The sequence below is a fragment of the Anabrus simplex genome, chromosome 5 (genome assembly GCF_040414725.1).
Source record: "Anabrus simplex isolate iqAnaSimp1 chromosome 5, ASM4041472v1, whole genome shotgun sequence".
Classification (NCBI taxonomy): domain Eukaryota; kingdom Metazoa; phylum Arthropoda; class Insecta; order Orthoptera; family Tettigoniidae; genus Anabrus; species Anabrus simplex.
This window is the reverse complement of record NC_090269.1, coordinates 333,357,576-333,429,664: the sequence shown is the minus strand read 5'-3', so window position 1 is coordinate 333,429,664 and position 72,089 is coordinate 333,357,576. Positions and strand designations below refer to the sequence as shown.

The 72,089-nt window shown below is 39.2% G+C and overlaps 1 protein-coding gene across 1 annotated transcript; it reads left to right on the top strand.

Annotated features, from left to right (window-relative positions):
- Positions 1-20,477: 20,477 nt before the first annotated feature.
- Positions 20,478-62,187, top strand: LOC136874883 (UPAR/Ly6 domain-containing protein qvr). Its single transcript, XM_068227923.1, has 5 exons — positions 20,478-20,501; positions 33,834-33,906; positions 40,263-40,313; positions 45,895-46,041; positions 59,175-62,187. The coding sequence occupies exons 2-5, from the start codon at positions 33,882-33,884 to the stop codon at positions 59,399-59,401; spliced, it is 450 nt and encodes a 149-aa protein (XP_068084024.1). The 5' UTR covers positions 20,478-20,501; positions 33,834-33,881; the 3' UTR covers positions 59,402-62,187.
- The last annotated feature ends 9,902 nt before the right edge of the window (positions 62,188-72,089 follow it).

Here is a 72,089-nt window from a genome sequence, read left to right as displayed (position 1 = left end):
AAATTTCGTGGCCGAGCCAGGAATTGTATCCGGGCTTCCGGAGGTGGCAGCTAATCACGTTTATCACTACAGCATAGAGGCGGACTTCTGCACATTTATTGTCGTAATATTATGAGTTAACGCTCAAACCCGAAGTCCCAGAGTATTTACGATGCACAGTGTTTACTACGCCCCTTCTTCAAAATTGTTGAAATCACTAAAAGTGGCTTGTTAAAGCAATAGCCCCAATTTATTGAGAATGTTTAAACACATTCCAATGAAGTGAGAAACCAATTTGTTAAGACTGCTACTTGAATAGAGTCAGAGAAACAGCCTAAGGTGGTTGAATCTTTCTTTGACAGTATTTCAATATGTACGACGTTCGTTGAATACCCGTTTCATTAATGATAGCTATACACCTGTTGGAGCCATTACCCGACTGGACGCCACATAGTACATTGCGCATAAGTGAAAACGGTATTTTGCTGGAATCTCCAAGGTAATTAAGCCCCAGCTTGTTCTGAATCTCCAAGAGAGTGCTGATTCGAACCTGCCAACCATCAGACGATCACGTGACTCTCCCTCCCGCTCGACTGTCCAACGCGTCTGCCCAACCATTGTACCTGAAAATTTGAAGACGTTTAAACTCAGTAAAGTATTTAATGAAACGCAATACTTACAGGAATTGAAGCGCGCCACCGAACAACGCTGTATGGCAATTGTATCAAAATGTACAGAAACAAACACATTTTTTATCTTCGCACATGCATACATTTTCGATTTTAAAACAATTTCGTGTAATTATTGACGAATAACAAACCATATTCAACCACCAGATGCCATAATGCTGCTCCAGTATAATGAAACAGTGCTGTATAGGACTGACCGTACAGCGTTTTTCCATAGCAAACACAACATACGCGAACACAATACCGGAAATTATTTTCTAATGTACTTCGTTAAAAAGAAAATGCATTTATTACGAGAACAAATCACAAACATATATGTATTGTGCCCTATAATGACTTAGTACCAGTCAGGCAACCGCCGAGATCGAACTAAGTGCACCATAGTGTACAATACATCCACCCGAAGTGAATATACATGGCACATAGCTTACCTTGTAGTAAGTATATCCTCCAGCAGCTCAGGAATAATAGCATGAATCAGGGATGATGGGTATAAACAGGGTACAAAAATAACTTTAAATATAGAGGATACTACAGAAAAGTATGCAAGGTTTAAGCAATCCTAAAGAAAATAACTCAAACTTTTAGCTGCATTCAATTATTAACAATGAGGTTTATTACAATAAAGTGGATTATGATGAGATACAAAGTACAAAGCAACTATGAGAGGTATAATGCACATGACTCTGATTCCTAATCTTGGAGACGTCGATAATATATCCTACATTTTGGCGTAGAGGGAAACTCCGTCCTATCATTTCCAGTGCTGTAACGAGCATTTCAAAATGGTGTAAGTAACTGAGTATTGAAAAGTGAACCTGCACAATAGGCAATCCTCGTAGTTCACATACGTCCTTCTATCTAACTAGATTCATGCCTCAGTGCTCCAAATATTCTACAATCTAAAATAAACATGCTATTTACACAGCTCTGACCCGGAATGGATCCCAAGATCTTCCAAGAGCAAGTCACCTATCATGTAAGATAAAATGACAAGAACTCAAATATCTCGTCCAACACACATCAAATTAAGGCTGGTCGTACAGGAATTACATTGACAAATGGCAATACAATATCTCTACTTGGACCACAACATAAAGGTCGTTGTTCATAACAAACACTTGACAGACACCAGCCTGCTCTCTCCTTCACCGAGCCTGGGTCCTGACATCACACACTACTCTTCACCCCTCACTACGGGCACGTGACAAGTGGGCGGCGATTCTTGTTTTAAATATAGCTAACAGCTGACAAAACGTAAACACATAGCGGGAAGTCTCATACTGCCTCCACACCCACGAATCTGGCCATCCTATCGCGCTCATCAATATGCACAGACTACAAGCCATCATGATTATTACATTATCAACTTACATATTTATAGCTGCTACCTACAATGGGCTTATATATCATTATTCCATGGCGCTATCCACAGCGCAGTCATTTTCTGGCCATCACAAGGGCGCTTACATGTCATAAAACATACTTCACAACAATATGCGATAGGACCTCATTTACCTCTCCATGCACTATCAGCTGATTACATAATTCTCATATTTATCTTAGGATTTGACTCGCTCCACCTGATACGTAAACCCGAGCGAGTTTAAGGGAATTTGAAGATCATAAACGTATTATCTTAGTCCACAAACTTATCTACTTGAGTATGACACATATCCTGTTAACTATATCTGTCTATCTAACTACTGTATAAAGACCGTGCTGGTCCGATATGCGAGATCTATAAAGCAAATACGCAACCATGATGATACCATAGGCAAGAATTATCATCCGAAACAAAGAGACAACAACTTGCGACTTACAATGAGCTTAACTGAGTTCGAGTCATGAGGCATAGATACTATATACAGGACTATTTACCCTGACATATTTACATGTTGGCAGAAGGCCAACCTCACTCCTGTTTTGGCATCTATTATATCATGCTTATTACAATTGGATAGCTCTGACCTGTGCCTGTAAACATTACGGAACGGCTCCTCTATGGACGTCTCAAATTACTGCATCCTGTCGCCTTTAGATGCGGGTGGCACACACGGTTTGATGGCTGTAGACATCCTGGCTGGCAGTAGCATTTCTTGCAGCTGTTTCTGGCGGTTGGATGATCGCCCCTTTGATGTCGAGCTGAGTCGACGTGCCTGGTGGTCCTCGGACGACTGTTGATGCCGTGAAGACTCCTCGTCCGCTTCAATTCCCGTTACCGCTCCATCAAACCACATGAGCAGTATCTAGTTCCGTGATGACGTAGGGAAAACTGTAGAAAAGATGTACATTACACTGTATCCTTGGTTTGACGCCTGTCTCCTCTACCACCAAAGCTTTATGGGGTCTGGTAAACAATTCCCTTTCCAAGTGTAGACCTGACACTCAAAATTGTTTATTCCACATTATATGATAACAGTATCACTAGATTGCTCTCACTTCGACCGAACTTTCTGACCCAATCGATAACCTGAGCCTACAGTAATATGTGTCATTCGTTTGGTACCATGTGAACCTCAAGTAACGTGAAGCGACCAGTCAAGAACAGCATTCTTTATCAGCAGAATATTTTCTCATGAAAGGCAGATCAACACTTGTTGTTTCATTATTAAGCTCAATTATCAGTGGTGGTTACTTACATTTTCCAAGACTTGGTTGAATCTTGAGTGCGGCTCGTAGATAAAGACAAACTTCTCTTCGCCGAGTGGCAGCGTGGCAGCCTTCTTGTAGCAGCAGTACACCCGATGAATGAGCCTCGCCTGCCTGGCGGTGGCATTTATAATCAGGCTCGCGTCATCAACTACCAAGCTCGTTGTGGGTGGCCTCAACTGCGCGCGCCCGAATATGGAAATTTTCCCCGTAATTATGTGTGTCAAGTGCCTCGACTATCATTTACGATTACAACTATAGTCATGCCGCATATCAAAATTTTCAGGAATTTACGCTGGTTGCAGTTCTTCTATCAAATCCTGTGCCTTCCTCATGTGGCGGAAAATATTAATTAATTTCCTCTTCCCTCCAAGGAAAAACACCCGCGAGATTCCAAGAAGCGGTGTGCGTTCGACGCTACCGGTGAAGTGGCTTCGTTTGGGTAATACAATTTTTATGAGTCTCTGGAAGCTTTATCACGCTTCTGATGCCTCGTTCCCACGAAAAAATGCGCACTCTAAGACACTCTTACATAAGGAATGCTATACACAGCGCCTTTCAGGGTGGTCTCATGCAATTCCCATTATTTATGATAAAATCAATATTCTTCGACCATGAACAGAATGGTTCAGTATATACACTGACTGACAGTGACAATGCAACACCAAGGAGGAGTGGTTCGAAAGGGATGAAAGTTGGGGAAAAACAGAGACGGCACGGATGAATAATTGATGTTTATTTCAAACCGATATGCAGGTTACACAATGCGCACGGCATCGACTCAGTAGGATGTAGGACCACCGCGAGCGGCGATGCACGCAGAAACACGTCGAGGTACAGAGTCAATAAGAGTGCGGATGGTGTCCTGAGGGATGGTTCTCCATTCTCTGTCAACCATTTGCCACAGTTGGTCGTCCGTACGAGGCTGGGGCAGAGTTTGCAAACGGCGTCCAATGAGATCTGACACGTGTTCGATTGGTGAGAGATCCGGAGAGTACGCTGGCCACGGATGCATCTGTACACCTCGTAGAGCCTGTTGGGAGATGCGAGCAGTGTGTGGGCGGGCATTATCCTGCTGAAACAGAGCATTGGGTAGCCCCTGAAGGTACGGGAGTGCCACCGGCCGCAGCACATGCTGCACGTAGCGGTGGGCATTTAACGTGCCTTGAATACGCACTAGAGGTGACGTGGAATCATACGCAATAGCGCCCCAAACCATGATGCCGCGTTGTCTAGCGGTAGGGCGCTCCACAGTTACTGCCGGATTTGACCTTTCTCCACGCCGACGCCACACTCGTCTGCGGTGACTATCACTGACAGAACAGAAGCGTGACTCATCGGAGAACACGACGTTCCGCCATTCCCTCATCCATGTCGCTCTAGCCCGGCACCATGCCAGGCGTGCACGTCTATGCTGTGGAGTCAATGGTAGTCTTCTGAGCGGACGCCGGGAGTGCAGGCCTCCTTCAACCAATCGACGGGAAATTGTTCTGGTCGATATTGGAACAGCCAGTGTGTCTTGCACATGCTGAAGAATGGCGGTTGACGTGGCGTGCGGGGCTGCCACCGCTTGGCGGCGGATGCGCCGATCCTCGCGTGCTGACGTCACTCGGGCTGCGCCTGGACCCCTCGCACGTGCCACATGTCCCTGCGCCAACCATCTTCGCCACAGGCGCTGCACCGTGGACACATCCCTATGGGTATCGGCTGCGATTTGACGAAGCGACCAACCTGCCCTTCTCAGCCCGATCACCATACCCCTCGTAAAGACGTCTGTCTGCTGGAAATGCCTCCGTTGACGGCGGCCTGGCATTCTTAGCTATACACGTGTCCTGTGGCACACGACAACACGTTCTACGATGACTGTCGGCTGAGAAATCACGGTACGAAGTGGGCCATTCGCCAACGCCGTGTCCCATTTATCGTTCGCTACGTGCGCAGCACAGCGGCGCAATTCACATCATGAGCATACCTCAGTGACGTCAGTCTACCCTGCAATTGGCATAAAGTTCTGACCACTCCTTCTTGGTGTTGCATTTGCTCTGTCAGTCAGTGTATATATCGGTTAATATTACATATATCTGCTAAAATGTTTGATAATACTTTGAAGTTAATTGAAAATAGAATCATACTTTAACAAAGAGTAATTTTTTTTTTTTTTTTTTTTTTTTGCTATTGGCTTTACGTCCCGCCGACACAGATAGGTCTTATGGCGACGATTACAACAACAAAGAGTCTGACTAAAATATAATAATCAGACAGATACGGACTATTATACAAGGAAACAAAAAAGAAGAATGCAATCATGTCAAGGTATGCAATACTCCACGAAGTCGAAACACCAATGCTAGTCTTCAGAGAGGAGGTGTTCGTAAAAAAAAATCCTGTATTCTGTGCTCAGATACTTGCACATGTCTAGTAAACCTATTTTCTTTTCTTTGGTGATGGAAATTGTACTTACATTTAAGACGGGGAGATTCTGTGGCGGAGGACCTGCTACATATATAATTTCGTGTGGCTATTTCTAGCCGACTGCAGCCCTTGTAAGGCAGACTCTCCGATGAGGGTGGGCGGCATCTGCCATTTGTAGGTAACTGCGTGTTATTGTGGTGGATGATAGTGTTATGTGTGGTGTGTGAGTTACAGGGATGTTAGTGACAGCACAAACACCCAGCCCCCGGGCCAATGGAATCAAACAATGAAGGTTAAAAATCCCCGGCCGGGTCCCTCTGAACCGAAGGCCAGTACGCTGACCATTCAGCCAACGAGTCGGACGGAAGATCTGCTGAAACACTGTTCATTGATGTCACCCTGTTCTTGTTTGATATAGCGTATCTTATCCATGGATGAAGAATGTTATGGTACTCACGAGTTCTCAGTGCAGTTGGATCATCACTGGACAATTTTAACTGCATAACCTTCGTGATTTTTAGGCGGCAGTGTCTGTTTATGAGTGATTTGGCCTCACTTAAATCCTTAAAAATAGTTTGTTGGAGTTCAGTCACTGTGAATGGTTTGTTCAGAGATGCTTCCCCCATCAAGTAAACCACTGCAGAGGAACCATCACTCGAGAAAAACCATACAGCGTTGTTCCATTTACTTGGTTTAGAGGCTGCTTAGCAGTATATTCCTCCCATCTCGATTTATATATCCCTTCCACTGATTCCTCAATGTTTGGCGCTTAATATCCTTCCATTCACGTTACGTTTTCTTTATCTGTTCAGTTGTCCGACTCGTTGGCTGAACGGTAAGCGTACTGGCCTTCGGTTCAGAGGGTCCCTGGTTCGATTCCCGGCCGGGTCGGGGATTTTAACCTTAATAGGTTAATTCCAATGGCACGGGGGCTGGGTGTAGGTGTTGTCTTCATCATCATTTCATCCTCATCACGACGCGCAGTCAAATAGAAAGACCTGCACCTGGCGAGCCGAACCCGTCCTGGGATATCCCGGCACTAAAAGCCATACGACATTTCATCTGTTCAGTCGATTTACACTATTAGGATACAACACAGCATCTGCCGCGCTCGCCATGATGTAGACTCCACCGAGCCATACAGCGTAGTTCCACCTGGCGCCAAACTTATACTCGCAACGAGGTGCTTGTAAATAACGTCCTACATTGTTTCATGCGTCAAAGTGCGCACAATGCTCTGTACATCAATGTTCGGCCACAAACTGAACTTGACCAAATATGTACAATAGAACGTTGTTCGGTGCCGTGCTTCTATTCCTTATTCGAGACATTATTTTTTCTTCAAGGAGAAAGCAATGTTTATAATTCACCTTTTCGTGCAAATGTAAACTCTATTTTATTCAATTATTTTCATTGCAAATAAACAAAAAGCAACAAACATCTTTTCCTGAGGGGGTTCTATTCTTTCATTTTAATTAATAAGATCAGGAATTAGAACACTTTAATTCAAAATTTCTTCAAAAGGAATCTCCAACAGCATTCTTATTCCAATCTATAGTGAAAAATCTGTACTCATTTTGAAATAGATGAGGAGGTCTGTGTTAGAGTGGTATATCTTACTTGACGTACCTCTTTAAATGAGGTGGCTGTATTGGAGTCTTCATAGTTTAACTGGCACGATTGCTAAGTTTGATACCTATGACAATCAATCAATCAATCAATCAATCAATCAATCAATCAATCAATCAATCAATCAATCAATCAATCAATCAATCAATCAATCAACACTCATCTATATTTAGGACAGTCCTCTAGGTGATATATTCCCTATCAATTGTTTGCCTAGTCTTAAAAAATGTCAATGAATTTGAAGATTTATCGATCATCTTCCTTGGTAAATTACTCCAATCCCTAAATTCTCTTCCTAAAACGAATGTTTGCTCCAATTTGTCCTCTTGAATTCCAAATTCATACTGTGATCCTTCCTGCTTTAAAAAACACCACTCATATTTAATCGTCTACTAACGTCATTCCACATCACCACTCCACTATCAGCTCGGAACATACCATTTAATCGAGCTGTTCGTCTCCTTTCTCCCAAGCCTTCCCAGCCCAAACTTTTCAAAGTTCTCATAACACTACTCTTTTGTCGGAAATCACCCAGAACAAATCGAGCTGCTTTTCTTTGGATTTTTCCCAGTTCCCGACTCAAGTATTCCTGGTGAGGGTGCCATACACTGGAACCGTACTCTAGTTGAGGTCTTACCAGATACTTATATGCCCTCTTCTTTATATCCGTACTACAACCCCTAAATACCACCATAACCTTGTTCAGAGATCTGTAACTTGTATTTACAGTCCTGTTTATGTCATTACCCCAGTGAAGAGATTTCCTTATAACTTATTAACACCTAGGTACTTACAGTGATCCCCATGAAGAAGATTCATCTCATCAACGCAGTAATTAAAACTGAAAGGACATTTCCTCTTTGTGAAACACATAACCTGACGTTTCATCCCGTTTATCGTCATACCATTGCCCGCTATTGATCTCACAACATTCTCACAATCTTTTAATGTATAAGGCGTGATCAAAAGTTTCCGTTTGCCGGGCTGAGTGGCTCAGACGGTTCAGGCGCTGGCCTTCTGACCCCCAACTTGGCAGGTTCGATCCTGGCTCAGGCCTGTGGTATTTGAAGGTGCTCAAATGCGTCAGCCTCGTATCGGTAGATTTACTGGCACTTAAAAGAACTCCCAAGGGACTAAATTCCGGCACCTCGGCGTCTCCGAAAACCGTAAAAGTAGTTAGTGGGGCGTAAAGCCAATAGCATTATTATTATTGTACCGGGCGGTACACTTCCACGCCGCTAATTCAAACATTGCGCCAGTTGAAACTCCTCTACTGGAGGAAGCCTGAACTTTAACAACCATGTTAATTCTAAAGTTTCTCAGAAGATGTCGCTATTGCAAATTTTGAAGAGTTCTGAACTGTGTCTTTTTCGATTTATATTTGTTTGCTCTGTAGTAAGAAGTGTGAACATTCTCTTCTAGATGGCACTACTTAAGAACTACAATTGTGCACCCTAGTGCGAAGTGAAGGAACTCTTTTTGAAGAAATTTTGTAGTCATAAGTTTGTTCTTTGTTAAATTTCTTTCAGTTATTTTTTGGGTTGGCAGTATAACCCTTCTCTTTCCGCTTGTTTTGAACTTAGCCAATCCCGAATTTCTCTAATTAATTTTTGACCAATAACGTATGTCTTCTCCGATATGGAGATGTTGCTTTATACTACCCAATAAAATTGGGGGGGGTCTCATTCTTGAAAGGTCTCGAATGTTCCACGAGGGTATTTAAACTGCTGATTTTCTGGTCTCCGGGCCACTTCAGTAACATCTATCCTAGTGTGATTATGTAGCAGGGGGCGGGAAGCGCCTCTTTCTTCGGGCAGCAGTTCATCCATAAGGTAATGGCCTTTTAATAACTTTTTTCTTGCTAGCTCAGCAGTTTAACCCTCGGGGCAGGTTAGAAACTTTTATCATGTAACTTTCCTTTAAAATGTAAAAGACACTTGATATAAATTCTGTCTCTTTAACTACAAATTTGGATAGAGAGTGCCTAACCCTCTCGAGCTCACACTCATATTGTTTTGAGGTGACTACGTTTTCATAATAGTTTCCCTTCTCTTCGTAATGTAATAAAGTTTTCCTATCGTGTCACCTCCGTAGTATGGGATTAGCCCTTGCATAAGCGGCCTAGTGCCAAATAGGTTTTAAAAAGGTGTATTAGGAGTGCAAGTTACGCCTCCACTCAAGTTGGTATTTTGGGTCCACGTAATTATCCTGTTTCTTTACTGAATAGGCCTCAGTAGGTTGGGTATTTTACCCCTGTTCTTGTGTGCCTGGAGGGCAGCTTGAAGGTTGAGTTTAGTGTGGCCTTTGAATAGGCTGGAACTTTGTGAGCAGGTTGCTCTTTCTTAAATTTGGTTTCTGTGTGCCTCGAGCAGGCTTAACTGGGTAATTGGGAGCTATTGCTCCTTGGCATGATTGGGTTTTTTTTTCCCCTTTGTTGAACTTTGTTCATGTGTAAAGTTGGGCTCATTGCTCAAGGATTGCGTGTCTGGGGGCTCGAAGCCCAAATCCATTAACAAATTGCAATTGTACATTCTTAATTTTTTGATATGCTACTGAGTACCTGTCATACTTGTTATTTCTTGATCTTGAAAAGAAAATATAACCTTTGTTAAATTTTAAATTAACTTTAATTTCGTAAGTTGAGACCTATTCATCCCAGCACCTTCTTTCACCTCTGCTGTTCCACAGATACCTCGGAACAATTATTATTATTATTATTATTATTATTATTATTATTATTATTATTATTAAAGTTTCCGTTTGAGGGCATTACTGCAGTTGTGTCGTGCCAAGGTGCGGCCTCGTGAACTACGGCAACGATATTACCAAATGCGTCCAATCAGGACCAACGTGCTGTTTTCCTTTTGTTGGTTGCAGGACAAACTCCAGTGGACATCAATCGGAGAATGAAGACTGTGTGTGGGGCAACAAGTCTGTCTATCTGTGGAATGGTGCACCAGTTCCGTGCGGGTTGCGTTTGAACACAAGACGCCGGTCGATCTGGGAGGCCAGTCTCATCCATTACGCACAGCAACAAGCGGACGGTGGACGAGGAATATAGACCTGATCTCTCCCCATGCGATTATCACCCCCTCGGTCCCCTCAAAAATGGCCTTGAAAGGTCGGCGCTTCCTATTGGACGAGGGTGTGCAGCAGGCGGTTACGGATTTCTTCACACAGCAGGACACGGTGTTTCACCATACGGGGATCTTCAACCTGGTGCATCGGTGGAACTGAAACTTTTTGATCACCCCTTATATTTATTACTCTACACGATATAACATCATCCCTAAAATGCCTCGTTCTTTGCGCTTCATGGGAAGATGCCATTTGAATCAGTTAATATGAGAAGACCAGACGGCTGGCCAAAGGCAGATTTTCCATTATTTTGACGTTAATATATTACAATATTTTCGGCCCTGCAATACACGCGTAGCGTTACCACATTTTTACCTGAAGGCCCCAGGTTCAGTTCCTGGCTTGTTCACGTATTTTAATCCTGGGCTAAGGATTACTCAACCTCGTGAAGTCAACTGAGTGACTACTTGGTATGAGAATAATGAGCCGGGCCGAGAATACAAAATACACGAAATATATGACACCGCAATACGTGAAGGCTGTATGGCTGGGTAGCAGTTATCTTGTTAGGCCAAGGTCCTCCAGAACTGTAGAGCCGCCGGGGTCTCTTTTCCGGTTTTACAACATTTCTGAGTCACCTTGACGTACTTTTTCTTAATTTTAAGTAATGTGATTTATATGGCCGAGGCTGTAAAGGCGTGCTCGGTTCGCCCGGAAGGACGTGGGTTCGAATCCCCGTCAGGAAGTCCATTTCCGGAGGTGCATATGGTCCTGAGGTTCACTCAGCCTACACCCAAAACAAGTACCAGGTTAATTCAAGGGGGCAAAGGCGGCCGGGCGTAGAGCTAACCACTCTACCCCATCACGTGCTGAGGTTACGAATGGTGGAAGCCTTTACCTTCCACCCCTCCAAGGACCTTCGTGGCCTGTGCGGAGATGACTTTGCTTTGCTTTGACTTTGCTGGGTGCAGGAACCGATAAAGCGGTGAAAGAGAATCAATCATTAAAACATCACAGAGCGTAACAAGTAAGGAAAACGTTCTGGTTTGTTTCATATTCCATTCCTACTGGTTGTTAAGTACATTCGGACGGTTTTTGGATTATTAGACGCCTAAAATATAAAAATAGTATTAGAGCACGTACACACCTTCTCCAAACAATCGTGAAGTCGGGAAGTGGAACGCAAAAAACCTAAAACATTTATAACGTTCTCCTCTTCTTTCTTGACAAACCAATTCCTGATAGTGAATATGAGCATTTGATACCAAAATGTTTTTTAAATTTGGCTTCACGTCGCACCGACACACACTCTATAGGTCTTATAACGACGATGGGATAGGGAAGTCGTAAGAGTGGGAAGGAAGCGGCCGTGGCCTTAACTAATGTAAATCCCCAGAATTTGCCAGGTGTGAAAATGGGAAACAACGGAAAACCATCTTGAGAGCTGCCGATAGTAGGATTCGAACCCACTACCTCACGGATGCTAGCTCACAGCTGCCCGCCCCTGACCGCACGGCCAACTTACCAAATTGTAGACCTGTTGCAGCGATTAATTAATAAAAATAATAAATAAGTAAATAACAAGAAGTAGAAGAGGATATGAACTTACAGCGGTCTTCACAGACAGCGGTGCCGGAATGTTATTCCACGTTGGTTATTTCACACGCAGGTGAAAGTACCGCCATAAGCCTCTTACAGTTAAGAACTCTAATATGTCAGTAATGAAGCTGTTTTCTTCTCTACCATGTCAAATTTGGCATAAAGTGGTGATAAAAAAATGACAACTGAACAGTTACATACTGGTCACTATATTTCTAGAGCTATCTTAATACATAGACTTTTACGACCACTAAATGACTTTACAATAATTTGACATTACAATAATCCGACTGTCGGCAGCTCTGAAGATGGTTTTCCGTGGTTTCCCATGTTCACACCAGGCAAATGCTGGGGCTGTACATTAATTAAGGCCACGGCCGCTTCCTTCCAACTCCAACTCCTATAGATTGACGTAGTGGTACATCCTCAGCCAAAAGACAGATTGTCACGTGATTCTTGTCCTTTGAGTCTGGCCTTCTTGCCATACGTCACAGATAGGATTGGCAATATTCTGAGAAGGCACAAGATCAAGACCATTTTAAGCCTAATGTGATCATAGGCAATTTCTTGCGATCTGTCAAAGATTGATTTAAACTGAGCTGGATTATATATGATTCCTTAATCCTGTGGATCGGTTTATGTTGACCAAATATGTAAGAAGGTAGCAATGAAGGTTAAAGAACATCGCAGGCATTTACGTTTTTGCCAGCAAGAGAAGTCTGCCGTGGCGGAGCATGCCGTACATAATGACCCTCAAATCTTTTTTGATGCAACTTCTGTCATTAATAAATAGAAACAGTGGGCGATTTGGCCGTGCGGTTAGAGGCGCGTGGCTGTAGGCTTGCATCTGGGAGATAGTGGGTTCGAATCCCACTGTCGGCAGCCCTGAAGATGGTTTTCCGTGGTTTCCCATGTTCACACCAGGCAAATGCTGGGGCTGTACATTAATTAAGGCCACGGCCGCTTCCTTCCAACTTCTAGGCCTTTCCCATCCCATCGTCGCCATAAGACCTATCTGTGTCGGTGCGGCGTAAAGCCACTGGCACAGAAAGAAAGAGAAACATTTTATACCTAGAATCATTCGAGAGGTTCAACACACTACACTACCAAGCACCACAGAAACACGCAGTAGTGATTACATCTCTCCATATAGGGTTGGCGCCAGGAAGGGCATCTGGCCGTAAAACATGGCAAAATTCACATGTGCGATACATTTCGCACTCACGACTCCACAGGTGTAGGAAAAGGTGTAGAAAAGAAGAATGATTCGTTAGGCGATAAAAATTGCTAAAGGGGCCGATGACCTTCGATGTTAGGTCCCTTAAAACAACAAGCATCATCATCATCATCATCAAAATTGCTAAATACCAACATCATTTTAAGAAAGGTGACGGCTATATACTGAGTAGAACATAGCTGCCCTCCATATTTCACTCGTCAACACCTTTCTCCTTGACTCTGGAGGCCCAGGAATGAACTACGTTTCTTACAGGGTCTCTCCGTCTTGAGTCTGTTTACTATGGAGTGGCAGTTGCCAATCCATTATTTGTTATTACTCTGAAGGCGATCCTGGTCGCAGGATCGAAATGCGTCAGCAGATTATTAACATCACGTGACCTAATATCCCCAAATTATTACAATGATATCTAGAGCTATTGCAAATAATACCCTTTCTTCCGTCCATGTTCCAAAATACTTGAAAAACCAGGCGAGTTGGCCGTGCGGTTAGAGAGCGAACAGCTGTGAGCTTGCACCCGAGAGATAGTGGGTTCGAGCCCCACTGTCAGCAGCCCTGAAGATGGTTTTCCGTGGTTTCCCATTTTCACACCAGGCAAATTCTGGGGATTTACATTAGTTAAGGCCACGGCCGCTTCCTTCCCACTCTTACGACTTCCCTGCCGTGGCGGAGCATGCCGTACATAATGACCCTCAAATCTTTTTTGATGCAACTTCTGTCATTAATAAATAGAAACAGTGGGCGATTTGGCCGTGCGGTTAGAGGCGCGTGGCTGTAGGCTTGCATCTGGGAGATAGTGGGCTCGAATCCCACTGTCGGCAGCCCTGAAGATGGTTTTCCGTGGTTTCCCATGTTCACACCAGGCAAATGCTGGGGCTGTACATTAATTAAGGCCACGGCCTCTTCCTTCCCATTCCTAGGCCTTTCCTGTCCCATCGTCGCCATAAGACCTATCTGTGTCGGTGCGACCTAAAGCAAATAGCAAAAAAAAAAAAAAAAACTTGAAATACACAAAATGTTTTTTACAACAACAGATATTAGGGAAAATAAATAACTCGCTACCACTCAGCAATTGCATGATTGTGGCAAAAATACATTAGTATGTTCACTTTTAAAAATTCAGAATGAAAGGATGAACTATAGCCCTGGCGGGTGACCGCTGTTCAGTCGGGATGCCAGTGGATTTACGACGCAATGCAGCCCATGAACTATCAGCAGAAATGGAAATTCAATTAAAAAGAACGTGGTCGTTATTTCTCCCTTTTAGATCCTCTTCAGAATTGTTTGGAAAAATAATACAACTCAGCATCTCTGAATTGAAGTTAGAAAAGCGTGTTTTTTAAGTCCTGTGGACAGTGACAAACACTTTCTGCATTGTTATTGATTTGTTCATTTTCAGCATTCAAAAGCAGTATTCAGTTTAGAATCATTTTAAAATATCAACCAGGATAGCTCAGTGCATTTATGCACTGGTTGCTACTACCTGTGACCAGCGAGACGATTTATACCATCGGCATCCTTGAAACTGTTTTGCGTGGTTGAGTTAACCGAAGATCCTAGCACAAGTAATTCGAAGCATTGACAGAATAAGCTCAGGAGTTGCCGCTGCCTTTCACGTTTCACTCGTTACGTAACCCTGTGTAAAGGGTGGGGATGTTGCTAAAAGCGACGTATGTATGACCTGACATAATTATGTATTTCTTCAAAATAATATAATTTTTGTGCCTCGTAATAATACAAGAAGCCATTCCCGTGATGTAGAGCTAGCGTGCCAGCCTCTTACTCGGAGGCCCCTGGTTCGATTCCGAGCCAGATCAGGGATTTTTACCTGGATCTGAAGGCTGGTTCGATGTCCACTCAGCATACGACATTAAAATTGAGGAGCTGTGTGACGGTGAGATAGCGGCCCCGGTGTAGAAAGCCAAGAATAACGACCGAGAGGATTCGTCTTACTGACCACACGACGCCTCATAATCTGCAGGCCTTGGGGCTGAACAGGGGTCGCTTCGGTAGGCCCTCCCGGCCTGTTACGCCATGGGTTTTGATTTTTTGGTTTGGTTTACAATAATAAAGGAAACTGTGACCGATTATCTGAAAAACGTTCTGTGTTGTCAGGTAGAAGTGTTACGTTACCAAAAATACGTGCAGTTCACTTTTTCTAAACATGCGTTTCTATGACGCGAAGGTCATGATGAGGTCTCCACAGGTTGTTCGCCTCATACTTACGCATTTAATTTCCGTCGTATCAATTTAATTCATTTTTATTTCCATAATGTTATAAGAAGATAGCACTATAAGTATTCTGCCAAGAATACGAGATCGCTGAATACTTTACTTAATTCAATGACACAATCATGATGACAGAATAGTAGCCTGCCATAATGGCGTAACCAGGAAGTGAAGAGGGGAAGGGCTGGGTGAATTGCATTGGCGCGAAATTTCCTATTTTAATTATCGCAAAATTGCACATATCTTACCGCAAATTGTTAGAAATCACTACCACAAATATGAAGTGTACAATAGCTTACCTTCAAAACTGGCGGCGCAGCACGCTGCTTGCCTCGGCGGAACACTTGTCCTAGAGTGGGATAGGCTGGAACCGATGTGCAAGTCTTTTTACGTACTCCAGTAACGGTAATTCACCAAGTTGATGTTTGTCCCACAATTCAGTAGCAAGACGATTTTTACGGTCAAGTCTATTTATTTTTCTTTTATAATGCATTGTGTTAAAGCATAGATAAGTTTCACTTTGCAATTGCTTTAAAGCTTCTGTAAACAGAAGGATGGGATTTGTAAAATTGTCGTTTTAAATGTCGAAGAAACGACTCCACACCGTTTGTAGTTCTGATTTCATCTGTAGGTGTAATGGCTCATAAATTAGGGGGAAATTTAGCATCTTCACTTACATAGATTTTAAGTACATAGTCTAGAAAGGAGTATAGCTGACTGCGATTGGGAGCACCACTACGCAACTCTACGAACGCATCCCCAACAGTGCTTGGAGGTAGATATATTTCGCGGTAACGAAAAAGTATGTTTTGCGAGAATTAAAATGAATTTTTGCGGAATTTCTACAACCCACACGTATGGAACACCCCTATCTTACATATAAGATGTTTGTGACATATAAGGTTGGGTTACTAGCATCTGAGAGTTCACTAATAATGAGATACCTGTCTCCGTATTTTCTGCTAATTTGTTGCTGTTTCTTTATGAAAAATCAGAACTCTTCCTTTTTTACTAATTGTTTAGTAAACTACCAAAGTATCAAGAAACTGACTCTAGAGCATAGCCTATAACTGACCGAGCACTCGTTAATCATTATCACAGAATATCGATGGATTTCTTTTAAAACCTCGTAAGTCCGAATGCTCTTTCTACCCATTATATTCCTTAAGACTGGCCACGCCTCCCAGCCACATATTTATATGCAGTCCATGAAATAATTTTCGTTGTGTTCATATTCCTAAGCTAATGTTGTTGTTTACGTCATCAGTCCATAGACTGGTTTGATGCAGCTGTCCATGCCACCCTATCCTGGGGCAACCTTTTCATTTCGATGTAACTATTGCATCCTACATCTGCTCTAATGTGCTTGTCATACTCATACCTTGGTCTACCGCTACCGTTCTTACCGCCTACACTTCCTTCAAAAAACAAAAGAACAAGTCCTGGGTGTCTTAAGATGTGTCCTATCATTCTATCTCTCCTTCTCGTCAAATTAAGCCAAGTCGATCTCCTCTCACCGAATCGATTCAAGTATCTCTTCATTCGTGATTCGATCTGTCCATTTTACCTTCAGCATTCTTCTGTAACACCACATTTCAAAAGCTTCTATTCTCTTTCTTTCCGAGGTAGTTATCGTCCATGATTCACTTCCATACAATGCCACGCTCCAGACAAAAGTCTTCAGAAACACCTTTCTAACTCCTATATCAATGTTTGAAGTGAGCAAATTTCTCTTCTTAAGAAAGCTCTTCCTTGCTTGTGCTAGTCTGCATTTTTTGTCCTTACTTCTGCTATCGTTAGTTATTTTACTACCCAAGTAACAACATTCATCTACTTCCTTTAAGCCTTCATTTCCCAATCTAATATTTCCTGCATCACCTGCCCTAGTTCGACTGCAGTTGATCCTGCGTTGAGATTTCCATCTGAAGAATCACTTGGCGTCAGGAAGGCCATCCGGTCTTAAATCCGAAGCCAAAATCAAAATGAGTCTGGGTGCTCCAGCGACCCTAAAAATAATTGGGGCAAGCTGAAGAAAGTTTTAATGAAAATCCACAGCCTGTTTCCAGTCATTTGACCGGGTTAGTAATGGAATCGATGCAGCCGCCATCTAGCGGCGAAGTGGTTTTCCGTGATATCCCACTTCTCCTCCAGGCAAATGCCGGGATGGTACCTAACTTAAGGCCACGGCCGCTTCCTTCCCTCTTGCTTGTCTATGCCTTCCAATCTTCCCGTCCCCCACAAGGTCCCTGTTCAGCATAGCAGGTGAGGCCGCCTGGGTGAGGTACTGGTCATCCTCCCCGGTTGTATCTCCCGACCCAGAGTCTGAAGCTCCAGGACACTGCCCTTGGGGCGGTAGAGGTGGGATCCCTCGCTGAGTCCGAGGGAAAAACCGAACCTGGAGGGTAAGCAGATGAATAAGAAGAAGAAAGGGACGTAAAAATGCGATCCCAATTCATTCATAATTTTAGTTTTAATTACACATTTAAGGAATATAATGTTTAAAAATGCAAAATTCTGGTGGTATGCAACATACAGTGCAAAAATATATCAATGAAATACTTCATATTTTTAGATTCTCATGGATTTAAAAAGGAATTCCGCGTTTGTTGAAAACGTACTTGCAGAATTTATAATGAAATATCTTTCCACCAAGAATGAATTTAGTGAACCCGCAATGGACATCCTGGAGAAATAAGCTGAAATTAGTATAACTGAAATCGTACTGTATTTGGTTTAACCACAATAGGGTTACGGAAACTGGAATTCGGAAACCTTACCTCAGTTGGCTTTGCAGTATATCACAAGAGTCACCTCCAGATTCTTAGGTGTAAAGGATCGTCGCTTTTTTCAGACAGCACATTGCAAAACATCGAGAAACTACTCTCCACATCAACGGATGTTAAGAGTTCATACCTGAATCAAGTGAGATCTTCCTCTTCAAAAACGCTCACACAATTCTCCTGTCAATATTTCACTTATCTTGCACATAATTTGATACCCCTCGATTTTTCCAGCACTGGTTTCATTTTTCATTTCATTTACTCTCTTTTCAGATTTGGTACTAGAGAAAATATTTTTAAGAGGTGATGGATGAACTAATGACGATTCGAATGAAGAATGTGCAGTAAAAATATGGACGAAAGAAGATGTTTCAAAAAAGGCCGTTGAAACCTAAAAATGGATAACAAGGACCACTAAGCCACAAAAACGCCGAAGAATGCAGAAAAGGACAAATAAAACCCACCATTTTCTGGCCTACAATGACGCAGAATGAACATATATTATGCTGGGTCTCATCTTCTGGCACTCGAAAAAAAAAAGGTCAACTTCCTAGCCCTAGTAATGGCATTCGAAGTACGACTAGTGCATCTGTATGTTATGAGAAGTGTTGTTCATAGGGTGAAGTGTGCTGCAATAGTACTTTCTGGCTTACTGAGGGGAGCAATGGCAACTGCCGTATATCTTTTCTTGCTCAGTGTGTATCATTTTGGCTCCGCCAACGGTTTTTGTGGTTTCCGTATAATCGCGTAAACTTTGGTGGTGCTATTTGAGGATTCAGCAGACCTCGTGTTGATGACCTACCTACCTACCTACCTACCTACCAAACAAACAAACAAACAAACAAACAAACAAACAAACAAACAAACAAACAAACAAACAAACAAACAAACAAACAAACAAACAAACAAACAATTAAAGAAATAGCCGTATGCAGACAGAGAGATGCACGTATGATTACCTTTTAAAAATCATTTGATTATTTAAAAATATATCTTTGCTCTGAAATGAAAATAAGTCAACTATCTTAGTATGGTTACAAAATCAAGAAACAGCACGCCAAGTTAGGAACTGATCACTATTGTCGGGAGTTGGCGGTTGGTTTTATTTTCTGCTAATAACTTTTACAGTTTTCAGAAATGCCAAGTGACTGGAATTTTGGTCCATGATAGGCGGCATGAAGGTGACGTATTTGGACTCCTTCAAAAACCATCGAACTGAGTGAGGATCCAACCTGCCAACAGCGTTCTATTGTCTGAGCCACTAATATTTATATATTTATAATATTTATATTAATATTAAAACTTTCTTGAAGCCTCCGTAGCTCAGACGGTAGCGAGCCGGCCTCTCACCGCTGGATTCCGTGGTTCCAATCCCTGTCACCCTGTGCTAGACACAGCGGAGGCGGGACAGATTGTTCTCCGCGTACTCCGGTTTACCCTGTCACCTTTCATTCCAGCAACACTCTCCAGTATAATTTCATTTCATCTGTCAGTCATTAATCATTGCCCCAGAGGAGTGTGACAGGCATCGGCAGCCGGCGGAGTTTCTATCCTCGCCGCTAGATGGAGGCTTCATCGATTCCATTACTGACCCGGTCAAATGACTGGAAACAGGATGTTGATTTTCATGAAAACTTTCTTCAGCGTGTCCCAATTGTTTTTAGGGTCGCTGGAACACCCAGGTTCATTTTGATTTTGGCTGGGGATTTGATGCCACGTGATTCTTGAGAAGGAAATCTCAACCAAGGATCAACTGGGATTCGAACCTCAACATCCCATATGGCAAGCCAGCATCTAACCCACTGAGTCAATCACGCTCCTTATTATACTAACTGTGCCCTCCAACTGGTAACCTACTAACTTGTGGATTGACATGTACTTATTGACGTTGTAACCTTCCTGGCGCCAGTCGATCCAACAAGATGAACTGTGGCGTCAAACCTTGTCATTACCTCAAGAAACGTGAATTGTTCTCCAAGATTTTATATCGGTTCTGGTTCCTGTCAATCAGTACCTGGAAGCCTATTGTTGATTCTTCATTTGGCTTGTAAACTCTGTTCGTTACGTCACGTTCTGTTTCGCCTACTCACCTCTAGATGGCTTTAAGTCGCTTTCGCTGGCTGCTGTGCAGTGCTGCAGATGTAACCCAAGAGGGGACAGTGCAATCAATACACACAGCATCACAGGGCAGAGGGCACTTGTCCAACTCTCTCACAAGTATGTAGCCAAGTGTTCTTACAAGTTCTCTCTGTCAATATGAATATTTATAACTGGAAACCATCTCACTACGGTGCCTCAACGGTTTAGTACCTATGAATCGAAGTGTCATAGGTCCACGCTTTGTGTCGAATGGTTAGATTAATCAGTTATGGAATTAGTAAATAATCAAAACTAAATGCATCTCCTAATTGTGCGGTGTTCCATTGCAATGACATCGGTTATAATATCAACAAATATAATCAAGGAGTGAGAGGTAAGTTAATTTTCACCAAAAATGCACCTTAATTTAGTTCATTAGATCACAACTCATTAGTTTAAGAAATTAGTTACCAGTAGGGAACTTCAATCCATATCCTTCTACTGGAAAGTTTAGAAGAAAATTAAAGAGAAAAACAAGCTTATGCTTTTATTAGACTCTTGATATCGTGATCATAACAATGTGGCCTTCAGTCCGAACAAGAGAGGCGTGATTTTCCTTCAAAATATCCCACGTGTACTGGGCGGGATTCGAACCGCAGCCACCTTGGTGAAAAGCTAATGACAATGTCACGCTGTGATTATGTACACGAAACAATAAAGAAGGGTTAAAATTGATCCCTACAACATAAGTATGTGTGAAAATTGTGTAAGGATGTTGAAATTATTGGAGGTTCGGATATGGGATCTAATGGTCACAGACCTCGTGAATTCATACTGCCTTGTGTTGATATTTCTAGGGGCTCCCTAGCCAAGATGATAAAATCCTGTTCGGTTCTCCCAGAAGGATGTGGGTCGATTCCTTGCTAGGCAATCAAAATATTTATAAACTAGACTTCAACTTCTGGAAAAGCCCAATGTCTTGAATTCTACTCAGCGTACAGTACCAGGTTAATTCCTGGGGACAAAGGTGGTTGACCACAGAACGCACCAGTCTGTCCCACTTTACCTTCCGCTCTTGTAGAGTCCTTCATGGTCGGTACGGAGATGATTTTAGCTTTGTGGTGATATTTGCTCTCGTTTCTATATCAGTCATTAAACAATGTATTGAAATGTAATAATAACAGTAATAATAATACAGTAATAAAATGACCGTGCGATTAGGGTCACGTAGCTGTGAGCTTGTATTCGAGAGATAGTGGATTCGAACCCCGCTGTCGGCAGCCCTGAAGATAGTTTTCCTTGGTTTCCCATTTTCACACCAGGTAAATGCTGGGGCGGTACCTTAATTAAGGTCAAGGTCGCCTCATTCCCACTCCTGAACATCTCCTGTCCCATCGTCGACATAACACCTTTCTGTGTTGGTGTGACCTAAAGCCATTGTTTTAATAATAATAATAATAATAATAATAATTAATATGATACATCTGATGCCATTCTAATTCCATTGTAATTGCTAATGATCTTAAGAAATATTGAGAAGGAAGATTTTTGACACCGAAAGACATTTTTTTTTTTTTTTTTGCTAGTGGCTTTACGTCGCACCGACACAGATATATGTTATGGCGACGATGGGATAGAAAAGGCCTGGAAGTTGGAAGGAAGTGGCCGTGGCCTTAATTAAGGTACAGACCCAGCATTTGACTGGTGTGAACATGGGAAACCACAGAAAACCATCTACAGGGCTGCCAACAGTAGGATTCGAACCATCTTCCCGGTGCAAGCTCACAGCCGCGCGCCTCTAACCGCATGGCCAACTCGCCCGGTCCGAAAGACTTATTTTACGTAAATCTAATGACATAGGTCTCCAGTATTCAATCCTTGTGGGTGGGAGTGGTAGAATCCATCCACGGTATCACTTGCCTGATGTAAGAGGCGACTAAACGGGGCACCAGGGGCTCTTGACATGGGGGCGTGGGTAGACGATCGCGGGGCCCTTGGCTGATTCCTGGCATTGCTTCCACTTACTTGTGCCAGGCTCCTCATTTTCCTGTCCTGTCCGACCTGTCTTGGTCAACTCTTGTTCCCTCCCGACGCCAAACATGTTAGAACATTCGAGGCCTAGGGCGTATTTCATTTTCACGCCCTTTGTGGCTCTTGTCTTTTTCTGGCAGATACCTCCATTTCCTGAAGTGTCGGAACCCTTCCCCTTCGATTAGTGTTAATAGACGATGGTTGCCCAATTGTTCTTCCACTTAAAACAATATTCACCACCATTATCCGGTATTCAAGCCCCTATAAGAAGGGAGGAAGCCAAACTAATCTTTTATAACATTTTTCATTTTTATTTTTTTAAGATGCTTTACGTCGCACCGGCACAGATAGATATTATGCCGACGATGGGATAGGAAAAACCTAAAATTGGGAAGGAAGCGGCCGTGGCCTGAATTAAGGTACAGTCCTAGCATTTGCCTGGTATGAAAATGGGGAACCACGAAAAACCATCTTCATAGCTGCCGACAGTCGGGTTCGAACCCGTTATCTCCCGGATGCAAGCTCACAGCTGCGTGCGCGTAACCGCACGGCCAACTCGCCCGATTAGATGTATTTAATCGCTGAGCATAATATATTGCTACATCAGATTAGTGATCACAGAACAAAACAAAAAGTACAAATACAACCAACTTTGGATATTTCTAAAGGGAAGTTAGACCCAGCAGAACCCTCATCGATGTTAGTTCGAGTGCAGTTTATAATGTATTATTGATTAGTTTTAAGTGAAATTATTCTCAATAATCTTATCATTTGCTAAGGCACTAAGAAGCACATCTTATAGTACGTAAATTTATCATTTGTTTACACTAATTTCCTTTATATTCAAAAAACAGGAAACAGGAACTGTTTTTTTGAGATTGAGGTTACACTGGAACTAAGTTAATTTTGAGAGAGAACTGAAGTAAGATGCAGGCGCTACTGAAACTTAATTCATCCTTGTTCACCTCCTGAATCAGTTCCTGAGAGTATAATATCTTGGGGGAGACGAGGTTTTAGTCGACGAGACTTTTGGTTTTAAGTCCAAGCTCGTAATATATAGCACCATATACATTTATTGGTGTAGAGAAAACTTATGAGCCAATTTACGAATGTGTTTAGTGATGTATGGAGTATTTAAGTCTCGATGAATGGCGATGAATGAGACTACTTTTAGCGCCGATTATATAGCTGTTAGGCCCTTTAAAGAACAAATATCATAATCATCGTCATCATCATCAACAACTATTTGTAAGGTTTTTGGAGACCTCAGAGTGCCGGAAGTCGCCCCCAGGGGAAGCCGCCTCCAGCAGTTACAGTCTACACAGAAATAATAATAATAATAATAATAATAATAATAATAATAATAATAATAATAATAATAATAATAATAATAATAATAACGGTTTGCGTCTCTTTCACTTCTCACCAAAATTATTTTATTTACCGGCAATCACACCAAAACGAGGGTGGCATATTTGAGCATCTTCAAATATCAGCGGATTGAGTGGGATCGAACACGCCAACTTGGCCTACCCAGGCCTGAGCCACTGAACCTGGCTGACTCTAGTCTGTGTATTAATAGATGCTGGCCACAGTATAACTGTAGAAAATATTTTTATGTAGCATATAAATAATTAAATAGGCTAACTAAATGTTTTTTATTCGCTTGTGTTATCGAATTTGAGTGCCTTTGCTGGCGGGACCTAGTGATTATACTGCACTAAGTCTTCTGGTATGGGCTAGAGCAATTTTGTTACTTTCATTGATCTGTCCCCGTCTTATCCTTGGCTTTGACAATATGAAAGTGACTGAGGTATGAGCGATGCTAGTAATGCCATTCCTTACGCAGCCAGTCCCTGCTATGAATGGTGTGAAACTGTTGCTCATAGGGTCGGTTGGTGCATGCATTTCAGTGGGCTTGGCAGACTGATATGTAATAGCAACTTCTGGCTTGGTGAGGAAAGCAACGGGAAACTACCTCACTCCTCATTTCCCTAGTACGCCTCTTCAGTGATGCCTAGGCCATCTATGACTGCTCATGGTGGAACTGTTGAGGATCCAACCAGCCTTCGGGCTGATGACTAAACATACATACATCGAATTTGAATAAATTTCTTTTTACCGGGCGAGTTGGCTGTGCGCGTAGAGGTGCGCGGCTGTGAGCTTGCATCCGGGAGATAGTAGGTTCGAATCCCACTGTCGGCATCCCTGAAAATGGTTTTCCGTGGTTTCCCATTTTCACACCAGGCAAATGCTGGGGCTGTACCTTAATTAAGGCCACGGCCGCTTCCTTCCAACTCCTAGGCCTTTCCTATCCCATCGTCGCCATAAGACCTATCTGTGTCGGTGCGACGTAAAGCCCCTAGCAAAAAAAAAAAAATCTTTTCATTTGTTATTGTTGACGCCAAACTTTTCAGTAGAACAGTAATATTTAAATTATATAATTAATTCTCTTAAAAATTGTAATTTTACACCTCTCCGGAAATACCATGATTTCCATTTACAGTTATGACGACTAGGTAACAGTGCCTGAGAGACGGCGTCACCGTCAAAGACACCCACCTCCCCTTTCATGAGAGGAATAAAAACAATTCAGTAGTAGAGCAATAGTAGTAGTAGTTGGTTCGAACCCCACTGTCGTCAATCCTGAAGATGATTTTCGTGTGGTTTCCCATTTTCAGAGCTATAGCTTAATTGTGACATAAAGCAGATTGTTAAAACAAAAATAGTTTCTCTGAGGAAGCTTCTCTCCAGGAAAGTGGTATAATGTGCAGCACAAACTATCCCTCATCTATAGGCTTATTTCAAACCCCACCATCGGACATCGCATGATTTGTCTCTTCAATTTCTTCGTAGAAATAGGTCTACAGTGTAAATCAATCCCATGGTAGTTTTATTCCTCTTCTTACCCTAACTGTAAATACAAGTAGTATGTAGAAATGAAATGAAATGAAATGTCGTATGGCTTTTAGTGCCGGGATATCCCAGGACGGGTTCGGCTAGCCAGGTGCAGGTCTTTCTATTTGACTCCTGTAGGCGACCTGCGCGTCGTGTTGAGGATGAAATCATGATGAAGACAACACGTACACCCAGCCCCCGTGCCATTGGAATTAACCATTTAAGGTTAAAATCCCCGACCCGGCCGGGAATCGAACCCGGGACCCTCTGAACCGAACGCCAGTACGCTGACCGTTCAGCCAACGAGTCGGACGTATGTAGAAATGATACCATGTAATGGCCACACAGTATGTTCATTAACGTTCGGTACATCAAGCGATCCAGGTATCTGGCGTCAGAAAAAGCATCCAGCCGTAAAACCTGGCCCGATCCATATGTACGACAAAGGTCGCAGCCGTTACTCCACGAGTGTAGGAAAAGCAGTAGAGAAAGACATCAAGTGATCCAGGTCAGCGTCACCTACCAAGTTCCGAAGAATGCGTTGCGGGCACATATTTTTATACGCTCGTGTGATCATGTATTTGTTAAACTGAAATCTACATGAACATGATGGACTGCAAGTAGCAGTTGTTACAAACACCACTTTAAACTCCTCAATGAAGGCTGGTTTACATGGGTCGAGTAGCCGTTCAAGTTTCTGAAACTTGTAAAGGGAGTCAAGTGTTGAAGTACTGAAAGTTGTTGATGTAGGTATTTACACCTGTTCAAGTGTTTTATCCAAGCGAGGTCTAAATGAACTGTAGGTGGCGTACTAATTTCATCAAGAAACCTTTTAAAATAGGTTGCTGGAAAAATCAGCCTTCGCTACACACTTTACGTTAATCAATCTTATTTATTCACTAAAAACATCGTGAATGTTTCGAGAAAAACAACCATTCCCTTCCTCAGCGATAATATAAACGTACTAGCAAGATACCCGTGCTTCGCTACGGTTTTAAACTGAAGGTTATTATTCAAAGTTTTATTTTGTATTTTTTGGAGAGTTGACTGTCAGCTGAGCGTGTAAAATACGCCCTCAGTTCGTACGTCAAACGGTTTTGGGGGAATGATTATTTATTTTCTGATCTAACACTATTTGAAGCCCATAGGGAAGAATTTGAATGTTTTAAATCAACCAATGAAATTTTGATATTTTGTGTCGAACAGTAATGGAGGAATGATTACATTTTAAGGGGTGAAATTTCTTAACATTTAGGATATAGAAGACGCCCTTCATAACAAAAAAATAAGTTCGTGCCTGAAACGGTTTTGGAAGAGTCGATACTGTGTTTTTGAGAGTCAATCTTCATCTAAACCCCTTAGGGGAGAAGTACTTTGAAATATACGATATTTTACACCTAGGACATAAAAGAAGACCCCTCTCGTAAAATTACAACTTTGTACTTCGAATGGTTTTGGAGGGATGAATAATTTCGTTTACGGAGCTAATCTCATTTAGCACTTTAGGAGTTGAACGTTAAAAAATATTTCCTACTTCACACCTTGGATTTAATATATATACCGCTATTTGGAATTTTCAGAGGAAGGAAGGAATATATTTGTTTCCGGATCTTAGACCCTATTTAACTCTCTGAGTGGTTAAATTTGTTTCAAACATTCCGTTATTTAACACCTAGGATATAATTTGATATTTTAACTTTATAATTCAAACAGTTTCATTAAAATGCATATTTTTGTTATCATCCTTCACCCCCAGTTAAAACCCCCTTAGTGGTGTATTGTTTTAAAACCACTTCTTATTTGTGTCCTCATAAAAAGTATTTAAATTCCTTTTACACCCCTCCTTAAGTTCATTCCAACCCCTTCCTCTCCCGCCACAAAATACGTGTCTTTATTTTTAAAACATATTCCAAATTCCAATTTTCTCGACCGTAAGATCCTTCGTCTTCGAGATATAAGTATCCTCAAACAAAAACTCATTTTTCGATTTATTTATTCCCCCCCCCATTTCGATTTTTCGAAAAGAATTCTTGCTTCCTTATTTTTAATCAATCAATCAATCAATCAATCAATCAATCAATCAATCAATCAATCAATCAATACTGGTCTGCATTTAGGGCAGTCGCCCAGGTGGCAGATTCCCTATCAGTAGTTTTCCTAGCCTTTTCTTAAATGATTTCAAAGAAATTGGATATTTATTGAACATCTCCCTTGGTAAGTTATTCCAATCCTTAACTTCCCACCCTATAAATGAATATTTGCCCCAATTTGTCCTCTTGAATTCCACCCTTATCTTCATATTGTGATCTTTCCTGCTTGCAAAGACGCCAGTCAAACGTATTCGTCTACTAATGTCATTCCACGCCATCTCTCCGCTGACAGCTCGAAACATACCACTTAGTCGAGCAGCTCGTCTCCTTTCTCCTTCCCAGCTCAAACTTCGCATCATTTTTGTAACGCTACTCTTTTGTCGGAAATCATCTAGAACAAATCGAGCTGCTTTTCTTTGGATTTTTTCCAGTTCTTGAATCAAGTAATCCTGGTGAGGGTCCCATACACTAGAACCATACTCAAGCTGGGGTCTTACCAGAGAAGTTGTTTCCAATTTCAAGTGTGAACTTCGGAGTTGTGATGATAACGGCAGGTTCACTTGTCAACTGCCATTCACAATGGAGCTGGGAAGTTTACATTATAATGGCAAGCGCCATTGCCTAATAGGGGGTCACAATCGATTTGGAAAGTTTTCGTTACAATCGCAGGCCCCCTTTCCTACTTCCAGACAGATTACAGTTGAGGATTTTTTTATTATATTTGCGGGCAACCTCCCTACTACCAGTCAAAATTGAGTTGTGCTGTTATCATTATAATGACAGGCCCATTTTCCAAATGCCCAGCTTACTGCCAGTCACACCAAGTTGGTGAGTTTCCATTAAAATAGCAGGCCGCTATGCATAACGCCAGTTACATTTTAGATGAGTGCATTTGTTCATAACGGCGGGCACCCTTGCCCACAGCCAAATACAATCGGGTAGGGGAATTTTTAACAAAATTGTTCGCTCTCTTGTCTTCTGCAAGTGAAATCGAGAAGGGAATTACTCTTTACAATGGTGGACCCTCTTTACTAATGCCACTTACACAGGAGTTGGAAAAGTACTCTGTGCCTACTGCCAGTCAGAGTCGATGTGGGTGTACCGATTACAATAGCAGACACACCCTTTCTTGATAGCTAGAAATCGACATCAATATATATACAAAAGTATATGCATGTTTAAAATATTTACAGATTAACTGCTGCTAAACGGTACGTCATATCGACAAACGTATTGTACCATAAGACGCCATATTTAGCCGTTTAAATGACTGGTCCTATGATATTTTCTGGTATCTCATCTATTCATGGGTCAGATTGAGTTAGAAACGGTGAATAGGTGGAATTTGAGTAAGATTGTCACACAGTGCATTACTTTTCGGATAATTATGTGATAGGTACAAACATAGCATTTGACTTATATACGGCTACTGTGTGGACCAATGATCGTGTAGAATTTGATGTTTCTATCTTTCCTATAAGTGATTCAAAGTATGAAGTATGCTTGTAAAAAGTGCAAAATCTACTTACAATTTAGAAATAGAGACAGATCTAAGATATAAGGAATAGAGATACGACATAAAGCCATAGGACCAAAGTTGTAGATCACTCCAATTTGAATGGAGATGGGGCCATCCGTTTTGTGATAGGACTTACCGTTTAGTCACGAAGTATTTCGAAACGAAGGTCTGCACAGTCATTAGAATTGCCTCGATATTTCGATATTCTTCGAGAATAAAGAGTGAAAAATGTAAAGAACTTGGAAGTTTTCCGTCGGTTACAGGATAAAACGTTTAAATTTGACAAATTTCAATTTTGTAGCTCGCCTGGCAAATTGTGCCGCAATCTTGATTTTGGGGCAGGGGGGTAAAAAAGAGGACTTTCAGGAAACTAACGGTAAAAAATATGCAGATGGTCATTGTTACCCTTTAAACGTATAGCTGTACGAAAATTTCGCCAAAATAGTCAATGTACCGACACGCGGTCGTTACGATTTTATTTGTATAGATAGGTAAGGAATATGCTCTACGTGCAACACCTTTTGGGCTATGTCCGCTGGACCGTTTATGATATCTCCCTTATTAATCCTCCTATCGAAATGATTCACATGAGAAAAAAGTTTCAGAAATTGATTTCCATTAAGGATGGTAGATTTGCATTTATTTTGGATGTGCATATTTTGCGGGAGTGAAAAATCATGGTTTCTTTTTCGAAAAAACCCCAAGTAAATTTAGGTATTCATAAAACATATTGGCCTTAAATCCTGCACAAGGAGAGGTGGATTCTTAATATCAAGTTTGGTAGAAATGCATCCAGTAGTTTTCAAGTTATAAGAACCCAGACACACCGACAAACCGATGGACACCAAAGCTAACAAATATGGAGGTGGTCATTATTACACCTGAAACGGATAACTGTAGGGAAATTTCGCCAATGTACAGACACTCGGCCGTTACGATTTAATTTATATAGATGAAATTTTAGGCCTTCCCCTAAACTACCATTTCACTCAGTGTGAATAAATTTATTTATGGCTTAGATTGTAGTGACCCATTCCCCGACTTAACAAAACGATTTTCATTCAATTCTCTTCCGCCGTTTTCTTTTATTTTGTGATGCGCGTACATATGTATATACAGGCAGACAGAAATTACGGAAAATTAAAATTACTGTGGACACGACATACAGAAATACCATTCTTTTAAAATTCTGAGCAATGTACAGACAAAACTCTTATTTTATAATATATAGATATAGACATTGTGTTAACCTTGACAATTTTGTAATGTTTTCACTGTTTCCTTATAAATGTCCGTGATTTGTATAGAATAACTCTCAGTCCAGTTACTCAGGAAAATTGAGTTCCTACAATAATCAATAATTATTGTAACTGTGAATCATATTTAATATATCTGGTCAGCATTTTAAAATACGTTATTGTGTTAACGTTTTCTTTCTTTTCAATATTTTCTCTGTTTTTCTAACAATATTTGTGATTAGGCCCAGTGGATTTTACAGCCCCTAATTGGAAATTACATAGTTGAACATCTGCATGCTCAAAACTGAGCTGTAACCTACCTAACGCACGTGTTTTAAATGTAATTTGGGTGATATATTGTTTCAAAATATGATTATGTTTCCCCAAAAAATAACTGTTTTGGCCTAAGGCCCTTTCTGCATGAAGCGATTAAAATATGAACTAATAACGTTATTTCTTTTTACGTCCCACTAACTAGTTTTACGGTCTTCGAAGACGCGGAGGTGCCGGAATTTTGTCCCGCAGGAGTTCTTTTACTTGCCAGTAAATCTACTGGAACGAGCCTGATGTATTTTAGCACCTTCATGTACAAAGGGACTGAGCCAGGATCGAACCTGCCAAGTTGATCAGAAGGCCAGTGCCTCAACCGTCTGAGCCACTCAGCAGGGAAATATGCCCTACGAACTAAGTAACGAAATTATTTTAAATAAATTACATAAACTACAGGAATGATAACGATTTTTTCCTGAACTTTTCTTAATCATATCTCGGGTCGTCACTGGTGTGGATTAGGGCCGGTTTTACAGCCGCATGCCCTTCCTGACACCAACCTTACGTAGGGGGATAAATTCACTATTGACTGTTTCTGTGGTGGTTGGTACAGGAGTGATGTGTTGTATGCAGATGAAAATGAGTACTAAGACAATCATAAACACCCAGTTACCGAACCAGAGTAGTTAACTGTACAAAGTTAATATCTTCGGCTTGGCTGGAAATAGAACCCGGGACCCACTGAACCGAAGGCCAGTTACACTGACCATTCAGCTAAGGAACTGGACACAGGAATGATGCTTAACCTGGTAAATGGATTCTTTAGTCAATTATAATAATAATTTTACAGAACGAAAAACAGCAGTCTTCAGTACTTCATCTTTCGGGATATGTAAAGCGCGGGTGTTGGAATACTGTATATTGGCGCCAAAAATAACACAGACGATCCCAGGGCTACCGATCTCATTTGCGGTCTGCATGTTCCCAATTAGAAAGAGACTGACCATCCTGAAACCACAATAAATTATTTTCTGTGTAAAATTGTCCTATACCTGGAAATGAAACCGGCTTCATGGTATTTCTTATAGTAACCACTGTTCCAGCTTCATATTTCCTACTTGACATTCAGACCTCTCACGTTTCTTCCAGACTGACGCAACTTTAGTCTTGGAAATGCTAACTTTTATATTATACTCGCTGTAACCTCAATAATAATAATAATAATAATAATAATAATAATAATAATAATTTCTTATATTTCTTTCTTTTCCCGTTAGGGTCTTCTAGAGACCACGTGACAATTTCAATGCTTTATCTTTTATTGTTCCTTCTTCTTTCTCCAATACTCCATCAACTGCTCACTATGTCTCCTTTTCCTCTGCTCGGACCACTCTGAGCCTTTTTTTCTTTCCCTTCCGACCTTGGAATCCTTCCATTTTTAACTTTCTTTCCAAAAATCTCTCTCTCTCTCTCTCTCTCTCTTTCTTTCTGTTGACTCTTCTTCCCTTATATTGTTTCTTTCCAAATCTTTCTTGACTTAATGAATCCATGTTGCTGTTGATTCTTGTTCCAAATATATTTGAAGATCTGTTTGGTTAACCTGTTGTCATCCATTCTCTACAAATGTCCAAAAATTATCAGTCGCCGCTTCTGCATTGTATGTGTTACGTTTTCTATATTTCGGTATATCTCATCATTACTTCTTGATTTCCAGAGTTCTGTAGTTCTTAGCGGCCAGAGTATTTTTCGTATATTTTTTTCTTTCCAGTACTTCTAATTTTATTCAACTTGTAATTCTGTACTAGACATTCACCCGCGTATAGGCTTTCCGGTTTGACTGCTGTGTTGTTGTGTTGTGTATTTTGAGATTTTTTAAATAAACACTTTTTGTTGTAGATATTCTTAGTTATATCGTATCTTCTTTCTATCTTTTGTATTTTTTCTTCTACAGTGAATTTTTCCAAACCTTTTTCTTGGATTGTTTCTCCCAAATAGCTCAATTACTTTACTCTCTTTCTTTATTATTATGATTATCATCATTGTTGGTCGAAGACAACGTGAACCGGGTATATGTGGATTAGAGGATTGGTCATACTGATAAGGAATTTATAAACTTCGCGGTCGAATTCAAACGAGCTTTGCGAGGCGATGTTGCTAAATCAGCACGTGACTTAAAACCGGCTTGAGAACAATGCAGAGAAATCTGAATCAAACACAAACACACTGTGGGTTTCAGCCTGTGTCACTGTAGCGTACTGCTATGAGGCGATCCTGTCAACTCGGAGCTCCGTGTTTCAATTTTTCCACGGGCGAAGTTTTCTTTCTCCGATCGACGCTCTCTAGCCAGTCTTAAGCCACGTTCAGATTTAGCAACATGGCCTCACAAAGCCCATTTGAATTCGCCCGCGAAGCGACCTGAGTAGGTTTATCAGCTGATAAAATAACAACAGTGCGAGATATCGTATTATTTTTTCAAAATATTTATCAGTATGATCACCCTTCTGACGCTCATACACCCGGTTGACATTGTTTCCGACCACCCGTAGATGTTTAAAATAATGTTAATCATTTCGAAATAGACTTTCAACCTATTAGGTCGTGTTATGTACCTTTACGACGTGTTGAAGAGATGTTAAGTACAGAACAAAAAATGGCCAACCGGACATCAGTGGGATTCGAACCCACAACCTCCCTATTTCGCGTCGGTTGCTCGGGAGGTTGTGGGTTCGGATCCCACCGATGTCCGGTTGGCCATTTTTGTTCTGTACTTAACATCTCTTCAACACGTACTAAATGTACGTAACACGACCTAATAAGTTAAAAGTCTATTTTGATTACTATGCTGTCGTGAAAATTCAATATTCGTTAATAATTTATTTTAACAAAATCTGAGAAAGAACTGCTGGACAATGGGTGCCAAGATAAAAGGCAAAACTGTAGGCCTGCTGTACGCACCGGAGAGCAGTTACGCTACCATGTGTTAGTAGGATGCCTGTTAGCGACAATCCATTGATCTTGAATCTAGACAGACCTGGCTCGTAGTAACATTTCATTGGTTTAATTCCTCAGATGTATATCATCAAAAGCCACCCTGGCGATTGAGTGAGGCACAGTTCATTCTTCACAATTGACTATCTCACCAACCTGTATTGAATTCTGGAAGCGCCGCTATTCTGATTTGAATTTCAGCCAATGGCAATAACAATTGACGCTGGTAGAATGAAAAAAGCACATGTTTTAAGTAAATATATTTTTGGGGGCGGAATCGGTAATGAACACACGCTCACGTCAACAAGCCCTAGGAGTCTGTAATAAGAATTTCTTAAACACTGTGTAAAAACTCAAGAAGTGGCTGTAGATCACAATTTCTGTATCTAGTATTTGAATACTGTACTGATTTTAGAACGCTATATTTCTCTTTCAGGTGCAATTAGAAGTTGATGACTCCTTCGTTACGCATAAGTCTACAACGATGATCCGTCTAGTATCCCTTCTAGGTAAGAATAGTCCTCATGAGCTGTTTTTAAAAGAATGCTATTTTTTAGAACGAAAGTTGGGACACTCAAGAACAATAAATGTTAAGAAAAGTGGCATGTTGCAGAAGTAACTTGGAACATATTTTTTTCCGTAGTGAAAGATGATGATATTGATGATTGTTTTTTTAAGAGGAGTTAGGTCTAAATTTTGAAATTTTGAATTTTTTACAGATTTTTATCAAATTTAGTTGTCGCATTTAGGTAAGAATAAACACATATTTTACTAAATTAGAGGTTTGTAGTTGTATTAGCTCAAATTTTATTTCAATTTTTATACTTAAAACAATCACTTGCGTAATATAATATAATATAATATAATATAATACAATATAATATAATATAATATAATATAATATATGTAGAAATAGAAAAAATAACGGGTTTTAGTGTCGGATGAATACTATTCTGTCCATAAATGTTTAAATTTTACTTTAAAAATTCAATATTAATCCAACACTGAACATCAAAATTCGTATTGAATTAAAAACTTGTACGTTTCAGAACAATCTCACCAAATTAAAACAAATTCTGATAAGAATTGAATTGCAAGGAGCATTTTGTACAGAGAAAAGTATTGAAAAAGTGTAAAACGAGAAAGAAGCAAAACAATATCTACTCATTTCAGAACCTTGCCCTGCACCATATGTCTTCCCTTCAGACCTCGTAATTCTTTCTTCCTTGGATATTTTCACCACTTCTGATGTTTTCTTCTCATTTTCTCTTGATCACGACTGTTTCAGGGCTTACCATATGCCTTTAAATACATGTAAGGTCACTAAGGGCTAAGGGCTTTAAAAATGAAGGATCGACTTATTTAATGCCATTATCCGATAGATGAAGGAATAGGCTATGTTTTTATTCCAAAAATCAAATATTACAGTCATAACTCCCATTAGGAGGCCTAACATCTAGGCCATCTCTTAGATGTGAAGCTTCCACGGCCTGTTAAATTATTATTTATTATTTACCTCTTTTTTTCGGGTTGAGCCGTATTGTTGTTGTATCTGGTGGGGACGTAAGTCCGTTCGCAATGTAATCCATACAGCAGGAATATTCAGCCTGGGGAGGCCACAACCCGCTCTACAGCGGCGTAAACAGGTGTCCTTGCACTGGAATGGCAAGGAGTTACGCCGGCAACTTGTCCGTCCACGGCATTGTGTGACTATGCATACCTTCCAGGCGTTCTAAATGGCGATACGAACGGACTGTTGTCCTCACCAGAATTGTATCGTACGTACAGTCTGCCGACGTTTCGACTCATTACAGTATTCTTGGAAGTGTTCAAGGAAATCAGTCTCCCGAAGCTGCTAAAAATGTCTTGACAAAGAATATCGCAATGGATTCGTAAAATACCTAAGGTTGTAAGGTACATACAACAACAACAACAACAACAACACCAACACCGTTCAATCCGGAAGAACTAAATAATATGTTTCACCTAACCCTTCATACTGAAAGAATTAATCTACCAACAACACACAGGAACAAAGAATTTATAACATCTTCCTAATAATCTGTTGAGCTTCTTGCAATGTCCAAGATCTTCACACAAGATTCTAGATGCCCTTGAAGAAGGAAGGTAAAGACTTTCATCATTCGTAACCGTGGTTTTAACTGAGACAAGGGCGGTTAATTCCATCCCTGGTCGCCTTTGTCCCGGAATTAACCTGGTACTCATTTTTGGTGTAGGATGTGGAAATACCGTTTATAAATGTTTCGAACTCACGTCCATTCGGATGAACCGAGCACTCCTTTACCACCTCGGCCAGGCATCTCCTGTTAAGGACAATCTGATCCTATGAATTCCATGTACAAGTTTTCCGGGCTCGTACTCAGAATTGTAAACGGCCGCAAAAACCTAAGCAGTTACATTGCTGATAATGGAATTAGAAGTCTGAAGGACTACAGTACTATGTGACATGTTCTATGTAGAATTGAGCTGATAAGAGCTACGTAGGTGGTTTGAAAAGTTCTCGGAATGTACTAGAATTAAGTATCTTACCTCAGTGGAACTGCTTTTATTTTTCAACATAGTCTCCCTGTAGACTAATGCATTTGGTCCAGCGATGTTCCAATGCCTTGATCCCATCTCGAAAATGAGATTCCTCCACGCCTGTAAAATACCTCTCCAATTCGGCTGTCAGTTCTTCCCTTGTAGAAAATTTCCGTCCACCGAGAAAAAATTTCAGCTTGGGGAATAGATGAAAGTCTGATGGTGCCAAATCAGGTGAATAAGGTGGATGTTGCAACAATTCGTACCCCAGTTCATGAAGTTTTGCCATGGCAATAACACTTGTGTGCGGCAGAGCGTTGTCCTGATGAAAGATGATCATTTTCCTTGCCAAACCAGGCCGTGTTTCGCGTATCTTTTCCTGTAGTTGGTCTAGGAGGTTTGCATAGTATTGCCGTGTAATTGTTTGGCCAGTAGGAAGATAATATATCAGCAGAATGCCTTTTGCATCCCAGAAAACTGAGGCCATGACCTTTCCAGCTGAACGCACTGCCTTTGCTTTCTTTGGTGGTGGTGAATCATCATGTTTCCACTGCTTTGACTGCTGTTTTGTCTTTGGGGTATAGTAGTGGACCCAAGTTTCATTTGTAGTCACAAACCGGCACAAAAAATCTTGTTTCTTGCACTGAAAACGGGCCAGACTTTGTTCGGACATTTCCAATCTGGTGCGTTTATTGTCCAATGTCAAGAGCCGCGGCGCCCATCTTTCTGATAATTTTTCATACCCAATTATTCGGTTAAAATATAATATACCCGTTCAGAAGACATCCCTACAGCTTCAGCAATCTCCCGCACTTTCAGTCGACGATCCTCCATGACCATTTTATGCACTTTTGCGATAAATTCTGGGGTCGTAACACTTTTTGGGCGTCCACTACGCGGATCATCATCCAAGCTCTCACGACCAAATTTAAACTCGCTGGTCCACTTGGAAACAGTTGAAAATGAAGGAGCAGAGTCCCCCAGTGTGTTCTGAAAGTCGGCATGAATTTCCTTTGCTTTCATACCTTTCTTTACAAAGTGTTTAATCATTGCTCGAATCTCAGTTTTTCCAATGTCACAAATCACTACGCGGGAACAACAACAAAGAGTCGTCACTACCACACTCCTGCAACTAGATCACTGACGCGCCACATATTCACTCACAAAGGATGTGTGATTATTGCGCGGGAACCTCGTTGCTCTAGCACTGACATCTAGCGGTGATTCCGAGAACTTTTCAAACCGTCCTCGTACCTAATTGGTTGTAGATACTTTACAAGTCTGAAATCGTGTGAATTTGGTGGTTACGACAAATATGGCAGTTCCTTCAAGTCACTGTTAAATGACGGATTCCGCATAATAAGAAGCAATACTCAGCTGAATTATACCAATAATAATAATAATAATAATAATAATAATAATAATAATAATAATAATAATAATAATAATAATAATAATAATATCGTATGGCCTCAACTACCGTGTGCAAGCGTTTCAATTTGGAGTTATCTGGCTGCCTCCAATGTCTAAACACAACTCACGCAAATGGTTTATATTCTTAATTTTCGCACTGTAAGCTTTCGTTTTAAAGTAACCCCGCACAGAAAAATCTATTGGATATGCAGGGGTTTGGGGAGCCCATGCCACTGTACCCCTTCGGCCAATCAACTGCGGCAAGTTTTTCGTCTAGCCAATCACGACTTGAATTCTGTAATGGGGGTGGGGGTCGGGGTGATTGTGTGTGCGCCGTATTGCATGAACCATTGATATTTTGATTCAAATGCGTGTTCTGAGGTAATTTTCACTGTTTAAAAATAGTAAGGACCGAAGACTCTCCACAAACCATGATGCGATCAGCTCCTTGTTGTTTCCTGTCGGTAAACCAATGTGGATTCTCGTCTGACCAGTAGAGCACATTTTCTTGGTTTACTTCACCGTCCACACGAGAACATAAATGTTGATATAAAAACTTTGTCCTCTTCTACCTGTACGAGAAGATGGTCTGGAACCTGGATCATCTTCTGTTGAGTGGTGCTACACCCACAAATAATCGAGGTGAAACTTATGGTTTTTATTTTTATCTTTAAGACTTGCTGAATACTACTTGTTCGACGATTTCTTTGGACTCGCCTCTACCGTTTTCTTCACCTCCCGTGATGTTCTTACGTGTCCAGACCTGGGCGCATCAACCACACTTCCTGTGTTCTTGAATTTTTCAATCAGTAGGTTCACAGCGTTTTGCGAGACTGGCTGTTGTTCAGGATATATCAGATTGAATTGTGCTGATACGTCCCTCTGATATTATCTCTCTCTTCTACAGAGCAGAATAATCTCCATACGCTATTCACTAATCACCATTCTTTGCCTGCAACTAAATGGGTTGCTATTTCTAGAAAATAGTTCTCAGAGAATTAGAGTAGGCGAAGCTTTATCTGACCCTGTAATAATTAAGAGGGGAATTCCTCAAGGCAGTATTATTAGACCTTTATGTTTTCTTATGTAAGTTATATGAATGATATGAGTAAAGAAGTGGAATCAGAGGTAAGGCTTTTTGTGGTTGATATTATTCTGTATATATTAATAGTAATAAATAAGTTACAAGATTGTGAGAAACTGCAGCATGACCTCGATAATGTTGTAAGATGGACAGCAGGCAATGGTATGGTGATAAACGAGGTTAAAAGTCAGGTTGTGAGTTTCACAAATAGGAAAAGTCCTCTCAAATTACTGCGTTGATGGGGTGAAAGTTCCTTTTGGGGATCATTGTAAGTATCTAGGTGTTAATATAAGAAAAGATCATCATTGGGGTAATCACATAAATCAAATTGTAAATAAAGGGTACAGATCTCTGCACATGGTTATGAGGGTGTTTAGGGATTGTAGTAAGGATGTAAAGGAGAGACCCCAACTAGAATATGATTCCAGTGTATGGGACCCTAACCAGGATTTCTTGATTCAAGAACTGGTAAAAATCCAAAGAAAAGCAGCTCGATTGTTCTGGGTGACTTCTGACAAAAGTGTTGCGTTACAAAAATGTTGGGAAGAATTGGGAGAAAGAACGAGCTGCTCGACTAAGTGGTATGTTCCGAGCTGTCAGCGGAGAGATGGCGTGGAATGACATTAGTAGACGAATAAGTTTGACTGGCGTCTTTAAAAGTAGGAAAGATCACAGTATGAAGATACATTTGGAATTCAAGAAGACAAACTGGGGCATATATTCGTTTATAGGAAGGGGGGTTAGAGAATGGAATATCTTACCAAGAGAGATGTTCAATACATTTTCAATTTCTTTGCAATCATTTAAGAAAAGGCTAGGAAAACAACAGATAGGGAATCTGCCACCTGGGCGACTGCCCTAAATGCAGATCAGTATTGATTGATTGAATAATATTAATTATAATAATAATATTAATTATTAATTATTGATTGAATAATATTAATTATTATACACAACAATTATAGTTGTTTTTCTATGATGGAGAAATCCTGGGCCATCCTGTATATCCTTAATAGTAAAATTGAATTCAGAAGTTGACTACTTCCTCTGTTTTCTCTACCAGTAAGGGGCACACTGTAGAGCTTGCAGAAAAGAAAGTCAAGGAGGGGGAGGGGTAAGCTAAGCGATTTCCAACAAAAGACTAGTGTTACGAAAATGTTGCAAACTTTGAGCTGGAAAGACTCGGGAGTAAGGAGACAAGCAGCTTTACTAGGCAGTGTCTTCCAAGCTCTCAGCGGAGAGAGGGCGTGGAATGACATTAGTAAACGAATAAGCTTGAGTGTTTTTAAAAGTAGGAAATATAATTTGAAGAAAAAGTTGGAATTCAAGAGGAAAAATTGGGGCAAATATTCGCTTATAAGAAGGGGAGTTAGGGATTGGAATAATTTACCAAGGGAGATGTTTGATAAATTTCGAACGTTTTTGAAATCATGTATGAACATGCAGGTAAGCAGCTGATAGGGAATCTGTCACCAGAGTGACATCCCTAAATGCAAATCAGTAGTGATTGATTGATTCCTGGGTAGGGTTTAAAAGTAGCAAAAATGGGACTATAGTGTTTGTACTGCAAAATAACATTCAGAAGTCCCTCTTCAACTATCAGTATCATTGAAAACTTAACACAGAGACAATATTTAGTATGCTTACAAGTGTCAATGGTAAACACAGGTTGACTATTTTGCATTTCCACATAGGATGAACTTTTTAGGTATGTAAGCAATCAATTCTTATAAAGTTTCTCTTTTTCTACAACAGATATTTATGATTGTAGAAGCGGCATTTATCCAAATGATAAAACTCTTTGTTTTCGTGCTTCCTTGCTTTCAGTGTTCGCTGTTATAATCGCTGCCTGTCTTGGAGGTGATGCGCCTTGTCAATGTAAGTATCTCACACACAATTATAGTGGAGTAGTTCAAATACATATTGCATTTAGATTGTAATGAATTTAGTAATAATAATAATAATAATAATAATAATAATAATAATAATAATAATAATAATAATAATAATAATAATAATAATAAACCCGTGGGGGTTTTCGTACTCCTCTAACGGGCGCGTCCCAGGTGGCGGATTGAGGGTCTCGCCGGACTTGTCCGGAGGGTCTGAGGGAAATAAAATACCTCTCGCGGACCCAAAACATGTACAGCCAGGAAACATCATGAGGCAACCTCTAAGGCTCTACACCTTAGTTGTACCAATGAGGTTGACGAAGGTTGATCTCCCCACTTTCTTCAACTTACTAGCATGATGGAAACGTCCGTACAGGACACTACTACCCCAGGTCCTAGTAGGCCTATTCATATTAGTCTTTCCCGGTCATCGGATTCTGGGGGACCGAGAACATTATGCGGGAATTGATCGGAGCTTCCCAAATCTCTTCGTCCAAAGTGCAAACATTTCATTGGCACCTTAAACATCAATACTCTTATTAAGACTGGAAAACTAAACAACTAACAAACATAATAGATAAATTCAACGTCCAAATTCTAGCACTCCAAGAAACCAGGTATGCTGATGAAAATCTTTTCGATTCAGACAGTTACAGAATTTACAAAGGTAAACCAGCAATCTCTTTCCCTAACAAGCCAGATCACTTTGGTACTGCTTTTTGCAGTGAGGAGAAAGCTTACAAACTCAGTACTGAACTTCACGTCTCCTTCTGAAAGAATTTCATTACTCTCGATTAAGTCAGGAAACAAAGCCTATACACAAATCAATGCACATGCACCTACGAACAACTACAGTAAAAAAGATCCACAGCAAGTAGACGACTTCTGGGAACAACTAGAGGAAGCTACAACCAAAATCCGAAGCATGTCAAAATCATTTTGGGAGATTTTAATGCCCAAATTAGCAAGGAAAAGAATTTCCGAACCATCGTGGGACTCCATCCAACTCACCAGAGAACCAAAAGAAACGGAGAAAAAATTAATTGGCTTCTGCGAGAGTTTTGATTTAAAATTAATATCAATTCATTTCCTGGCACTACCACGAAACAAAACGACTTGGAGATCCCCTAAATTTCATGTAGAGGAATTCCAGTTAGATCATGTAGCGATTTCTCAGAAAAATCAGAGGGAAATTATGAATGTTAAGGTCAAGAAAGATCACCACTTATCTCTAGTTAAAGTGAAATTTCAACCTAACAGACTCAAAATCAGAACAAACAGGAAACTGCGAATCGACCCTAAAGATCTTAAAGAAAACTCGGGCTCCTTTATTGCAAATATCTCCAACCAGAATCCATCCAACTGGTTAGAACTCAAAGAAGCATTTGTAGAAGCTTCCAAAAGTATAGGCATCCCTCCCAGGAAATGCAAACACAGATGGTGGAATGAAACCTGCTACAAGGCCATAGAACTTAGAACGAGAGCCTGGAGAGATTGGAATTTCCACAAAACTGGAAAACCTTGTCAGGAATTCATTAATATCCAGACACAAACCTCAAAACCCATCAGATGTGAGAAACACAAATATAATCACAGAAGGTTGGTAGAAATTGAACTGGAATTCACAAAAAATAGCAAACAAAACTTTTACAGAACTTTCAGACAAAAAATATCAAATTACCAGGCACCTATCCTTTGTTCCAAACGTCCGGATGGAACTCTAGAAACAAATAACCAGGAAAATCGCAAACTGTTAGCAAACCATTTTCAGAAACTTTTAAACTCTGAATCTCCTGGAGAACAACTCACCTTTGAAAACCCCACACCAAATCCATATTCAGAACCACCTCCATTGGACGAAATCAAACAAATTATCAGTGAACTGAAAAATAACCAAGCTCCAGGTGAGAATGGTATAATTAGCGAAATGTGGAAAATTGGTGGCGAAAGTCTTGCCTCGAAACTTCATGATATTCTGAGTGAGATTCGGATCAAGGAAAAGATTCCTGAGGACTGGAAATGTGCACTAATTCACCCACTGCACAAAGAAGGTGATAAAATTGATATCAACAACTATAGAGGCATCAATAATAATAATATTATTTGCTTTACGTCCCACTAACTACTTTTACGGTCTTCGGAGATGCCTATAGAGGTATCTCCTTGGTATCAGTTACCTACAAAATTTCCTCCAAAGTTCTACTGAGAAGACTTGAAAGACAAACAGATCACCTCATTGAAGAACACCAGGCAGGTTTCAGAAAGGGCAGATCATGCACAGAACCAATACTCAATCTCAAAACTATCTTACAAATGTGCAAAACTAGACAAACAGTGATCACCTTTGTAGACTTTAGAGAAGCACATAACTCCATAGACCGACAGACACTTTTCAAAATATTCGAAGAATTTAAAGTAGACAGAAAAACAAGAAAATTGATCAGACAAACATTAACTGACACTACTTCCAAAGTTAAATTCTTAGGAGAAACACCTGAGCCTTTTGATGTCAACACAGGGGTTCAACAAGGAGATGGACTGTCACCTATCTTGTTCAATCTTGTTCTAGAAAAAGTAGTCAGAACCTGGAAAAAAAGTTAAAGGAATAACTCTTGGTAGACAACTGAAAAACAGAATTCACGTGCAGTGTCTAGCTTTTGCAGGCGACGTGGCAATTCCTTCTAATAATAGGCAAGGAGCAGTCCACTCCCTCGAAAACCTACATTAAATCACAGCCAAAACAGGACTTCAACTATCACATGAAAACACCCAGTACATGGAAGCAGCCTCTCGGTTTCTAGATGAGCAAGCTATGATGACTAAATTTGGACAAATTTCCCAAGTATATAAATTCAAGTACGGTACCTTGGAGAAATTATTCAACCTTCTGTATTAAATTGTGAAGCAAATAAAGAGAGAATTACTAAATTACAGAAAGCATATCGAATCACTTGGAACACATATAATAAAAAACCCTATCTCGGAAAACAAAAATAAGACATTATAATACAGTTATAAAACCTGAATCATTATATGCATCGGAAACCTCAATCATTGGTGGTAGATCATTCATAAAAGATATAGAAAAGCAAGGAAGAAAAAGTTTATGGAAAATTTTCGGCCCAATGTGCACAGAGGGATTATGGATGAAAAGGAAGTCTCATGAAATGTATTGCCATACTGAAAAAATCTCAGACACTATCAGGAAAAGGAGGTTGAAATTCTATGGTCAAATTCTCAGAATGAACAATGATAGACTGACCAAAAGAATTCTAAATCTTGCCCTAACACTGAAAGTCAAGAACAGCTGGCTAAATGAAATAGAATCAGATCTTCAGGAAATCAACATCAACCATGAAACTGTGAAGAACCGATCTGCTTTCAGAACACCAATTAATAACCATTGTTTCATGGAGCCACAAACTAGAAATTAATAAAACCTGGACAGAAGAACGTAAAAAGAATTTCAGTGACAGGATGAAGAGAGTTTGGGAAGAGAATAATAATAATAATAATATAAAAATTTTAAAAAAAAATTTCTTGCTATCGGTTTTACATCATACCAACTCAGATTGACCTTTTGATGACTTCGGTGTAGGACAGAACTAGGAACGAGAAGGAATCATACGTGACTTAATTAAGGTACAGCCCACAGTATTTGTCTAGTGTGAAGGTAGGAAACTGCGGAAGACCATCTTCAGGGCTGCTGAGGGTAAAATTTGAACCTACCATCTCCCAAATGCAAGCTTACAGCTACGGGACACTAACTGCACAGCCAACTTGCTTGGTGTTGTGCAGGCCAGGTCTTGCAAGGGTTGCACCCATAGAAAACTCTTCAACATCAATGAATGGATAACCAGATTGAAAAACAATAAAACTTACTTCATTACTGTAAGTGTATAAAATGATCTCCCTCAGCCTATAGACAAGCATTATAGCATGTGATATACCAATTCACTCTCTGCAATTCAGCTTCATGAATCTTTGGAATGTTGGTGAGAATTGCACTTAAAATCTATATCACATAAAAATATCCTGTTCAACACTTAATTCGGAAACCATTCAATTATTGTTGTATAAGAAACAATCATGGTATACTCTAGCTTATTGCAGACTAGCTGAGATCATGACATCACTGGGTGAGCTATATGGGTCAGGTGGCTACTTCATCATCCACTCGCCCAGACATAGCACAAAGAATAACCAGCAATTCGATTGAGACTCACACTGTAGTAGAACCTGGCGGTACTTTGGTCTTCGATTTTCCCTTTTTTTATCATTCGACCTCTTGTTAGTGTTGTTCAGTAAGTTGTGAGTCCTCATGGACAATACATCGCCACATCAGCTGATCAGGTGCTACACATTCTTTCAGTTGCAGATGTTGGTTTGTTGCTTCATATTAGACTCTAGAATGTCCTTGTGGAAATTTTTCCAATCCTGTCTGACTATGTTGCCCAACCTTCAAATGAAAATAAATTTGTTGCTTTGGAAGGCATGTCGTAGGTAATAAATTTCATATTATTCCATAGTGAAGAACAATATAATGTAAACCAAGAGTTAAAAGTGCTAGTATTCTAAGTGTTTGACCTGGTCTTTTGGGAGGTTTATTCTTCAAATTGGAAGAAAACATTGAGAACTTAGAGTAGAACAAGCGTGATCATGATGAATGTTTATCATTCAATCTTCACTTGCCTTGCACTGAATCTCAACAACACACTCTTATTTCATAAATTGTATCTATTATAATTCATTCTTGCTTTAAATTTATGATTTTAACTGATGATGGTCTCTAAAAATACTGAAACTCGCTTCAAATGTATGTAACTTTTCTTTCGGTTACAATAAATAAGTACTGAATAGGTGGAAACCTTTTAATTCTTGTTTTACATTAGTGGCGGGCATGTGTTAGGTGAAGGGGCAATGTTGCTGTTCCATCAAAGTTGATGATTCATAATAATCATTGCCTCAATGCTTGTGGTATTGGCCTCTTTCAAGATATTGATGTTTGCTCCATGATCTATGCATACTACATATTATACATAATATGAAGGAGTTGTATATATTTACTCACAAGGGAAGTGTTACACCCTTCATACCAAAACCTACCTTGAAAGTTTGATGACACAACCGATGTGCTACAAGAAGAAGCACATGCAAGAAATTAGCTGCCTGTTTCCATTTCAAGGCCTTAGGAAAATTAATTGTACAGCTCTTACTGTGGGTGAGCCAGTAGTGGAGCAGCGAGCAGAAAACCATGAGTCAAGGTCCACACAGTTCGCCAGTGAAGTCGAGATGTCCAGGTGCACCACATTACTGTATGGTTGAGTAGGATTCCAGCTTCAATTTCAGGACCTTGATCTGGAAACAGATCTGGCATGTGGTTTTCTCACAGCACATTGGTTATGTCAATGAAGTTTCAAGATAGATCTTGGTACAAAGTGTGTCTATTTAGAGGTCTTGTTACTATAATTTGTGAATCATGCTATTGGATTGGGTAACAACTAATCTATCAAAATATTAAACAAATTAATTTCTAAATAACTGATCTCATTTTTGCATGTTTACAGCTACAGGTATCTATTGCTACATCTGTGAATCCACTAAACATGCCAACTGTGATGACCCATTCAACTACTCGCTGCCTCATAACATGCACCCTCCTTTGATGACATGTAATGGCTGCTGTGTCAAGATGGTATTTGACGATGGATCCAGTGAGTATGGTATTTTATTCAGGTACATTACTCCATACTGCCACAATTTTAGAACTTTGTTTTGGAGAGGTTTAAAATTGAGGTCTACAAGAAAGAAAAGACTTGGCGCAGGATTGAGCAAGAGATCACATAATCAGCTTAGTCGAGGTCTAACAGCTGCACTTTAATCAATCATCACTACTATCTGCTCTCACGTGAATAACATAGCTTTTGTTCTTGTTAATAATACAAGCATTTTCACACTATAACACTAACATCTGCATTTTATCTGAGCAGTTACATTATGAGGCTTTAAGCAGTTGGGAGTTAAAATTGGGATGGGGATGGGGGCATAGACAACAAAACTGAAACAAAATAGATAAAAAATGGTTAAGTTTTTTATGTTCCCTGAGCAAATTTTGACAGAAAAGTAAAGGTTAACAGTTTACCAACTTAACTGCGGTAATAACAGGGTTTTTCGTGGGGGGAGGGGGAATTTTGATTCAACATTATACAATAACAATATCACCAAAGGAACAATTACACATGTGAGCAATTAAGGTTTTTTGCCACTAAATACTAATCGCGCTTCTGCACTCTCCTGCGCTAGTCCTCACTATCTCCTGTGGCGCTAAAAAATCGGTTAGCTGGATTGGATGACGTTTTGTGCGTATTTCCACTAAGTAATTTTAATATATATTTCAAGAAATTGAAGGAAAGAATTAGGTGATAGACAACAGGATTTTATAAATTGCTTTAAAAAATAATACCTAATGTTAGGTGGCCAAAATGGAATAAAAATGTAATTTTTTCTCCGTAAAGTGTGGGGGAAACTGGCTCCCCTAGCCCCCCCCAATCATCGCTACTGGCCTTTAAGTACTATCTTGGTCTCGATATAGTTTCCCAAAACAAATAGCAAAAGCGTGCAAATACAAAAATTGTTGACAGGCATGCAGGAAAAATCAATAGCTGAGCAGTTCAGGCACTTATAAGGTATATCTATAGAGATCAAATATTCCCATTCTCTCTTGCCAAAATATGTTATAGTAAGACCCTCAACATAAAGCATGTTTATTTTAATGAAATAATGAAAATACCACACAAACACCATGAGCACCACACACGACAGCTGTATACGTCAACGAGACCTGGAGACACTAGAAGGTATCAAATAGACTTCATTATGATTTGGCAGAGATTCAGAAACCATATGTTGCATTACAAGACTTTCCCAGGAGCAGAAGTGGACTCTGACCGCAACTTATTGGTCATGAATGCCATCTGAAGTTGAAGATATTGAAGAAAGAAAGGAATGTAAGGAGATGAGATCTATATAAGTTGCAAGGAAAGAGCGTGAGGGATTGTTTCAAGTAAGATGTTGCACAAGGACTAAATGTAAAGGCTGAAGGAAACACAGTAGAAGAAGAATGGACAATCGTGTGAAGAAAGAGGTCAGCAGGACTGCTAACGAAAGGTTAGGAAGAAAGGTAAGATCAACTAGGAGTCAATAATTTAAGAGATCATGGACATGATTTATGAAAGTACTAGAATGCAAATGCCAAAAAGTAGGAGAGGAGGGGGGGGGGGGGGGGGAATACAGGCAATCAAACAATGAACTGGATAGAAAGTGCAGGTAAGCTAAGAAAGAATGGTTGAAAGAGAAGTGCAGTTGAAGGTTGTATGATCCTAGGAAAAATATATGCTGCATACAGGAATAACAAGGAAACCTTTGGAGAAAGGAAAACTAGGTGCATGAATATTAAGAGCTCATGTGGAAAACCACTTCTAGGGAAAAAAGACAAAGCAGAAAGATGGCAGGAACATATCAACAGTTGTATCACGATCTTCAGGCAGGAGTACAAGATGAAAATAAGTCTAAAACAAAAGTAATGGAGTGCAGTTAAATGAAGTCAGGTGATGCAGACAATATTAGATTAGGAAATTAAGTCTTAATGGAAGGAGATGAATATTTTTACCTGGGTAGTAAAATAACTTACAATGGCAAAAATAAGGACATAAAATTCAGAGTAGCACATGCAAAGAAGGCCTTTCTTAAGAAGAGAAATTTACTCAATTCGAACACTGATACAGGAAGTAGAAAGATCTCTTTGAAGTCTTCTATATGGAGCGTGGCATTGTACGGAAGTGAAACATGGATGATTAGCACAGGATAGGGTGGCATGGAGCGCTGCACTAAACCATTCTATGGACTGATGTCTAAAACAACAAAAGTAAATACAATTCTTCAATTGTTCAACATTACAAAATATAATTTTTATTAATTAAATATTAGATATTGATTTGAATAACTGAGTTTAATTTATTTTGTTTGGTACTCTTTTATAACACACTAGCAAATGTACCCTCTATGGTATTCTACATTGTAAATGGATTTCTATGTAAATTACTGTACGTGCAGTGAGTAAGATTTTATTAAATTTTTACAATTTGTTTCCTGTCGCACCAACACAGATAGGTCATATAGCGACAATGGGATGGTGAAGGGCTAGAAGTAGGAAGGAAGCAGCCGTGGCCTTAATTAAGCTATGCCCCAGCATCTATCTGGTGTGAAATGGAGAAACCATGGAAAACCATCTTCAGGGCTACCGACTGTGGGGTTCGAACCCACTAGCACCCAAATGCAAGCTGACAGCTACGTGATCCAAACCATGCACGCAGCCACTTGCTCAGTGTTTTACTGTAAGTTCCATGTCTCTTACTGTTATCTGAGAAACACCACGGGGAGGTCCCCATACGTTGTTTCCCACGTAAAGTGAAAGTTGGGGAGTTTTTATGATCATGGCAGGCTCATTTGCTTACTGCCATTCACAATCAAGTTGGAAGTTTTCATTCTAATGGCAGGCCAGTCACAATCAATTTGGGGAGTTTTCATTACCATACTATGACAGGCCTCTTGTCCTACTTCTAGACACATTCCAGTCAAGGAGTTTTCATTATAATGGCAGGTCCCTTCCCTGCTGCCAGTCACAATTGAGTTGGGGAGTTTTGATTATAATGGCAGGCACACTTGCCTACAGCCAGTCACAATTGAGAAGCAGAGTTTTGATTATAATGGCAGGACTCCTTGTGTACTACCAGTTTAAATCAAATTGGGTTGTCTTCATTATAATGAGAGGCACACTTTTCTACTGCCAGTCACAGTCGAGTTGGAGAGTTTTGTTTATGATAGTAGGCCACTTTTCCGACTACCAGTAACAATCTGGTTTGGGAATTTGGTTTATCATGTCGGGCACCCTTGCCTACTGCTAATGATAATCAGGCAGGGGAGTTTTGATCAAAATTGCAGGCTCCATTGCCTACTGTGAGTCAAGTTGAGTTGGGGATTTTTTATTACAATGGCAGGCCCCATTTCCTATTGCCAGTCACAGTCGATGTGGGTAGTTTTGATTATAGTTGCAGACACCTCTCCTACTGACAGTCATATTGATTTGGAGAGTTTTGGTACTGTATAATGGCAGGTCACCCTTAATAGGTCTCTAAAATTCAAGTCCCATTTTCGCATATGGTTACATATGAAAGTACAGTCAAAACCGGTTATAATTAATCTGAAGGGACCACTATTAATGGTCGATAGTGGCACAAACTGTTTGTCTGTAGGTTTTAGGCTGTGCACTTACATGGTTAATTACCGGTAACAGAATAAATTTAAAACTTCACAAAACATAAATGAAAGCAGCACTATATTTGCAATACAGTATTTGTGGAGTGGGTCTGTGGGGAACTTTTCTTCTAATGCTCACACAGTATGTACAGCAAAATTATGTCAGTAAAATATAAAATAATAAGTGAGGAAAGAAGTAGCAACAATATAAATTGATCAATAATGTCGCAAATGTCTTGGCTAATAAATGAGGTGTTCTCTCTGTCTTACAAATTGTAATAATTCTTGAGTGCAATTTACACAATTCCTTCATGATGCTGACATTTGTTTCCCCATTTTGTAATTGCCATATTATTTGTGACTTTTCATAAGCATTAGACACTTTATCTTTCTTCTGCAACATCTTCACAGCAATGCTTGCCTTGACTATTTAACAGACAGACTGATTTGAAATCTACAATCTACTGAAGAGTTAGGAAATAAGCTTTATATTGTTGTCAACAATCCCCAAAAGTGCAACAAACAATAATCAATATGGTACAGTATAGGACATTATAGTCAATACCAGTATGTTTATCCGAAAATGTGATAAAAATATGCCATTTTGTACAGTAAGTCATAATAAGCAATTCATATTAAGTAATTTTTTAAATAGATTATTCATATAGGATTTAGATGGGACCGTTAGATTTTGCCTTTATATCCAATACGTCATTATAAGTGATGTCGCAGTAACAGTTTTGATTATATATGCGAGTTTATAATTGCAGACTTTCATTTCAAGATTAACTACTGCTAAGTGGTACCGGTATGTCATATCAACAAATGGACTACTTCATCAGAAGCCTTTTTTAGTGGTCTACATGGTAGGTCCTATGACAATCTCTTCTATTTATGCATTAAATTGAGTTCAAAACTTTGACTAGGGTAAAATTTATGTTCAGTTTTCACACATTGCTTTACTTTTTGCATACTTATGTGGCAGCTGGAATCATAAAATTTGGTTCGCACATGAACACTAGTCATGCCAATGTGTTTGCTGAATTTGATGAAACTATAAAATATACATGTAAAATATGAAAAATTGACCTAAAATCAAGAAATGCAGTTCTATCTAACATATAAAGGATCAGGATACGACTAAAAGTCATAGGACCAAAGTTGCAGATCTCTTCATGCTGGGTACAAAATATGCGCTATCTGTTTTGTGATATGACTTACCATTTAGCCACCAAATACCTCAAAACTAAGTTTGGCATCATCATTAAAATTGCCTCCATATTTCAATATTTTTTTCAGGGGTAAACCTTAAACATTTGAATATCTTGGATTGTTTCCATTGGTTGCAAACTAAAAACTATAATTTTGTCAAATTGAAAATTTTCTAGCTTATTTGATAGATGGTTTCCACCATCTTGGCTTGGGAGGGGTGGAAATTAGGACTTTCAGGAAACATTCAAGCCCATAAAATCTATAGATCATTGCTTTGGAAATATATGACCCACTGGGTGAAAGAAGTGCTCACACTTGTGTTGTTATGCTCAGCCCCAAATTTTATACCCCTCTACCTTTTCCCCTTGGTGATTTTGGGGAATTTTCAACTTTTCTAGGGTTCCTGAGGCCATTAGCTACTCTGGTAGCAAGTTTTAATTTTGTAAGATGCCTTCAAGTGCCTCATTAATTCATGTCTATTTTCATTTTTATATCTTCATAGATCTCACCAAACCAACTTCCAGTTATGTATATAAATGATGACACAAAAAATAATGTTAAGTGCCAGCCCCGTGCTAGCACCTTTCAGTACTTCCAGGAAGGGGTTAGTCACTCAGACGACCGAGGATCTTCCAGCCAGCTTGTGGGGTGGGGCTGGCCTTTCCGTGTATTGTTCTTGTTGGCTGGCTTTCCTGTGTGTTTTTTGGAGATTCAGCGGGAATGTTCTGCCTCTAGCCACCTTACGAATCTTGTGGCTCACATCACATGAGCTATAAAAAGGAAGGCTAGCCACGGAAACTCAGTCAGATTTAGTCTCCATGGTGGAGCTATTGTCAGAGTTGGGCTCCATGGTGGAGCTATAGTCAGTGTTGGTGCTGGACTTGGAGCAAGGTCGCACAAGATAGACAGGCCACAAGGCTCGGACGGTGACTGTCACAAAAGTGGCCCGCGTTCAGCATGGCAGTCTACGGCCCGCTCTCGCTGTCACCATGACATTGTTCATTTATTGAACTTTAACGATATAATTGAACAGGCCTTCAATTGTGCTTTTATTTAGGCTTGTATAGTACATCAGTTTTATGTGGGGGAGAACTGGGGGGACAGTTTACGTACATGTCTTTACATATAATTAAGCTGACATCTGTCATTTGTAGTGGAACATGGTTTCATGTAAAAGATTAAAACCCATAATACGTATAAAAATAGTTTTAATGTTACTAGGCAATTACATGATAGCAATTCACAACAGTAGTCTGGAACCTATCTTAGAAATTAAGCTTCAGCTCAAAACTTATCTAACAATTCGTAAGCTTCAGTTTATCAATTTTTCTTTTCTTTGCTGATTTATGGGTATCTTTACTAGGATTTCTTCTTCTTAGACATGAGTTTGTCTGCAATAACTTTTCTATAGTTATTCAATAATATATTACAAAAGATGTGTATACATTTGTCAACGAAATCTTTAAAACTACTTCTAAAATCACTGCATGTTTCAAACACTACTTTGTCATTTTCCATAACATTGTTGACAAGCAAAATCAGAATGTTTTTGTGAGAATCCCCATGTAAAAACATCAATTCAAATTTATCACTTAAAAGTACACTAAATAATTTAAATTGTGTGATCATAATGTTAACAATAAAATCTGATAGATATTTCAAAGCTCCCCTGTTGATTATATTGAAATAATAATTGTCTTCTGGCTTTAACACATCTGAAATAACCTAGTGAAAATGGGGGCCCCCATTAAGAAATCTAAAACTATGGCCAGTACAATGTAACATGTTGAAAATTGAAGGATGGGGGCATGGAATTAAATTCCATCCTGTCATATACAATAAAATACAGTAGGATGATGTCTGTATGAATTAAAGTGTTGAGCACTGAATCCTGTTGTGATGGGGGGTCACTGTGTCCTTGGTGTTCCAATACTTTTTTGTAAAATTAGGTGGGGTGGTATTAAGAATAATACAAAACGATATAAAAACTTGTTGTCAAGCCAATACCCTCTGTTAAAAGGTGTGTTGTGCAGCCAGATTGATATGAACTTAATATGGTCTGTAAGAAGGAAAAGTAAAATAGAAACTGTAACTGGAAGACTGTAACATAAACAAAATGAGAATACAACTCGTAAAAATATTAAAACTTACCGATGTTATAATATAAGTAGTGCATAAGGCAGTCATGAAACTGTCAAGGACAATAGCGGCGATGAAGGGGGCGAGGGGGGGCAGTTGCTCCCTCCCACCCCCACACTTTGTAGAGAAAACATTACATTTTTATTCCATTTTAGCCGGCTGAAATTAGGAATTACAGGAATTATTAAAAAAGCAATTTGTGCAAATGTTTAATTATTAACAAAATTATTGTCGACAAATACGTGCAAATTGTCGTTTGTTGCGGCTAACTGATTTGTATAGAGCCACAGCAAGTAGTGGAGACTTCGCAAATACTATGAGGAAGGGTAACAAGCGTATATTTTTTGCCAAGGTCGTGGACACTGAGGTATGATTCACCCACTTGCCACGTGCATTCGTCAGTCTGGGATTCTCTTTAATATTATCTATTAGTTTCTTAGTGTGTAGTCAAATACTAAATGAATTTTTAATTGTATAATCATGCCGTACTTCTATATAATTGTAATACGTGTATAATATTGTAATATTGTGTCTTTGGTAAAAGTTTTATTGTATAGTATTGAATCAAAATCTCAAAAAGCTATTATTGCCGCACTTAAGTTAGTAAACAATCAACCTTTACATCTCAGTCGACATTCCCTCAAAGAGCATCAAAAACTTACCATTTTGCAGCTTTGTTGTTCATTTTTGATGTGTATACCCTCTCCCCCCCCACAGTCCCAACATCCCTCAACCCGGCTACTTTCTGTTGTCCGTATATTTTTTTGCCCCCCCCCCCCCCCCCACTTCTAATTCCCAAGCGCCGCTACTGGTCAAGGAGATATAAAAGCAACTGAAGTTCTTTGATGACTGATTGTGGAGTTGCAGTGGGAGGCGTGGTGGATGGATATCTTTTCCTCATTCTCTTTTGCCCTCTTTCTAGAACATTGGGTCACCAATTTAAAGAACTGATCGTCCTCTACCATGTGCTCATTAAGGCTATTTTCACTATCAAATTTTTGTAACTTGTACATCAAAGGTTTACATTTTGTTGCTCTAAAGAAGTTAGATATAACACTTTTTGGTTCAGGGCAGAAGTAAGCTTAACTACATTATTCTCTTCTCCTCTGTACAACTGTTTAAGGTGACCAACACTAGCAAAATATTTTTTTGTCTTACTCAGGGTTGTCGAAGTCAGGTAACACAAAAGTTTGTAAGTTATCAGCTTGATTGAGCCTGTTATTTCTAAAGCTTTTAAATAAATGAACAGTATCAAACATAACAAAAAATCTTTTTTCGCGTCAAATGGATTTTGAAAAGTGGTTTGTAAATTGCTTTTGCATAGCTTTTCAAACAATTTCCTATTAACACTTATTATCAGAAATTTTGCATACTACCTTATAACCTATATCTGTTACTACTTTAAGGACTTGCAAAGTTAGTTCTTCTAAGAAATGTGATGTTAGGTTCTTACATGGAAACAAACCAGCAACATCTTAAATTTTTTTAAAGAGTGGATAACAACATAAAAATTTGTACAGTTGTAGGTATTTTAGTGTTATTTTCTCCACTTTTACTACTAAAAGCAGCTGCCTCTACCTTTACTCCTTTACAGTTAAGCTCAGGTTTTACATAGACTTCATCCAACAGGAAGTTACAAAATCTTTCATGTTCATTTAACTAGTTTAGATTCTTTTTCAAGTGATTTCAATGTAAATCATCTATACCTGAATTTCCCATGCCTAGTTTTGCAGTAAAAGACTGTAAATACATAGGGTGAGGCATTGTAAGGAACGTTGACTGTCTTATCTTCTTATGCACCTCAGGAAATGAGAAAAATATTGAAGCGAACCATGTTATTAGTAAACAGGAGTAGGACACTTTCTTTGCAAAGGCTAAATTAAACTGTTCCTTGCAAAATTCTAATTTATCAGTAATGATACAGTCATCAACTTCACTTTCAATTTCATTGATTATTTTGTTCACAATTTCTATTTTGTCATGGACAATCACTTTTGAGACACAAACAAGACTAAAGAAGAAGTTACAGATATGTTTCAAATTTGACCATTTTAATCAATACTGATCTGCATTTAGGGCAGTTGCCCAGGTGGCAGATTCCCTATCTGTTGTTTTCCTAACAACACTAATGCACGTATATCAGGCTTATCATTCATGAAAATATGTTTTATGGCTTTAAAATAAAGACCCTCGTTTAATGTTAAAGAAGTACCCATTTTTGGAATATTTTCCTCGGTCATATAAATTTTGAAAATACAAAGACTTTGGTTGCCAAAAGTGACAAAAACTTTGTCAAAATCTAAATTGCATTCAATACTGAAATTACCCTTAACGTCGTGGAAGTCCTTGATCCTGTCATCTTCTTCCTCAGCTTTGGTGGTATATTCCGAGCTGTCAGCGGAGAGGTGGCGTAGAATGACATTAGTAGACGAATAAGTTTGAGTGGCATTTATAAAAGTAGGAAAGATCACAATATGAAGATAAAGTTGGAATTCAAGAGGACAAACTGGGGCAAATATTCATTTATAGGAAGGGGAGTTAGGGATTGGAATAACTTACCAAGGGAGACGTTCAATAAATTTCCAATTTCTTTGAAATCATTTAGGAAAAGGCTAGGAAAACAACAGATAGGGAATCTGCCACCTGGGCGACTGCCCTAAATGCAGATCAGTATTGATTGATTGATTGATTGATTCTTTCTTTTTTCTTCTTCCCATTTTTAAATTTCTTCTTGTCATTGAATAGGAGCTTTTCTTGAGTTGGAAGAATTTTAGACAGATAGGCAGGCACATTTTCAAACTTAGTAGGAATAAGATCATTTGAGAGTTTTAAATGGTTACGTTTTACAGTTAAAATAGACCCCTCAAGTCTTTTAACAGAATCCTCCCTAATTACAAAACATTCATCGAAGTGTTTTATACACACAACTGAGCTTGTTGAGGGGACAAATTCAGTTCCATTTATGGCTAAGATACACTTTTGTTTCCGAACCAAGTCAGTAGGAAATTTAAACACTGAAATATTAGGCTGTTTTGAACTATAGTTGCTTCTACAACCAGGTTCAAAATATGACGTGGCCATAATTCACAATGTTAATAATAATAATAATGTTATTTGCTTTACGTCCCACTAACTACTTTTTCAGTCTTTGGAGACGCCGAGGTGCCAGAATTTAGTCCTGCGGGAGTTCTTTTTACATGCCAGTAAATCTACCGACACAAGGCTGACGTATTTGAGCACCTTCAATTACCACCGGACTGAGCCAGGATCGAACCTGCCACGTTGGGGTCAGAAGGCCAGTGCCTCAACCGTCTGAGCCACTCAGCCTGGCAATTCACAATGTTCACACACGTTTAATAATCATTCAACACCATTGATAGCCTCACTGCTGTGAGGTACAGATCAGCCTACAAGTCACAGGCGAGAAGAGAAGTGGCCAGCCACTTGTGTGACGTAGCGCCCAAAGTGGAGGGGGAGCCTTATGGCCTGCCTATCTAGTTGACCTTGCTTGGAGTCAGTGTTGAACTCCATGGTGGAGTCAGTGGGAGACTCGGTGTGTTGGGGTTTGGTGGCTGGGCTGAGGGCGACAGAGGTGTTAGCTGTCGCTAGTGCCCCACCAAGGTTTGAACCAGAAGCTGTTGTTGTGGTGTCGGAGAGTCCAGTGAGTAGGTGGGCTGGAGACAACATATGGAACAGAAGGCTGTACTACCTGAGAGTACTGTGTGTTTGTATATTTCTGTGAACTGAGGATCGCTGTGAGTCAGTGAGGAAGCTGCTATCATGAGTGTGAGGGCAACTGGACCTGTGTTAATATTTGCCGTAGTATCATCCTCTTGTTGAATACAGTTGAACTGTTGCTGTTTGGTTGTTCGCTGCATGTGATTGTGTTGAATTACTAGACTGTCTCTGTCTATTGATGACGATTCAGATGGATCAAAACCCTCAATGATTACCTTCTATAACGCCACGAAGTCGGGCATTGATAAGGTGGATGAAATGAAATGCAGTTATTCCATGGCAAGAACATCACGACGTCGTGACTTCCTCTGTGCGATATACATCAATTAATAGAATGTAACAATCACAATTTTATTCCAAGAAGTAAATTAATAACCAATTATTGTTAATTTACAATTAGTTTCGCTAAGTCCTGTGATTTTCAGGTGATAACTTCTAATTTATCCTAAAAGACTGACATGTTCTTGTAAATGTAGATTATATATAAATTTATCAATATAAATAAAATCAAAATAAAGTAAGTATGGTGTAAGACAGATTGACAAAAGGGAGAAATAAGGAATTCTTGGAAAAAGAATTGAAATGAAAGGAATGGAAGCTTACAAACAATTGCGGACTGTCAGTCTGCGCGCGTGTAGTGGTGTTACAACAGAGCGCGCGTTTAACGGAGAGTTAAAAGTTTTCACAATGCATATTAAAAACATGAGAAGTTACTTAGTCACACACCATTATATATTTATGAAACACAGCATACATACTAATCATTGAGAAATGAAAAAATACATTATTTCTGGAAACTGGCTCTAGTCGTCAGCCGTGCGAGACCATGCGGCTATAAGCTGCCTCGGTAGTACCAACTGAGTATCATAATAGAATTAAGTTCCAATGATGTGCTATTACCTGGTATTGTTAATGAGCTACAAGCACTGCGGAATGTGTTGCAGCACTCTGGCAACATTTGTAGCACGCTGAGGTGGATATATAAATCGTCGTTGCCGGGACAAAACCTCCTATGTGATAATATTTTTGGAGATTTACTGACCCGCAGCACATACATTATGAAGAGCGAGAATGCCTTGACAACATTCACACAATATTGCACCTTAGATGACAGAACCTTACCAGCCAAAGTTCTAAGCTAAAATATTTCACATAGGAGGTTTTGTCCCATCAGCGACGAAATACTAGAATTTAGCACTGTACGATGTACGTCCTCCATGGAACATTACAAATGACATACAGTCTACGTCACTCATCTTCAAAGTGTTAACATGTTCACTATCAGCTACTGTATGGATGATTTAAATGACCAGCCCAGTCATTTAAAGTATCATGCTGTTTTAAAAATCATTGGATATTCTTGATCATTGCCCCTGAGGTACCGTACTGAATTTAAAAATCTGAAATTTTATACAGGCCTCCATCTCTGCCCATGAAAATGTTAGCTGAAGTGGTGAGGTGAAGTGCTAATCACCTAACCAACATATATGATGGTCTGTTTGCAAAAATTCAAAAATTCCTTCGAAATAAATTAATTCACGAAAGTACCTAATTACACAGTTCAGCAGATCTCCATTCTTGAGAACTTCAAGACCTAATGAAATTGTGATAAGTTTCACTGAATATGGTGGGGGCTATTTTCAAATATTGTTATTAGGGTCCTTAAAACTAAAATTTCTACACAGAGATGTTCTTTTATTAACCACTAAATTTATTAAGATTTACAGTTTCATTTGTGTTTGAGCTTTCCACTTGACACAGTTTCTAATCACAGTCATAACATACACTAACAGGCCTTTCACAATGCAGCCTAGTTCCAGAACAGTTCAGTTTCGAGCTTGTAAAATACCATGTAATCAAGATGATCTTGAATCACTACAGCACTCGCCAACATACAGGAGTTATGACCTTGTAACTTTCTCACGATTGACACAGCACTGACCCCACTCAAGAACAACTCCAGACTGACTCTCCACTTCCTCAAACTGTGCTATTTATATAGGAACACTGAAGAATTCACATAATTTCCATTGTTAATAAGCTTTTAACTTCTTCTCGGAACTTCCTTATTGTGAGCCTCAGCAGTTCGCCGGTGTTAGGTTTTTGCTCTCTGCTGGACTGTGTGCCAGCATTATAAACTTCTGCCAACCCCCACACTCACAGCTTTCATTGTTATAATATAATAAAAGATTTTCAGTCCAGTTGTTGATAAGGTGTTAAATAATACTAGTTTATATTTGACTCTGCCTTATATTTATCATTGACAATCTCATTTTTCCAAAGTATAAAGTTCGTTCAATGTGATATCAGCTGATCAAAGTTTTCTCAGTCTCTATTCTCTTCCCATTTTACTGTAGTTAAGGATTTTCTCTTATGACCCACACTGATCCTCTGTGATTACCAGTACATGAAATTAACACACATATTCTGTTCTTTGTTTCAGATTTTAGACGTGTTCGTCGGACCTGCACTTCCATGATTGACATAGACTTGTTCATGGTGGATCGTGTATGTATGGGAGAAAGTACAGGCACAGGTCATATGTGCTTTTGTGAATATGATATGTGCAATTCGGCTATTTCTCTTAGTTACCACCCTCTCATCATCAATCTGTTGATTTCATCTCTGATATTCTTTGCCAGTACAGCTATTATGAAATTCCTAAAGTAAATTTATTCAACTAGAGGAATAAAATTTCAACCAACTCTTTTCACTCCTAAATACTCCATAAACTCTAAATTTCTGCACTCACTTGTCAGAATAAGTAGTAAGCAGAATGGAAAATCCTGACTTATTGTTGAAGATAAATTCCATTATTATTTTCAACAGATTTTAGCCATTATCCTGCTTTGTTGCTGCAAAGTATTAGTATTCTTATTTGGTGAACTATCAGAATGACATTAAATTGCTGAGAATAGAGAGATCTTTTGGTGATAAAACTATAAACTTTCTGTTTTGTCCCACTAACACACACAGGTTTTCAGTGACAGTGTGATGAGAAAAGGGTAGCAGCTGTTGCCTTATTTTAGAAACAGTCTACTTTTAATTGATTGTGTGTGGTCTCCAGACTGCAGAGAGGCCTGGTGCATGTCTTTCTGTTGATGCCCATGGGTGGCCTGCATGTCTGGGTGTGAGATCATGAGAATGAGGTAGGCTGAAAATGGGAAATCATGTACAACCCCCTTCAAGCATGCTAGTGTTGGACTTGTTCCAACATCTCTCAAATGCAGGCTTATGGTTACACTGCACAGCTAACTCCCCTGGTCCTTGTCCATTTGTTGTAATATGCCATATTGAATATTTACACATACCTACTGCTGACAATTACTTTTTTTTTTTTTTTTGTTAAAATCTGGATGTTTCACCTTTTCTTCAAATCAATCATTCACCACTGATCCGCATTTAGGGCTGTGGCCCAGGTGGCAGATTCCCTATTAGTCATTTACCCAGTCTTTTCTTAAATGATTTCATAGAAGTTAGGAATTTATCAAACATCTTCCTTAGTGGTAAATACCTAGAATTCAAATCCTCAAAATTCATATACAAGTGAGTGCTAACATTCCCCAACAGTTTTTAAGATTCAGAAAAAGTCTTTCCCAGGACTTACATGCAATATTTCAGTAGTAACTATAAGGTAATATTCTGTGATTATTACAAAAGATGTGACCTCTATTTTCATCTAGCCCGTCCGAAGGAACAACAGTCTTCAGAAACTGGTTAACATGTGTACAGTATATATATTAATAAGTAAAGCATGTATTTTTATGCTCACTTTCTCCTCAGGGAAAGCAACTCAAAGTGCGATTTCATGTACAGTTTTACTGTCAGTGGTTATCCTGTTTTCTACATCCTGATCCTAACTGAAACAAAGTGTATCCCAATAAAATAACATCAACAAAACCTATGTAGAAGAATCAAGCAATGTATGAAACTAAATTATGTATTTATGTATTTTGCTCTGTGAAAATGTTTAGTGAGGATTTGAAAAGTACGGGTATAAATCACAGACATGTGAATAGCAATAACAGCAACAGCTCCCCAAAACACATTTTCAGTCTGACAATAAAGAACTGCTATTACATTTCTCATAGATCCTATTGTGAAAACATCATATATGTCACAGTAGAAGCAACAATAGTAGTAGTAATAACAACATTTTTAATAACAAAGTCATTGTTCTGTGAGCATCATTTTCCAAAAGGAGTAGTGGTTATCATATTATTTACAGTATATAGAATCACATAGAGAATATGCTGGTATAAACTGTATATGTTAGTTACTTTTTGTTCAGGTTGAAGTTATAATACAAAATTAGTGCTAGGAAGAATAATACCAATATGTAGAATGAAATAATGCCATAGACATACAAGCTAAAAAATGTGACAGCCATATTTTTCAAATATGGGTTGCCTTAAATACACTTCATAGTTATGTTAAATAGACAATCTATTGTTGTAAAATTCATTATTGTTGTTAAATAAAAAAGTGTTGACATTTTGTAAAGTTCAATATTCTTGTTTGTATGTGTAATATTGTCAGTTAGAATTTATAATACAGATTGTACCTTATATATTTTTTATAATATGCTACATTATAATGTTATTGTTATTTGATGTGGAAAAAATTTGCAATAACTTAAGTAAATTTCACATCAAGCCTTACAATCATATTTTCACAATTTTGTTATTAAAATTGCATTGCAAAAGAATTATAGTGATACAGGTAGTGATAAACTGTAACACAAAATGACTTAACAATGGATATTAATATTAGAGGCTAACAGTATTTTTAAGTATTTTGCTGTATTTGACTACACAACTAATTTTGATTGAATTCTGATTTATGTTGAGAATAGAGCTGTACTGTTGCCTACAAATAACACAAATAACCTACTGATTACTCAAGCACTTATGACTCTTATGGTACCAGTACGTACCTAGTAGATACCTTTATAGGACAATTTCACGTTAGTTTACTAAAATTAGAAAATCATAGTAAGTAGAACTTGAGAATTTCCTTGGCATCATTATTTGTCCTTTGACTTATTTGAAGTTGATGTAAGGGGCAATACAAATTGGTATTTCAAGGCATGACAAAGGCATCAATTTACAAAAATACCATACTGTGTCAGAAACAAACACAAGACTTGTCACTTTAGGCGCAAGAAGTTCCTATCTAGAGGTTTAAGTGTGGGAACTGTAATATGAAGAGTTTAATAAATCCATAGGTAAAATAATATATAAAAATTAAAGGAAGTATAATTTTGAATAATTTTGATTTCCAGACCCCAAACAAAATATGTGGAAGTGATTTATCCCTTTATATGAACATTTAATATTTTAATTAACCCTAGAATCATAAAGTCCCTCCAGTGTAACACGAATCATAAACTTTCGTCTGTCAGACTACCAAAGAGAAAAGCACTTTAATAAGCATAAACCCAACATTTTACACAAAATACAGAATATTATACTTAAAAATACCACACTTAGTGATGACAATACACTTTGGTCAATTTTTCCTCAATAGGCACATTCAGTGCACTGTTTTGCCTGGTGATCAAGACAAATGTGCCTTCGGCATGTCTTACAAAAGAATCGGGTCATTCTTTTTTTCTTTGCTGGACAAAACGCACAAATTTTTCTTCCTTCAGCAGTATCTGATTTACAGTAGGCTCTTCAGGAATGCCATCTTTTCCAAGAATTTCAGCGATGGTCCTCTTCAGGCTGCACCTCAAAGTTGGTGTCTGAAGTCTCTCTTGCAGCTTTGGAGCCATTAGCATTTCAGATATATCCTTTGCAAACTCTCGCCTTGAAAGTGGCTTTTGGCCTTTTTGAACCATCTTATGCACATAAATAATGTATCCATTGACAAGTGATGTATTAATCATACTCTAAAAGATACACATTGGCCATCTTCTCGTTTTTCTTGAAGAGGACATCAATGTTGACATTTCATCGAAAGTGTCCGCGGCACCTTTTGTCCCATTGTAGTCTTCCGCCATATCTGGTTTCCCACTGGCTGCTATTGTTCCTACTTCATGGCATGTAGAAAGGAGGATTACATTCTTCTTTGGTTTTCCTTTATAGGATACCATTGTTTTAATACCATCATAACAAAACATGGACTGTTTGACTGTTTTCATCTCTGGCGGTATCTGTGGCTTGTCTTTTCTCATTATTCCAATGATTGTTAGGTTATGGTCACAATGCAGAGAATCAGCCAGATGAATTGAGGCGAACCAATTGTCGGTCATAATATTTCTGTTTGATCCATGTATTGGCCGGGTAATTTCATTCACGAAATACATGGCCAAAGGGAGGTTTGTTCGATTGGTACCTTTACCAAGATATGGGATCGCATTGAGCATGTGCTTCGTTTTAACATCACATAACAAAATGATTTTTATCCCATATTTATTGGGCTTTTTGGGCATATACATGCAAAATGGACAGCGGCCTCGAAATGCAATCAGCTGTTCATCAATTGTCAAGAAACCTCCTGGAATATAGTTACGAGTGCAGGCTGAAACAAACTGATCCCAAAGCTCACGTACAGGTGCAAACTTATCATGTTTACGACGCAAAGGTCTGGTTGTCTTGTCATCAATTCTAAGGCTGTTTATAAGAAAGTCAAAATGGTCTTTTGACATGCAAGATACATAGCGTGATCCACTGAAACTAGAGTCAAATAATTCTTTAGAATTCACATAGTTACTTTTCTGAGCAGCTGACGGTACTAACAGACCCATGAGAGATTTAATTTCTACCAAATTAGTTGTGCAATTGGTTGAGGTTATATTTTGGTATTTTTTATTTTTATCAGTGATTCCAGTATTGGTGTGAGTAACTATTTGGTTTAGCATATCATCAGAAAACAATAAAATGAAAGCATCTATTGGACTTTCCACTTTTGCTGTATCATTTACTGGCCTTTGTCTCGTATAAATAATATTTTGAGGTGGTGTTCGGCTTCCAGCCCTTTGTGGCTTTTTTGTGGACCACTTATGACCATCTCGTCCTCTGAGAATCATTTTCCTTGGAACAATTATATTTGGGTGGCTACTGTTGTTTCTATCATTATCGTTATCGCTGTCAGATTCCGAATGTTGATTACTATTACTTGCCTGATGTGCGCCCTGAGATGAAGTTTGAAGTTCTTCACTTGCCGATTGGTCGCTTTCATCTTCTGAGCTGTTGAGCAATGAGGTAGGGTCAGCATCACTGTCTGACCAATGCAATGATTCTTCTACAACATCTTCAACTTCACTTAGATCAATTTCATTACCATTAATATCTCCTGAAGAGAGTGGTACTCTGTCTAATTCATAAAGAACTGCCGCTATCAATTCATCATCGTGCACTAGATTTTCCATTTCAGTATCCTATTAAGCTTATGTATTATGTACAAAAAAACATTACTGTAATAAACCATATATTCACACTATTTACAGCTATGTACAAATCACGAACACTTTCACAAATCATAAACTTTCTTCTCTCAGGCGACGGTCATATCGCAGTGAACAAACAAGTGGACCTTTATGCTTGAAACCAACGTCAGCACTGATTGTTGATAGCTGGGGAAGAATAGATGGAGGGGGAAGGCACAGTTCATTATCGTCTGGAAATTCCCACGGAAACTAGTGGGCTGTGTAGTCTGGGAGACAAAAGTTTATGATTCTAGGGTTAAACAATATGGAATATGTATTTTAAAAACCTGCTGTTATAATTCAAGTGATAAAAAGCCGTTATACAGTAGTACATAAACCTTTTCTTGATCCCTGAGCTCCATAGTGCTGAATAGGAACTTGGGATCGAGAAAAGGTTTGCGTACTATACAATATTTGCAATTAAAACATAAATGTTAGCTTTAACATAAAAACAATTCTGCAGTAATCTAAAAACTTACCTTTCATTTTAAAAAGTCACTATAAAGAAGAGTTCTTATTGACAGGGAGTCTCTGTTAACTGGGGTGTACCTACTTAGCTCACAAGGACTGTAGCATACCTTGGTGATAATTTACCTCATCATGGTTGAAAATAAGTGCATACACATACCTGTGAATCTTAACTTACTAATCCATTGCATATGCAGCTACATTCTCTTACTACTAGGTTATTAACATGCTACTAACTTAATGCAGCTTATTCACAAATGCTTATGAAATTATCAACATCATGGAGGAGTCATGAGGAGAGATTTTTTTTTCACATAAATAATACTGATATACCAAATCAAACCAAACCAAACTAAACTGGGTCTTGACCTACCAAGAGATTACTGCTCAGGCCAAAGGCCTGCAAATTATGAGGTGCCACACAGTCAGTGTGATGGATCCTCTCGGCCAGTATTCTTAGTTTCTAGACCAGGGCTGGTATCTCACCATTAGATAGCTGCTCAATTGTAATCACATGGGCTGAATGGACCTCGAACTAGCCCTCAGATCCAGGTAAACATTACTGACCTGGCCTCCAGATGAGAGGCAGATATGTTATCCCTAGACTGCAGGACTGGCAATATTGATACATATATATACGAATGATAAAAGTATCAAAACTAATATACATGAAAATATCAGTATTTTGTGAAACATTCTCAAGGCATCATGAGAGCTGTTATACGTTATGTTATGACATTGTATCAAAAAAGCTTTAAATGTCTTCTCTGGCAACTGTCTGCCAGGCTGTTTGTATGCAAGTCCACAGTTCATTGATCCTGGCTATTGGAGGACTTTGACAGTCTAGTTGTTGATTGACCATATCCCAACCCATCTTGCTACTGGGCAGATCATGGAAGAAGCTGTATCTCTTTTGTGCTTTGAAGATTTCTCACAACATGTGCTTGGGTATTGCCTTCCTGAAATATAGAGTCAGGAGAATGCTGAAAAGTTAAGAGTTCTACCTCTGCATCTTCCCTGATGCACCAGTTGCTGGTGGTATTACCCTCAATAACATAGGAGAGGAAATCATGAATGATATTCCCAACATTGCCCCACACCAACATGCATGATGTTAGACTCATATGAAGTTGGATGATACTGCTCATGGTTTAATGTTATTAGAGTGATCATTGTAATCCAAGTTAAAGAGGGATTTTGCCAGGAACATGATGTGTTGCCAATCTGAATATCATTGTGCATTTTCATGAGATCTTGATGGCTCTGGGTCAATGGTAACTGCTGCAAAGGGGTATGTGCAACTGGTACTCTCCAGAGAAGATGTCATTCATCAGTGGAAGCAAACAATGCCATACCTGTTGACAGTACTCCACCTTTGTGCTAACACTTATGATGAAACTTATGAACCAACACTGCCATGTGTATAAGATATCTGTCATCCAATGGTGCTATCACAGTTCGTGATTTTTGTGGGATTTTCAATGCACTCTTCGGCCTAATGCTCTGAAACTTGCATGACTATTGTGGCATTCTGTGCCATATGAGCAGTAATGCCATGGCCTTTGCACGAACTGACCATTCATCCCTATTCAAAACTCTGTTTGCTTATCTGTGCCCTTTTAACACACTGAGCCAAAGTGATGTGTGATAAAGGTTTTGTTCTAATATACTGATTACTTAGCTTTTCAAACTTTTATCCATGCACTGAAAGGTGCAGCTTTGCCCAGGAATGCCAAATCTTTGGCAGTACTTTTTTCAATTCGTTTTAAGTCTCACCAACAAAGATAGCTATTATGGAGATGATGAGATAGGAAAGGGATAGGAGTGGGAAGCAATCAGCTTAATTTAAGGTACAGCCCCAGCATTTGCCTGGTGTGAAAACAGGAAACCATCAAAAACCATCTTCAGGGCTGTCGACAGTGTGGTTTGAACACAATATCTCCCAAATGCATTTGGCAATTCTAATCACTTGCTTGTATCCTGCTTTGCATTTCCAGTACATTTCTTACATTCATGATATTGTAATTTTCATAAGCATGAATGTCCCTTTTTAACTTATATGTTCCTCTTACTTACTACCGAGAGGAATCCCCTTCCTTTCACTTGAGAGCATCAAGGCCAGCAACTAAAATCTTGAAAATCATGTAACAGCTATTGAGTTGAAGTGAACAACCCTGTGTGCATGTGTGAATCACATACCCTACTGTAAACATTTCTCTCGGAAAATGCAGAATTTGAACAGTTTTAAAGTATCCTATTATATTCATAACCTTTTTCTGATGATACTGTATTTTGGATCTTCTTTGTTTATAATAAAAAATGCTCATTTTCAAAAATGAGACAAAATAGAACAAAACCCAGTTTCAGAACTCTCGAAAATAAGTTAAATACATTCTATAATCATTGAGGTGCCAGCCATGAAAGTCTAAGCCATTATTTTAGATGAAATATTATTTACATTGAAAGAAAACTGAGTGTTATTCCTATGAATTAAACTTTCACTACTAGAAGATGACGCTTTTGTGGCTGGCATTATAAATTTGCTATTGCTGTTTAAATAAAATCTGTGTATTTAACTGTAATTATGATCAATTATTTGCAAGAAAGGAATGGTGAAACACAGATTGTAGTCTCAGCTACAAATGCAGTCAGCAAAGTGAGGAGTTGCAAGACAATGCTGGACTACATTGGAATGTCCCATAGCTTTTCAAGTGGTGAATCGTGTGTGATGTAGGCTTATTTTACCTTTATTTTCCTTTCATTGCTTGAAAACAAACAATATGCTTTCCCCATTCAGGGATTGCCATAAGGCTAAGACTACTGAACACTATGATTCCATAATTAAAAGCATGAGAGTTTGGAAAGTAAGTTTAAAGAAAGACTTTGTAGTTTAGAGTCCATTGAAATGATGGTGGGGTAATATTGCAATTGACCCTTTTCAAGTAGTAATTACAAATCCTAGAATAAAGGCATTGCCCAGATGGAAGTCCTTGCAGAACTTCGTGAATTAGCCTTGGATCGTGCCTCTCACATCGATCATTAAACCGATGACCTTAATGTTGCTGAGTTGATACTTTGACTTGTAGTAAGGGATGGTTGGATTACATATGTGCAGATCAGATGGTTGTTTGAGGTATGAGTTTTTCTTACAGGTGGGTCTATGATAGTACCTTTGCTTGTCTCCGAGTTGATGGCTATTGTGTTGATACGCATTGTGCTGCCTGATTGTATGCAAGTGTTACATATCCATTGTGCATCACCGACAGTACCGGTAGTTATTGTTTTGGGACTTGCCAGGTACAGTTTTAACAGCAGTATTGTGAGATGTCAACTTGATGGCTTCTTTTCACTCCTCATTGCTCATATCTTCAGGTTTTCTCACCCAGATACTGTATTAGTAGGTGTATACTCCTTTTAAAGGATGGGCAGAAACACCAGGGTTGAAATTCTCTTCCTCACTGCTCTTTTCAAACATTACAAACAATGATGTGCTTGGTATCCATGGCAAGCCTTTCCATATCTTCCTCCAAAACAAGTTGATCCATGCAGGTTAACATACCAATTATTTACAAAATTGTGATTTTTTTTACCTAATTTTTTTGTTGTTAAAATGGGCTATTTATTGAAAACTAATGACAGTGGTAACAATAAAAATACATTTTTCGAACTTAACAATGAAATATAAGCCACCAAAAAGTTCCTGCTTTAAAATCCCGAGTATACTCGTGATATTTTTACGGGTTCTAAAATAAATAACACAGCACTAAACAGATGGTAAGTAATACAACATGACACTCAATACTGTTCAAATGTTTGTGGCTGTGTGAAATGCCCTAAAACAAGGATCAACACACAATGCTACATCGCTGGAAAGCCGCAAAAACGAACTGCCTGAGTCACCGACATCCACTACGGTTGAGTCAGAGATATCTGTTGGCAAAAATAGGACCCTAAAGTAATAATTTCATAAACATCTGGTGGAAATATTGAGAAACAACAAGAAACGAGTATATTCGGGCTTTTAAATTAGGTACCGACCAATGAGCGACATTCCCGAGTATACTCGGGATTTTATTTTATATAAATATATAAAACCCCGAGTATACTCGGGCTTTCATGTTAAGAGGTTAAAGTATCATGAACTAAGTCACAAGTTTGGTTGATGTACTTATTAGATGTTGAAAGCAGCTTTTGACAGGAGTTGATATGTTGCAGAAATGCTTCTCATCTCACCGTAACCTGTAAGAACCAAGGTCTTGAATTGTAACACTAACCATGAGGTCCGGTCAGTGAGACCGCCGAAAGTGTTTTACATTTTAATACATGTATAAATTCTAACATTATCTAGAAACATTTCCAGTACTCAACAGTGACCTCTCCTGTTGGGGAAATATGCAAATAGTAATGGAATAAGCTACCACTTGATGACAAATCTTTTTAGTTATAATGAAATGTAGCAACACAGAAAAATATTACAACAATAAAGGAACTAAGGAATAATACGATATATCACTAAGTAACATGCAAGATCCTACTGCAGTCACTTATAACACAGTCATGAATAACCAGAAATGGTGGAAATTAATGAAAATTATTAACATGGAAAAAATCTGCAAGGCAAAAACTTAATCTTCATTTCCACTCGTGCTGAATGCAGCGAGTACATACTTTACTAGCACACTCCAAACAGATTGTATTTTACACCTGTGGCACAATTACAAGGTTTTCCTTTTCTTTTTTTGGGTCACACAGGTAACATGTTTCACTTTTTTTTTTTTTTTTTTTTTTTTCTTGCAACTTTTCACTTGAGGGTTGTGGTTCCTCTTCTGGCATTCTCATAACTCTGCAGATGCAAGCTCTTAGCTCGAATATTAGATGAAATGTGTTCACTCTCCTTCTTCTTTCTATCTGTGGTTGCACAAGAGAGGAGGCGAGATCCAAGATGAGCTCAGTTCTCATAGGATTATACTTGAAAGCATTGTACATTGTACATTGTCCATTGAGATCACTGATGTCCAGGACCCTGTAGAAAATAGCCATGGGCCACCACCGTGTGCGCTGTCCAGTGCAATAAACCACACACTTTTCATCCAAGGCGTCTATATCTACTTTGTTGCAGTTAGAGTACATTGTAATTTCAGACTTATTAGTCTCATCATTAATTGCACTGTCATGGTGCATAGAAGATATGAGAATCACAGCTCGCTCCTTCTTTGGGACTTCTGATACCGAAGTAATGCCTCTGGTAATCCAAATTGATATGATCCTACTTCTCTCATCTTGTCTTTCAGATACTTCACGACCTCTATTGAATCAAACCAGTGGTTGGCAGCAATATTTCTGTTAGATCCATATAGGGGAGCACTGAGTTGAAGTACTGCTTCAAAATATGACGTTCTTCTACACTAAGAGTTAACCCGTCTGAGTTCTTGCCACAGTAGATGTACCCAGTGTAGAAATAATTGTTCCTAGCATCAGTAAGGCACATCAGTTTTAGTCCATACTTGCACGGCTTATTGGGCATATACACCTTGAATCTGCACCTCCTCCTGAAGCTGACCAGCATCTGATCAATATACGCAGAGGATCCAACAGTGAACGCACTCTGACAGTTCCTGACAAATGCATCATATACCTCAGAAATTGCTGCTATAGGATCGATCTCTTTGCGTTCACTTCTGGCATCAGGGTTGTCAAATCTAAGGTTTGAGAGAAGAGTTTAAAATCGGTTTTTACTCATCACACAGTGGAATATTTCCATCCCGGTATCATCTGTTGCAAAAATTGTGCTTTCATGATTGGATTTGAAAGCTGCAGAGTATAATAACAAACCTATGAAGGATTTCAGCTCCATCATATCTACATCTCTCAAATCTGTTTGTCATTTGCACTTGCTTCTCTCGTGGGTGAGTTTTACATTTGTCCATTGAAGAATGATACCGATAATATAATCCATTATAAGAATATTCCATACAGATATGGGTTCAGCTTCATCACCAATATGAGCTGCACGTTGTAAAGCTTGGAGTTTCAAATATTGTGTTTCAGTGTCCAAGAATACTTAGGGATGCAGGGTTTTGATGACTATTTATAAGGATTCTTCCCATAATAATAACGAGGTTGAACTGCGTCATTATTACTTTCGTTGGAAGATTGACTCAAACTATTTTCTTCTATCTCATTGTTCACTGCACTAACTACCAATTCCTTGTGATTTTCACTATTTTCCAAGTCCGAACTATGATCACTATGTATATCAATATTGTCTTCAAACTGTCTCTACTGTCTCTATCACTACAGTCCTCTTCAAGCCACTCCTGCATAACTTTAGTAAAGCTTTCACTTGTAACACATGTCCTGGAAGTATCCTTAGCAGTATTATTTGTGACACTAGTTCCTGCAGGACTGTTTGTATCATAAACCTGAGACTGTTCACTTCACACTCACTGATAAATAAACCAGCAAGATCTGGTTTCATGGGCCGCTTGCATGCAATGAATGATGACTGATCGCTGAAACAGTTCACATGCACTGATAATTTACATTATAACGTAAATACCGAGTTACGGTCTCACAGGCTGCTTCCTGAACATCAATCACGACTGCATGTAACCTTGAACTTGTTACGGTCATACTACAGGGGCGAAGTTATTTTTAGAACCCAATGATAAGGTAGCTAGCAGTACAAGTTATTGCAACAGCGGAGTTTCCAGATATTTAAATTCAACCATGCCGTAGCGGTCTCAGTGACCAGACCTTGATACTTGAAATCCTTGTATTTTCTGTTCGAGTAGAGCATAGCATCAGTAGTGTCACCAGATACTTGCAAAATTTCCTTTAGGACACTTTTGATCAGGATATCCATGCCTTGAAGAAATTTTGCAGGTATTCATTTAGAAGGTCTAGTAAAGAATGAGTATATGAGAGTTGGACAGATGAAAAAAATAAATCACTGACAGATTTTGGTGTGACTGGTGCAGGGGAGAAGTTGTTAGTAAGTCTAATTTCATTTTGAGGTTGCTAATCATCTGTTTCAAGTCAAAAATCAACTCAACATGAAGTGATGCTCCAAGCATCTCATGGGTTACTTTCCTTACTAAAAGCCTTTATTTTATCACCTAATCAATACACAAATTTTTATTGAATAGTACTAGTTTCAGCCGATATGATGGCCATCCTCAGCCATTCCTACAAAGCAGGTTGATCCATGTAGGTTACAGAATTGAGAACTAATTCATGAGTTAGGTTGATATACTTATTAGACGTTAAATGCAGCTTTGAACAGGAATTGATATGCTGAAAAAATGCTTCCCATCTCACTTTAAATAAACCCAGACTCAGGCTTAAATGAAATGACACACTACTATTTGCCATATGGGTTGACTGGGGTAGAACAACCCTGCCACCTTTCTTCCCATTGCCATGATGTCATGGCGTGTTGTTATCGCTCTCAGTATA

Coding starts and splice junctions, on each gene's coding strand:
- LOC136874883 (XM_068227923.1), top strand. CDS start 33,882: ATGATCCGTCTAGTATCCCTTCTAG. Junction 33,907..40,262: donor CCGTCTAGTATCCCTTCTAG/GTAAGAATAGTC, acceptor CCTTGCTTTCAG/TGTTCGCTGTTATAATCGCT. Junction 46,042..59,174: donor GGTATTTGACGATGGATCCA/GTGAGTATGGTA, acceptor TCTTTGTTTCAG/ATTTTAGACGTGTTCGTCGG.